Genomic DNA, 72,089 nt, shown 5'->3' on the forward strand with positions numbered 1-72,089 from the left:
TTCCACTAAGATAGTTGAAGGGACCTTGGTTGTAGATTTAGTTAGTTTATATGGCAAAGTTATGAGTGTAAAGTGCATGAATGGTGAACTAGATTATGGAGTTAATTGTTAGGTAGTTTGAGTTTTCCCTGTTTATTTCCCAATTTTCTTTCTCAGACATATTTTTTTACCAAGAGTGGAAACATCTAAGGAGGGGAAGTATGTTATATACCTAGTACTAATCTTTAGGATTGGTGGTCTAATCCAGCAAGGGTTAGGGGAGCCCTGGGATTAGAGCAAGCAAGCTGTTACATGTAACTAATGCTCATGGTGGTTAGTAAACTGATTGGTGGTCTAATCCAACAAGGCTTAGGGGAGCCCTAGGATTAGAGCAAGCAGGTTGTTACATGTAGCTAATGCTCATGGTTAGTAAACTGACCAAGAAATTATTTATAGTAGAGAAATTACCAATATATAAGTGAGACTTAGGTTATTATTGTAGAGAAATTGCCAATTATTTATAGTAGAGAAATTTCCAATATATAAGTGAGACTTAGGTTATTATTGTTCACATAGAGTTATTCACTCTGGTGGTATGTGATGAACTAGGATTACCATCAGGAACATTATTGGATTCAATAGACCACGGATCGTCATGTTGAAGGCCTCAACAGTAGTAGGTAGACGTTGGCAGTATACCAATGTTAACTAGCATGGTTCCTAGGATTCGAGACTTAGCCTTTGGCTTGGGGGAGGTTTGCAGATGCAAGCCTACAGTTGGCTTGCACCCCTCTTATTGAAATTTCACTTGCTCTCCCATCCCATGATCATAAGATGATTAGTCCCCATTTTCTAATAAATACACATAACACTCTCACTCAACTCTCTCTCAATCTCTCAATATGTCTCATACCATTATAGTGTCTTTCAATGTGGATGTTCCTTCATGCATTAGGTTATGGTCTCTCTCACTTATCTATGCATATACTAGATCTCTAAGTTAAGCATATAACATAAGAACACACCATCGTTTATAAGTGAGACACTACTACTTAGAGCACAGTTCCTTTTATCTACAGATAGAAATAATCATCACACATTGTTGTTATCCATAGCATATGACAACCTAGATAACACTAGAGATTATCCATCATAGAGATGAGACTCCTACACTAATGTAGATTATAGACCTTCCTTATTACAGATACACTCTTTACAAATCATCATTGAGGATTTATACCTTTATGTTTCTTCTTTGTCTCATACCATTAGTGTGTCTTGCAATGTGGATGTTCCTTCGTGCATTAGGTTATGGTATCTCTCACTTATCTATGCGTATACTAGATCTCTATGCTAAGCATATAACATAAGAACACACCATCGTTCATAAGTGAGACACTACTACTTAGAGCACGGTTCCTTTTGCAAATAGAAATAATCATCACATTGTTGTTATCCATAGCATATGACAACCTAGATAACACTAGAGATCATCCATCATAGAGATGAGACTCATACACTAATGTAGATTATAGATCTTCCTTATTAAAGATACATTCTTTACAAATCATCATTAAGGATTTATACCTTTATGTTTCTTCTTTGTCTATCGTCTATGAAAAACCTGTAACTAGATCTTTGATGTGTACACTATTGTGTACTCACCACATGAGTCGTTATCATGTGGCACTCCTTTCTTGAGCACACTCTTACTCCTCCTACATGAGAATGTACACTAGTGTGTACTCATCACATGAGTCGTTCTCGTGTGCCACTCCTTTCTTCAGCACACTCCAACTCTCCTCCTACATGAGAATGCCTCTAGTGCATAAGAAGCCATGCGCACAAGCTATCATCATAGAAAGATGCTCACAGTGTCTACTTGGTGCTCTTAAGTTCCCTCGCGCGAGAACCTAATGGTCACTCTACTCCATACTGAGCCACTAGAACACCCTCTACTCTCACTCCTAGGGTGTAGACAAGGTTACATAACTACTTCATGGCTAGGTTGCCAAGGACTACTCCATTAATCTCTTGCACCCTCTTTGCCTTCAGGACTTTCATAAGAAATCTTTCTCCCTCTCTCATGTTGTTCACATACAACATCCATCTGTGGTGCTCACACTCCAATGATAGGCCAACGCGCCGCCTGCCCTCACGCCGATGATGCTCATCCAAGCATCATACTTCGTCGTGCTTATCGTCATGGCCCACACTTAAAGCCTAGTATGCCCAGCTCAATTCATGTGTCAACTAGCTCCATGAGACTCACGGCCTGGCTCTATCCATCAAGCCCATGGCAGCCAAGGTATATGGTCAGGCACTTTGGCGACCATGTTAGTGTGGCGAGCATAAGCTGGGCAACCATAAGAATGCCACCACCATTCTTTGTTACATGATGTTCCTGGAAACCCTCTGGTTGCAGAACAAGATGCAACACATCTCAATAGCCACAAGATGGATCCGTAAGGCCGAGAAAGGGGAAGATATAAGCTGGGCCACCCTCTACTTCACCAAGCCACCTGCCTCTAGAAGAGCAACATGCACACAAAGATGGGCCAACTGCTCATAGTGTTGTTCCCATTCGGCGAGACAGGCCAGTATAGCAACTACCCTAGGCCGTCAAAGTACCAAGCCCGCCCTAGCTTATCGAGTGCAAAACCCTCCAGGACCCCAGTCGGAGGTCCAAACCACCCAAAACTCCATCGAGGTGGCCAATTCCGAGAGAACTGTCAACCTCAACTTTGAGATAAAAAACACCGGCCATGATGACCTCCTCCTGAAGATGAACTAGATGGAACAAGTGCTCGCCTGCTACAAAAAGCAGAATGTCCAACTCACTGCCTTGGGCATGAAGACAATCCAAGAGCCCGAGCCAAACTGAGAGGAGCCGATCAACATGCAAAACCTACAAGCTGGAAATGGTACCATACTCCATGGAAATTGCTTCCAAGGAAGACTCGGCCATGGCCCTCCTAAAAGACCATGTGATGTCCCTCCAAAGGAACTACGACGAGCTATACAACAAGATGGCCCCGGCCCTCCTAAAAGACCATGTGATGTCCCTCCAAAAGAACTACGACGAGCTATACGACAAGATGGCCTATAAGAAACACCAACGGGCCACGTAGGATAGGGGAAAGATGTAAGCTCACATTAAAATGAGCTCAAAACCAAGGTCATAGGGAACAAGCTCATCACTCGGCAGCAAAAAAAGCCCAACATGACGCATAAAGATATCCAATTGGCCATCGCCAGCATTGAAGAGGCCAAGAATGTGACCCTCCACGTTGAACTTGCCTCTGCCCGAACATAGATCACAGAATTGCATCGAGAAGCAATCTAGCAACAGGGCAACTCCACCCAAACAATCCACCAGGCTTGTTACTACATGCAAATCCTCACAGCTACCATTGTGGTAGCCAACCTACCCTAATCCTCCCGAGCTTGGAGGAGGATGGACACCTTTCTACAAAGCACCATTCCCTGAACCTACAGCCCCTCCCCAACCTTGCCCCATCTCCACTCGACCTGAACAATCCAAACCCACCAGCTCCTGCCAACGATGATGATGGGATGGGCAGAGTCAAAGACTAAAGCTTTCGGACCTAAGGGATTAGGAATGTGCCCAAGAGTGCCAGGGTTAGGATTGCTCAGAAAAGCAATGTGGAGGCCAATTTACGTCTACCATGGAGGGCATGGTACTTATTTGACTCTACCGGATGATCATGAGCACAAAACTAAAACAATAATGAGGAGGAAGATTCCAACGAAGATCTGTACGCCTATGTCACTGGGTTCAGGAGTCTGAACACTAAGGTTGAAGAGGAGGATTAAAAGGTATGCCTATCTATAGCCCAAAATCAGGAATGTCCCCAAGCTCAGGAGGATGAGCATTTAACAGGGTCCCTATCTTTGTGTGATTGACAACATCAAGGATGACTGGAATACTGAGAGTTCGTGTTGTCGGATTGGGAATCCGACCCATCGGGCATGCCAGGTGTTGGGCCACAAGCCGACCAGAAAACCGCCAAACCAGACAACCTTAAGTCGGAATGCCGCCAGAATGCCAACGCCAATGCACTTAACACTATGGTTCGACCAGTTAATTAGGTCATTACTTCTGTAAATTAGCCGTGCTCAGAGCATGAGGGGATCTTTGTACCACACAAAACTACGTATTAAGCAGTTACAAGATGTAATCAGAACTCTGTACAGAGGCTCGCTGTTTCTTCTTTGAGCCTGGTGTTTTTTGTTAATCAAAGGATCATTCTGTAGTATCATCTGTGTATATTCGTTTTGTCTATCATTTTTTTGTATATTCGTCTTATCTATCACTTCTGTGAATCTATCTTTTAAGTCTTGTATTTCATGGGCAATTTGGATCATGCGCACGACGAGTCAATTAGTCTTAAGTAATCGTTTCCATTTGCACAATCACTTGTTTGATATGTTGGTTTTGCATCATCCTATGCATGTTCTATATCAGACTGGTGTATTGCTACACACATAACCAAAGACACTCAGTAGTAGGTTGATTCTGTCACACGGGACCTTTTTGTACATCTTGAAGAAATAATTAAAAACTCACAAATACATCACAATCAAAGCATAGACTTGCATCAAATTGATATGAAAGAGCATAACATAGCATAAACAAGAGAGAGAGAACAACATCACCATCAAGACCATATTGGGTGCAATATCCCCCCTCATGCGTGTAGCTCCACTTCCACGATATGACTATTTTGAGAATTATATTCAATAAATAACCCCAAGGAGCTAACAATAGTTGTGCATACAAAATTGGGCTTGCTTTTTTCACTTTTACAAAAATAGCTCAAACACTAGAGCTTGCTCACACACTAAGTGTAAATAATTAAAACTCTTCTAAAATGTGTGCTAACAATATAGCAACACCATGCACAAGTGTGCATAAATAATATATACAATCTTTTGGCATGTGGCTAATAAAATAATATGAAATAATAATATTTCGTGATGATATATACAAGATTTTCTATGTGTAACACGTGCACTACTCATCACCTATCTCACAAATATAAGCACATTAATTGTTTCAATTACTATTGCCCTTCTCTACAATAGTTAATCCCAATATGAAACGTTGATAGGCACAAACACAACATACACTTACCACTTATTTCACTATGATGAGAGTATCATTTTACACATCATCTAGCATGGTATGTGCTGCCATTTTTTACACTTTCAATTAGCACGGCACATCAATTACATAAACCACTTGTTACGCTTCGGCCATGTGCAATTGTCTTAACATAGTCCACTTGTTTCACTTGACAACAATACAGTTGTCAAGCATGGCACTACTTGTTACACCTCAACAACATGCACCCGTCAAGCATGGTCTTAAGCTATGCCAATAACACTAGGTAACCAGTATTAATGTGAGGTCACCCATGATACCAATTCACTAGGATAGCACACTATTGTCCGGGTGGACATTATGTAGCATCCCTCCTTCTTGTATAAGCAACTGACCTCAGTTGCGTGTTTGCTTATTGCAAGCAAAGGAGATCAATTGTCATATAATATATAAATTCAAGTATCCTCTCTAATTATAATAAAAGACATTGTATCAACGATTTATATGTGTAATAAATTATAATGTCCCATACCACCACAAATTATCCCACACAGATCTAGAGATAAGTATGCATCGAAATCCTTCACATAAGATTAATCTCATGTCCCTTACCACCACAAGACTACTACATAGTGAAAAATTCATAAAGTATAGTTCAAGATGGAAGGGCCTGTTCCTTCAAGAAGTTCTACTTTTGATGCATAAAAAATCTCCTTGAAATTTACAAAAAAAAGTCTTAAATAAAATTTATTGTAAGAATAGTCAAATGAAATAAATATGTTACCTCAAGAGTCGGAGTAGTCATCGTGGTATTCTTCTTCATCATCATCATCATCGATCATATTGAGTCCAAGTGAAATAAACTTTGACTTCCATGGATAATTTGATGTCATATGTCTAATCTCATTACACCTGTAACACTTCTTTGAATCATGTTTATTAGCTCTTTGTGAATCATCTATATTGGTGTCAATACTTGTGTTATGGTCATTAAGAGATGTATCAAATGATTTTAGAGAGGTTTTAGGCTTCAAAAATGTTGATGTCAAGGTTTGGGATGTCATTGGTTTCTTGGGAAAACCATTTTTCTTTTCACAATTCAAGGCTAAAGAAATAGCGAAGCTAAGGGAATGTGGTTGAAACATATTCACCTCTGATCGAATTGTAGGTTTTAGACCTGTTGTGAACTTTCTTCTTTGCGAACCTTCTCGATTACCTGTATTTGTAATAAGGTTTGCCAAAACCTGTCTGCCAAGTGAAAGGGAGAGAAAATAAAAGAGAAAAAGCCATCATCGCCAAGTGGAAGGGAGAGAAAAAAAACTTTCAAGCTATGGTTTAGTGCACAATAGAAACCAATAATTTTCTCCCTCTTTTTTGACAATTTCTTTGAAGGAAAACCCCTCACTGTCCAATATAGGTTGATTGGATAGTGAACCTCTTTGCCATTGTCTCTTTCACCTCTTTTTCCACAAGTCTTTGATCGACTTCAAGAAGATTGAATTGATCCAAAGCTCTGATACCTATCATGGGACCTTTTTGTACTTCTTGAAGAAATAATTAAAAACTCACAAATACATCAAGATTAAAGCATAGACTTGCATCAAATTGATATGAAAGAGCCTAACATAGCAGAAACATGAGAGATAGAACAACATCACGATCAAGACAAGATTAGGTGCAGTCTCCCCCCTCATGCAATGTAGCTTCACTTCCATGACATGAGTATTTTGAGAATTTTATTCAATAAATAGCCCCAAGGAGCTAATAGTAACTAAATTGGGCTTGCTTTTTCCACTATTACAAAAATAGCTTAAACACTAGAGCTTGTTCACACACTAAGTGTAAATAATCAAAACTCTTCTAAAATATGTGCTAACAATATAGCAACGTGCATAAATAATATGTATAATCTTTTGGCACATGGCCAACAAAATAATACGAAATAATAATATTCCATGATGATATAGACAAGGTCCTCCATATACAACACGCACACTGCTCATTACCTATCTCACAAATGTAAGCACATTAGTTGTTTCAATTAATTTCCCTTCTCTACAATTAATCCCAATATGAAATATTGTTAGGCACAAACACAACATACACTTACCACTTGTTTCACTACGATGAGAGTATCATTATACACATATCTCACAAACATAAGCACATTAGTTGTTTCAATTAATTGCCCTTCTCTACAGTTAATCCCAATATGAAACGTTGATAGACATAAACAAAACATACACTCACCACTTATTTCACTACGATGAGAGTATCATCATACACATCATCTAGCATGGTGTGTATTACCATTTTGTTACACTTTCAATTAGCATGGCACATCAATTGCATAAACCACTTGTTACGCTTTGACTGTGTGCAACTATCTAGCATAGTCCACTTGTTTCACTTGACCACAATACAGTTGTCAAACGTGGCACTACTTGTTACACCTCAATAATATACACTCGTCAAGCATGGTCTCAAGCTATGCCAATAACACTAGGTAACCAGTATTTAATGTGGGTCGCCTACGACACCAATTCCCTAGGATGGCATACTAGGTAACCAGTATTTAATGTGGGATCACCCATGATACCAATCCACTAAGATGGCACACTAGTGTCCGGGAGTCCCTGTACAACTAAAGGATGGACATTATGTATAACAGATCGGGGTAGCGGTCATCCCCTATAATATTTTGGAGGAACTCCTTTTCAGATCTACATAGCTCCAAGAAAACACATCTCTATATTCCTTGAAAATAGCTTGTATCCTCCTCCTCTTGTGTTAAGTCTATAGCTTCCACACCAATTTGGGCTCCTCCCCAGGTAATGCTAAATCCACCTATTTTGCATCTTCTAGTCCATCATACAACACTCTTGGTTCATCGAGTTCTTTCATTTTTGATGGTGGAGCACACACCTTTAACTTTTCCACTTTATAATTTCTTAATTGAGAAGGGACTTGTTTAAATCCTCCTGTCTTGATTGTTGGGCTCAAAGGCTCAGTATCCTTCTCGAATATCCCTTCCTTTATAGCCTTGTTTTATCTTTTCCATCTAGACTTGGAAGTATTTTTAGAGCCCCTCTAAAACCGTATTATAGGGGTAATCATGGGCTAGCACTTCTGCTATTTCAGAGGATCTATTTTCATGGTAGTTACATTAGGTCTTTTCATTAGATCCTTCCAGCTTGAGCAAAACTCCTAAGTTACCTTCAAGGCTTCTACATATTGTAAGTATTGTTCTTCCCCCTTGAGGTTTAGCAGATCTCTGGCTCTAATCTTTGTTGTTTTCTTAGCTCTTTTGAGTAGAGATCCTTTCTTTTCAAGGAATTCTCTGAGAAGGGCCCTGTGTTTTGGCGACACTTCTCCTTCGTTATCTTTGCCTATCAGAGAAGCTGCTTGGTGCAAAATTGGCACTTAAGCCTCACTTAAGCCCCTAATTGGTACAATTTTTGGCTCTTTGGAAGACTTTTTCCTTTTTTTAATTCCTTCTTCCTTAGTGCAATCAGTCTCTCTATTTTTGGAAGCACTGGGGTCATAGTTTTGATTGCAATTATGTCTCTCTCATTCTCATCACAAAATTGTTTTTTCAATGTTTCCATCAATGTAAAACATATGTCCATTGTGGCTAGCAAGTGTATCTTGTTTTCCTCCTCTTTGGGGTCTGGTATTGAAGCTATTGGGAACCTTCATCTTCTAACTCGCATCTTTTACCACTTTGTCCACTGAAGTGGTGCATATGTATTGAATCGAAGCGAGCAATCGTATCTAACTCCAAGACATCAATCGGTTTTCTAGTGACTTCCTTGTACTTATGGTCCTTCAAGTTCACTCTAATGGTATATATCCCTCTTGACAGAGGTAAATGACATCATAACCCCAATCATCGTCAATCGATAATTGGCACATTAATGGTATTCTCAATATCACATCATAATTGGTGGGCCTTCCAAAGTCGACAATAGCAAATGTATACTTGTAGGTCAAGCCACAAGATGTTACCTTGACATCCTTCAGGATTCCCATAGGGGGTTCCTAAATTTCCATCCACTGTTTTCACTCTTTTAAGGGATTGCTTCCCCATGTTTGCCACATGCCTTTGGTAAGAATGCTCACTCCTACTCCCCCATCAAGGATCACAGTGGTGGTAGTCACTCCTCCCAAGTTGATTGGAATGGTGGCAATAATGTGGCATTCATGATGGACTTCATCCCAAGATTTTGGCTTGCATGCTAAGTATTTGGTCGTGGTTATATTCATTAGGCCTCAGAGGAAAACTCTCTAGGCTCCCATTTCTCCTTTCAGTGCAGGCCCTAGAGATGGCACGTAAGTAACTACCGTTAATGACTCATCATCTGTACCCATATAATGAACTGGGCTTAGATTTACATTGCACCCATACCCATTATAAAGGCAGTCTCTTGGTGTATCCTCCATTAAGGATTCTCTCAGGGCATATTGCTTCTCCTGGTCAAGCCTTTCCCTTATGATGCGCTCATGGAGCAACCTCACATTCTCTATTTCATCAAGCTCTTAGATCTCTTCCAATGTTTTTGTTTCATTTTCATGCTCTTTTGTGAGGCATAGGAGTTGATGTGGGTAATCCTCGTTCGGCCTCCCTTGGTATTCCCTCCTCTGCTTCCTTACTCAAGACACTCCCCTCTATCTCTAGTTGGTCTACTGTTGGACCTGTTGAAGATCTATTGCACCAATTTGTGTGTGTCATTTAACCTCAAGATTTCCTCTTAGGATTACAGTAAGCTTTTGTAACTTCTTGGGAAGGGGTTCTTTTAGTCCTATGAATTTGTATTTCCTTTTCTTTGCCATTTTAAGAAGCTCATCTTTTTGGTTCATTATGATTAATCCATTTTCACTTTTCTCGCCTCGTTCTTCTCATCAAGAGTGATTTGAACTGGCAGTTATGGGATGATTTCGATTTCTACACACTCGGTTCATCAATTGGTTTTAACCCCAAGGTTGCTCATTCTTCCCTATGGGATTATGAAGCTCTTTCTACTTTCTCTTGGAATTTTGGGGTCCTCTCTATTAGCATAGGTCCATTAAGACCATTTAACCCCTTCTCTTTGGATTATTAAATTCGGAACATCTTTGATCTTAGCATAACCTAGGTGTTCTTTTGGGTCCTTCCGTCTTGTCTCGTATCATTAGTACTAGGGATTTTTGAGGTCCCTAGTTGATTAGGTGCTTTTGTTGGCTCTAAGGAGGGCAATGTAGCTTTTCCCTTGCTAATGATCCTTGCCTTGTTTCTTGTTTATGTCCTTGGAACTTTTCAACACTTGGGTTGTAGACTGAGGACTAGCATGATCTTGCCTTTGTTGGGCATGCGCTTGAGTCTCACAATCCTCACCCTACTCTGCTGGTACTTCTTGTTCTTCTTCTAAATAAATTTAGCTTATGACACTAACTATCCCAAAGCTTGCCGCAGTGGATTGTGGTGTGATGGTAGATGGATTTGAAGTTGTAGGCTTATGTGGGCAATTCATTGATCAACTGATCTATGCCGCACCTAATATAATATCTATCCAATGGTGGCAGATTTATTGTCACCACTTGTGGATTTGCCTTTATACGTCATTTTGCCACTCTAAGAGGACCTCGGCATCTAAAACAAGCAAGAGGGGCTCTCCTAGGCCATTAATGTCCTGGGTTTGTAAGCTCCTAATGTTATTTGCATTAAGGTAGTCAATTGTTATGTATCCCACATCATTGTTCTTGGTTTTTCCAAATGGTATTCAGTCGGATAGTCAATGTAAAATTCCTATGTGCTAGGGGGTTCACCTGAACTAGCCTCATCGACATGGTTCTTGGTGGCGGCATTAGCTATGGTGGTAATACTAGAGGTGGAAACTCCAATGTTTTGGTTTATTTCTACATGAGTGCATCAGATTCTATTATAGGTAGGGTTGGTAAAGCTAATGGGGCTAAGGAGCTACTAGTAAAGTAGGCACTCCTATCATTATTACTATTCATCACTATGCATCGTAGTAGTTAGACGATTTCTCGATGATTTGTAACAGTTACACGATTCATGACTTTCCATGTCTTCTCTACTAACTACACCATTGGTTCCTCCTTGCTATTAAGACTAGGCAGTGTGCTCTCAGAGTTCTTCAGTACTTGCGTAGCACTCTGGATTTTGGCACTCTTTTATGGCCAAGGACGCACTCTTGTTGGATGGGCAGGAGATCCAGATACACAGCATTCGACCACTGGTTGTGTTTTTTCACTTGGGTCTGGAGCCATTTCTTGGAGCAGTAAAAAGCAACCTACTGTGACGCTTTCCTCTACCGAGGCGGAGTACCATGCAGTTTGTTATGCTGCATGTGACGCGATATGGTTGCGGAGATTATTGGAGGAGCTCGGCTGTCCTCCTACCGGATCTACTCTTCTTTGGTGTGACAATCAGAGTTGCATCGCCATCGCCAAGAACCCTGTGTTTCATGCTCGTACGAAACACATTTGAGATTCACTATCACTATGTTCGTGAGCGGGTTTTTGCTAGAGATTTGCGTTTGGAGTATTGTCCTTCCACGGAGAATGCTGCAGATTTGTTCACCAAGCCGGTTTCTCAGGCTTCCTTGGCTCCTCATCTTTGGATTCTCGGAGTTTGTTCAGCATCTGGTGCTGGGAGGGGGTGTTAGCACATTCATCCCCAAATTCTGCTCTTTTATGGTGCCCATTTGGTCCCTTTTGCATGGCCCTTGCTTGTGGCTAGCCACCCCTTTTTCTACTATTTTTCTAGGATTTTTCCCAGCCTTTCTAGCATTTACCAATCGGCCATGTCCAGTAGCTCCCGTCGGCCTGTGTTGCAGCTCCAGTCGGCCAACATTCCCTTACTATAAATAGTGGGTGCTGGCCTCTCTTTTCTCATTCAATCTTATTCATATTATGCTCCCTCACTTATGAGACTATCTGTGTCTCTTGCTTGGGACTGTTTTGCTTCAGTATATTCAAGATAGTTCTCTCCATATCTCTCTCTCTCTCTCTCTTGCACTCTCTGTTCAGCACATTCTAGTGCCACTTTGCTTTCGCTCTGTGCACTCTTTCAGAACTTTCCCAAATGTTCACGAAAAAGATCGTTCATCGTTTACTGGAAAGTGGCTAGAGCATTGGTCAACCCAAAAGGTAATACGAGAAACTCGTAATGGCCATACCTAGTCCGAGAAGCGATTCTTTCAACGTGCCTTTCATGAATACGTATCTGGTGGTAGCCAGTATGTAAATCTATTTTCGTAAAATACTTCGCTCCCACTAAACAATCAATCAGGTCATCTGATCTAGGGAGAGGATAGCGGTTCTTGATTGTCGCTTTGTTCAGTCTCTTGTAATCTACATACATTCGCCAAGTATTATCCTTCTTTCTCCGAAGTAACATAGGTGCACCCCAAGGTGATTTACTTAGACAGATCTAGCCCATCCTCAAATAATTTGCGAGTTGTTTAGCCAACTCATCTTCCTCAGCTTGGCTCATCCTATAAGGCGGAATGCTAGCAAGTTGAGCACCAGGGACTAGATCGATACGATGATCCATTGCCCTCTCGGGTGGTAAACTCGATGGCAGCTCCTTAGGAAATACATCTTGAAACGAGTCAAGTAACTTCTTTAATTCTTTGCTTTCAAACACACTTAATTTGTTAACATCCATAGCAGATACAAGAAATGAAGAAAGTGGAATCAAGACACAGTGGAAAGCACTATACAAAGAAGAATCCATTATATTTCCAAAATCAACTGTATTTACAAGAGGTCCCTAAGAGGGATGTATACAATCACCTTGAATGCAAAACTGGGTGTTCTTATGTTCAAAAGAAAAAGAATGACTAGACCAATCTATCTCGACCTTAACAGTCTTAAACCACTCAATCCCTAATAGCAAGTCTACATGCTCTAGGTGCATAACATAGCACTCCATAATATCTCTGTAGTCCTAAATCCGGATTGGTAGCTTCTCCATCTTTCGATCCCACTTGCTGACCCCCAGGTAGGCGTACCTTGTAAGTATGATCGCTAGGCATCGTGTGCAGACCCAATTTCTGCACAAGTTTGTAATTGACAAAGTTGTGTGAGCTTCCGGGGTCCAGAAGAATGTGGATTTTATGGCCATTCACTTCTCCATAAACTCGAAGAAGATCGTGCAAACCAAAAATCTTAGAGTTGAACAGACAATCAGAACATGAACTAGGGCGAGAAAGTACAGTGACTGAAGTACCTGTCAAAGACAACTGGTTGGCTGCCTTCGTCTTGGGTCCTGCATTAACACCCTTCTTCGGACACTCATTACGCATGTGTCTTTTTTCTTCGCAAATGAAGCAATGTCCCTCCTCCTTGACCTTCAAAGCCTTGAGGAGACGGTTTTTCTTCGCTGGAGTCGAGTTAGAATTCTTCGAAGGTTGATCCACAGACTTTCCTTCTGTCCTACTAGTCATCGACGCAGAGAACTTTCTTTTGCGCTTGTTCCCCTACTCAGTTATAGTCTTGGTTTTGGAAGAGACCATCGTATCATCATAAATATGCGTAGAGTGAGTTTTGCACTTGTTATTCTTGACCTATAAACGGTACGAGTCGGGTAATCCGGCTTCGAAGAAACCCAATAGAGTAGTAGAATCCATCTTTGTAGTCATGGTCTCATGAGAGACAGAAAGGCGGCCTTGGATCTCTCCTTGATGCTCTGGGTTGGCTTCGTAGTTGTTCCCTTCTCGAGGCCCTTGGTCTCCCTCAACTCTCAACATGGTTCTGTCACCCCAGAAAAGATTTCTTCAAGAGAAATCCTTGCTCTGATTCCACTGTAAGCCCAACGGATCATGCAATGACAGATGCAACCACGTGTACGAGAGATAAACATAGAGAGAGAGAGAGAGAAAGAGGAGGGAGAGAGAGATGGGAATAGGAGTTTCACACAGTACACCATGTTGAGCGGGGAACGGGCCTCGCCCCCTCTTGAGGAATTTATTTTCAAAAACAATCCACGGGCTTTCCCAAGCCAAGGACAATACAACAAATGAATACAATATCAAACAAAGTGCCAATGTCGAGGTGGGCTGAAGTCAATGTCGAGGCACAAGATCCCTAATGCCGAGCTCACCACGAGGATGACCCACAAGAGCCTTACACCGGGCTAGTACCAAGATATGAATCAACTCTATGTTGCTCATCACGAAAATCTCACAAAGTACTCGAGAACGAGATATTGAGAAAGGTGCACGGCTGCCCAAGTTTCTTTCTCCAAAAGAGAAGAGGAGGAGGTAGTTTTTCAAAGGGAGGCAGCCCTCCAAAGAAGGCAGCTAACAGGTGGTGCTATTGGGGGTGGCAGATGGCAGTAGACAAGCGGCGGTGGCAGAGCAAACGGCGGCAAATTTCTAAAAAACAGGCGGCGAAAATCGCCGGTGGCAACGGGTTCTGGGTGGCGGAAATGCCGGCAGAAGTGGCTGAGGAACCGACGGAAGCGGCTCAGCCCCACCGGCGAAGGTGGCGCTTGGCAGAATCAGCCCTGCAGAGAAGGCAGAGGCTGAGCTGCAAACGCGGCAGATGCTAAGGGTGGAGAAGATGATAATAATGAATCTCCACAAGCTCTCCTTCAAAAATCTCCACGAGTTCTTCTCCTATGCCTCACCAAGAGGGCACAAGCTTCTTATAAACTTGATGGGGGGGTCCATGCTTTTGCCTTGCCTTGCTTTTGCTTTGCCTCTTTGCTTTTGTTTTATTTTCTTGCTTTTGCTTTGCCTTTTTGCTTTTGTTTTATTAAATATTAATAGTAGTCAAAGTTCTTGATTTGTGCTTTTACAATCTTCAGGGCCTTGCTTTTTGGCCCTAGAGCTGCTTTTTGAAAAAGGGGCTTTAAATTTTTAGACCCTGTTTGATGTCCTCTTTCCAATGGTACCCTCAGCTTTTGGTCAACTTAGTTTGACTTTTTTCTTTATCCTACATTTTGACCAAGACTTGCTTTTTCCTGTACCAACCTAAGAATCCCTGTTCCCATGTGTCCATCAACCTGTCCAAGTGTCCGAGTGTCACCATTTGGCCACCCAATTGGTCCACCTGTGCTTTCTTATCATGTATGTACATTGGACTGGTGTCCATAGCAATTGTATATGCCGAGATTGATGCCACTCGTGTGATACTGTGGACTTGGCTTTCTGTTGGGACTTGTGCCTCTATGTACATGCCCGGAAATGCCTGGTGGATTAGTGTTCCATTGGGTCTGATACTTCGTGTACTTGCCTGGAGCACATCTATTTTGGTATAGTCTCATGAACGAGGATTGTCCATACCAATGCTGCATTGCATAGCATCTTTATGTACTTGCTTGCAATTGAAATTGCATGCTGTTTTCATGCTTGCTTGACCAATGTGTAGTTCCAGGTAAGGAGACGTCCGCCCACGAACCGTGCACGTGAAACTGTCTGCTGATATGGTTATGTGGCATGTGACAGGTGATAAGTATTGGTCATAAACCTAGCCTTAGGAGTTAGCACTAATTTATAAGTGAGTGTGTACACACTCCATTAAGTTTTGGGCGACCAAAACTCACTTATAAATTATGACAAGCCCAGTGTTCACACACACTGATGTCCCGAGGTGGACATAACCCAATGTCCATCGCCCAGACCTTATCCCCTTTGTACAAAGGGAGTAACCAGCCATGTGTCCACTCTAGCTTGCTCCACAAAGCACCTGCCTACCACCTACACTGGACAACTCACCACCTCACTCCTCCTCTCTCTAGAGATTGGTGCCTCCTTCATGAGGCCTGTTTGGCTGCATTTTCTGCACTTTTTCTCCTTCTCAACTCCATTTCCAAGCTTGCTAAAGTGTTTCTCAAGCTTCCAAGAGTGTTTCCGGATGTTAATCACTCTTCTACACACTCCCAATACTGAAATTCAACAAAACAACTCTCTTTATTGCTGTAATTTCTAGTCTTTTTTTGCTGAAAACCCTAATTTCAGCCCTCCTTTCTCAAGTTGAACCATAGGGGAAGCTTTCCCAAGGTTCCCTTCATCCTCTTGAAGACTTCTGTCATGAAAAAATGCGACAAATCGAAGATCTCTTCACTCCAAGGACTTCCATCACGAAGACTTCCACTATCATCGACTCTACTTGCAATTGGTAAGCTTTAATACTTAAATATGGAAGCAAGTAGCAAGAGGGAGAAACCGGATTACAAGATCATATACCCTGTGTAGTGTTCTCTTGTCCTACGTGCTCTCTTGCAGATTGTTGCTACCATGTGTTGGTGAAACAATAGAGAGCAGATGGTACGGAACATGTGCACTTGAGAGGGTAGTGTGGGTTGCAAGTCTACATCGACAACCACTTGTTTGCAATAATGTATTCATATGCATTGGTATGGAAATCTGGTCAGAAATGCCCATGACACTATGTACTTGATTCTCCCAAGATCAATATACTTTATTTGAGGAAGGGGTCAGCCGTTCCGGTTCATTGTGTGTCTCTTGTCAATTCAACAAATTACTTCTTGTATTTGAGCAAGTGTCCATCAAATCTTAGTGTATTTAAGTGTATTTATTAGCATTGTGTTCAACCAAGTTACATTGGTATCAGAGCATACGGTTCTCTTTCACTTCTATCGTGAGAGACGATCACCGTAAACACTAGCTATCCCTACACTTAGAACATTATGGACAGCCATACAATGAATGTTGGAGATGCTAACACAAGAGGCAGCAACAATGAAATGCATGCCTCCAATGCTTTACAGGATGAGCAAACTCATGTGGTGCACAATAGGGAACATGAATACGTGGGATAGGTATCTCGTGGCAAAGAGAAGATGCAAGAAGAAGAGTCCATAGTCTTGAGGGCTGAACTTACTCGTATGCAGGCTCTTCTCAATGCACAACAGGAAGAATTGAATCTCTACCGCCGCGAGGATCCATTGGTACATGACCGTTTGAAGACCAAGAAAGCTGAATCTCATATGGATCATGCAATGGCAATGATTTCTCAAGAGTTGCACATGCAACCGAGGGATGCAGCACGTGCATACTTGGCTCGTACCGAGAATGCCTATGCAGAAAAGGCAACCATCCCACATGTCTTAGAATCCCCACAGGTGCCCGAACAAGAACTTATGTCTAAGAGGATGAATCTCCATGCTATGGGAGAGCAACAATCAGTGACATCATGCCATGCAGGAATACCTTATGTAGCCCGTGAAGGATACAATGTTTATGGTAGTGGTCAAAATGTATGTCAAATGCCATTGCCGGCTGAAAATGTGCATGCACAACACATGCAACATGGGCTGCAATTTTTTGTTGGTGCAGGTATTCCGCGTATCTCTCATGCCACTCATGCCTTTGAGTGTGCTCGTGAGAGAGAAGCTATGGCTGAAAATGTATCAATGCATGTTGAGGGGCCAGCCATGCCTCATGCTTACAGGACACATGTATCTATGCCTTATGCATCACCTTTTGGTCCTAAAATGATGCCTCACAGGGGCTGTCCCAATGGACAAACATGGGGGAAAACAAGTTGAGATGCAGGCACATGCATCAAAGTCTCGTGACTTCAAAGTTGGAGATAAATCTGTGAAGTTTGACGCATATCATGGGAAATATGATGCATCAAAGACACTTGCTTTTATTACACAGTTTGATATTGCTTTCAGTGATAAGGATTTCACTCAGAAATCCATGATCCGGCATGTAAGCATGTTCATGAAAGACACTACTGCCCATTGGTGGCTCACGGAGAAGCTCTCACCGAATCCTGTTCGATCATGGGAAGAGTTCAAGGAGAGGTTCCATGCTCAATTCTTGCCTCCCAATGCATTGAATGAGATAACAATGAAGTGGGATTAGGTGAAGCAAAATGAGGAGGAATCAATGAATGCATATGTACAAAAGCTTTGGAAAGTACTTTTGGAGGTATCTCCATTTATGCATGTCACCGAGGCGGAAAGGAAGAGAAGGTTTCAATCGGGATTGTAACCCGTGTACAAAGCGGGACTACAAATGTATCTTGGTCACACCTTACACAAATTAATCGCAGCCACCACCGCCACCACCGCCACCAAGCAATTGGAACTCACATTGAGTCGATCCAATAAGGCTAAACCCTCATTTCAAGGCAAAGAGAGGGCTGTCCAAAACCTGCAAAATAATGGACACCCATCTAAAAAAGACCAAAACCAAGATCAAAATGGTCCAAAGGCTGAAAATAACACTACCAAGAAGCGTCCCTTCAAACTGAGAGACTATGGTCTCACTCCGGAGCAGAAAAAGCAATATATAAGCGAGGGGAAATTCTTTACTTGTGGTAGCACCAAGCATATTGCAAAGGCATGCCCAAACAAGAAGCAGCATGATAATGCAAATGCATCAAAGCCTAATGTCTATATGGTTCCAGATGTGCACGGCAACACTTCACATGATAGCAAAGACAGCTTGGGAACAGCTCAAGGATCAGCCCGCTTTGTTCATGTTTAATGATTGTGCATCTGAGAATTTCATATCCACACAGATGGCAACTGCTTTGGATATTGAAGTGGAGGACATGGGTCCTCAAATTGAAGGAGGGGCTGCCTTTGTTGGTATTGAAGTGCAGGTAATGCCTATTATTGGCAAGTTGCGCATACACATTCAAGGCTATGTGGATCATGAGGATTTTCTTGTGGCACCTTTGAATGGCTATGATGTATTGCTTGGAAAGCCTTGGCATACACTTATTGATCCGTGCAAGGCTTACAAGACCAACAGGATCACCTTCATGTATAAAGACCGAGAGCATGTAATTGATGCTAGTGAAGAGGATGATACCATTTCCCTTGTATCTCATGTACAAATTAAGAAAGTAATGAAAAAGAGTGTTTTTGCATACTTGATTATTGTACGAGATCATGTTGAGGAAAATAATGTACATGTAAACACTCTTAGTAATGATAGGCTGAAATTTTTGCAAGAGCACAATGATTGTTTTGTTGATGAGTTGCCACCCGTACGACCAGAAGATCATCGCATTGATCTCGTGCCGGGTAGCTCACCACCTAATAGGCCAGCCTATCGTGTAAGTGCATCCCAAAAAAAGGAGATCATGAAGCACGTCAATGAACTTCTTGAGAAGGATTTGGTTCAACCAAGCTCTTCCCCATATTGTTCACCCGTCCTCTTGGTTCAAAAGAAGAATGGATCCTTTCGTATGTGTGTGGATTATAGAGCTTTGAATAAGCTTACCATCAAGAATCGGTTTCGGATTCCACGCGTAGACGACATCCTTGACAAGTTGGATGGATCGGCATGCTTTAGCCGAATTGATCTCAAGAGTTGATATCATCAAGTGCGTGTAGTGCCTGAGGATGTACACAAAACTGCTTTCAGGATAGCATTTGGGCTTTATGAGTATCTTGTTATGCCTTTTGGTCTTACAAATGCCCCGGCTACATTGAATAGAATGATGGATCGCGTATTCCGTAGGTACAGAAAATTTACAAGTGTCTTCTTTGATGACATCCTAGTCTTCTCGAAGACCGAAGAAGAGCATAGAGCTCATTTGGCCATTGTTTTTGAAGAACTCCGTAAGCATAAACTCTTCATAAATGCAAAGAAGAGTGAGTTCTTCTTGTCGGAGATACATTATCTTGGGCATATTGTGTCCAAAGATGGAGTGCGGATGGATCCTGCAAAAATTGATGCAATTCGGAATTGGCCCGAATTGAGTTCGGTGCATGAGATCCGTAGTTTTCTTGGATTATGCTCTTACTACCGCAGGTTCATTTGGCACTTTGCATGGATTGCTTCTCCTTTGCATGATTTGACAAAGAAGAAGGCCGTGTTCAAATAGACTAATGTACAGAGGGATGCATTTCTCAAATTGAAAAATGCTACTACTCATCGTCCAGTGTTGATCATTCCAGATTTGCAAAAGCCCTTTAGTGTGGAATGTGATGCATCTGGAAATTGCATAGGAGCTGTCCTTAATCAAGAGGGACATGCCATGGCTTACGAGAGCCGTAGATTGCATGATGCAGAGCCATCTCTTGGCATTTATGAGAAAGAGCTCTTGACTGTAATTCATACACTTACTATATGGAAACATTACCTTCTTGGGGCTGATTTCACTATGAAGATAGATCACCAGAGTTTGAGGTATTTTCTTACCCAAACTAAGTTGTCAGAGAAGCATATGAGGATGGCCAATTTCCTCTCTATGTTTCATTTTCAGATCTTGCACACCCCAGGAAAGAAGAATGTAGTGGCCGATGCATTGTCACGAAAGCCGTATGTAGCAGCTATCTCAGTTGCCTCTCATGGAGACTTGTCTGCCATGCATGATTTATATCATACGGATGCTGATTTTGCCACTATTTGGGCTGATTTGATAGCTAGTCATGCATGTGTGGTGTCTGACATGAAGCAAAAGATTTTGGATGAGTGCCATGCTCCTCCATATGTTGGTCATAGACGGACGCATAATGCCTACTACGCACATGATTGAGCGGTATTTCTTTTGGCCAAGTATGTGGGAGGACATAGAGGCACATGTACGTGCATGTATCACCTGTCAAAAGGTGAAATTTGATAGACAAAAGGCACCAGGTTTGCTTCAGCCATTGCCTATTCCCATGCAGCCATGGGAAAGTATTACAATGGATTTCATTATGGACTTGCCATACACCCAACAGGGTAATGATGCAATTTGGACAATCGTGGACAGGTTTAGCAAGCAAGCTCATTTCTTGCCAGTCAAAAAGACCATCAAAGCTGAGCATATGGTTAAAATATATCTTGCATAAGTGTTCAAGCATCATGGAGTGCCGGAGTCCATTGTGGGGGATAGAGATCCCAAGACTACAAGTCTCTTTTGGCGGGCCTTATTTGATAATATGGGCACCAAATTGGACTTTTCATCAGCTTATCACCCTCAAACGGATGGGCAAAGTGAGGTTGCAAATTCAGCCGTGTTGGATCTCTTGAAATGTTATGTGGCGGATCAGAAGTCTTCTTGGGAGAAGTACTTACCGCTTGTGGAATTTGCATACAACAACACAGTGCATACATCTACGAGAAAGGCCCCGTTTGAGATTGTTTATGGTAAGGTGGTTTTGCCACCCATCCTTCGCACAAAGGATGACATATTTGCAGCTGATGAGTATGTAAGAGACTTGGATATTGCTTTTGTTCAAGTGCGGACAGCCATTGCAAGGTCACAAGACAAGCATAAAAAGGCTGCCGACAAGCATAGAAGACAATTGGATGTTAAAGAGAATGATTGGGTATTGCTGAAATTTGAGAAAGCAAGGCTTGCAAAGAGGCCTTGCAAAGAGGGTGCATATCCTAAGCTTGCAACCAGGTAATATGGGCCTTTTCGAGTGATCAAGAAGATCAATGAAGTGGTTTTCAGATTGGCATTACCTAGTCATTGGCACATACACAATGCTTTTCATGTGAGTCTCCTTCGCAAGTATGTAAGGCCGAAGCCCAGTGAAAGGGTCATTGAGGATTCACCAAAAGTGGATGAGCTTGAGGAGATCTTGCAGCCAGAGCAGATTGTGTATCACTGGGAACGCAAGCTTGCTACAGGCAAAGTTGTCAGGCGTGACCCACAACCATCTCTGATGCATGCTAACTCCGAATCCCATTGGAATTCCAAGTAGTCTGAAATCCTGCCATTTGAGATAGTTTGACAACCTTGATCAAGGAGCCATTGAGGAGGATCTTGAAGAAGAGTTTTAATCCCTGTTTTCGAGTGATTTATGGAAAAACCAAAAGCCATACAGAATGTTTGAAGGCATTCCCAAAAAACCTCTATTGATAGAGGGTCATTATGTATGAGGCTTTTCTACAAGCCATCCCAAGGCATCAGCTGCTATGGCAAAGAGAAGGGGGGGCAAAGGGCAACCTTGCCTGATAGATCTTCGTAAGGCAAAAGAGAGAGAAAGTTTTATGTTTACTTCAACTCTTGTAGTGGCATTGCCAACTATCTTCCCATTTAAAATGTACATGAAAGATGCCATGGACATTCTTAGGTGCTGGTCCAGAAGAGGCAGCCAGATAAAGAGCATGAACCAGACAGAACTAGGACTTGGAGCACAAGGTGCAGTGTTGGACTAGACAATGGACTTGGATCCCTGTCGGCTATACCAAAAACAGAATAGGAGCTGTCGGCTGAGACCAGAAGGGCTGTCGGCTGAACCAAGACAAAGGCGGCTGTAGGCGCATGATGATTAATGAATTTTTGTCCAATCAGCTCGCCGACAGCAGTCGGCCAGCTCTCCATGAAGTTCAAGAGACTATAAATAGCAAGATTTGCTCCTCATTCTTTTCATTCATTCCCTTATGGGGTGGATCATTAGGGTCCAAGTAGGGACTAGACTTTTGGGTGTTTATCACCTTTTCTACAAGGCAGCCTAGGGCTGTGGACTGAGTACCTTTTTGTACCATATTAATTTACTGAATTTCCAACATATCTCTCTCTCTACTCTCTCTTCATATCTGTGTTTTGCATCAACATGTTTCCAGGAGTGTTTAGGGCTGAAAGAAGACTCCCAGAGCTTCCGCGTGTTACATTGGTATCAGAGCATCAGGCTCAGCAAAGCTAAACACTGATTCAGTTCCATATGATGGTGTACAGGTCCAAGGTGTAGGAAAGCACACGGATACGAAGCCCAAGGCAAGGAACACAGAATCGGGAAGAGCTCCCAAGAGGTTTGTTGGTGGTGTTCCACAAAGCCAGAGAGAATGGCAATTGTGTGAGCCAGATAGGTTCTCGGGCAACGGTCCCAAGGGAGGATTATCCTCCAAGGGGTGATGTGAGAGTGCCAGACTCATTTCTCAGGAATGAAGACCAAGACAGTGTTCAGAGTCAGGGCAAGAATGGATTGGGGACTAGATGGAACAGATGCATAGATCTTATTCTGAGACAGAGTGGTTTTGGAGACCGGGCCGGGCTTTCAGAGAAAAGGGTTGCCAGGGATGGATGGATGACAAAGGGACTTCGGGAAAAGATTGGGATGATGGCAGTCATCCAAGAAGAGGTTGGAATCCCCTCATCAAGTTTAGCAGAGGGGGATGTCATGTGCATGAAAGATGCCATGGACATTCTCAGGTGCTGGTCCAAAAGAGGCAGCCAGATAAAGAGTATGAACCAAATAGAGCTAGGACTTGAAGCACAAGGTGCAGTGTTGGACTGGAGAATGGACTTGGATCCCTGTCGGCTGTACCAAAAACAAAACAGGAACTGTCGGGGCTGAGACCAAAAGGGCTATCGGCTGAACCAAGACAAAGACGGCTACAAGCGCATGATGATTAATGAATTCTTGTCCAGTCAGCTGGCCGACAGCAGTCGGCCAGCTCTCGATGAAGTTCAAGAGACTATAAATAGCAAGAGTTGCTCCTCATTCTTTTCATTCATTCCTTTATGGGGTGGATCGTTAGGGTCCAAGTAGGGACTAGACTTTTGGGTGTTTATCACCTTTTCTACAAGGCAGCCTAGGGCTATGGACTGAGTACCTTTTTGTACCATATTAATATACTGAATTTCCAGCATATCGCGTGGATTGGATCCTAACATTCGGTTCACAGTTCGTAACTTTGAACCCAGTACATATGACCGGGCTTTGACTCTCGCCCAGAATGAAGAAATGAAGATGAACGGAGGCAAGCTCAAGCAGTCATCTCAGTCTAGTACCAAACCCCAATTGGGGAAGGGTAATTTGTCTTCTAAAGACACTAAGACAGACAACAGTTCTAGCTCTAGTTCAGGGAGTAAGGAATCCAAGCCTAAGAAAACCCCTGAGGAAAAGGCTCAAGCAGGCATTACTGGAGGTTATCTTCTTCCAGAGGAGCAAAAGAGGTATCAGTCAGAAAACAGATGTTTTTTCTGTCACATCATAGAGCATGGTAAGAAGGATTGTCCAAAAAGGAAAGTGGAGCAAGCCTCCAAAAAGCCTTCTACCACAGTTGCCGCAGTATCCCCCGCTCCTCCAGACCCGCCTGCTACCACCAATGCAGTTCAGATCTTACCTTCTATGCATCCCATGCCATCCGTGGTACTTGATGCTATGCACGCAGTAGGGTGAGGCGATAACCACACAGAAAAGCCTGATCCGAGCTTATGGCTCTGCCAAGGGCCGATAGTTTATAATCCTTTTTGACATGTAAGGACGCCATCTCTCCCCAGTTGGCTACCAACATGAGCTCTACCTTAGTGCCCTATCATTTGGAGGTAGACAGGTTTACACCTGGTCTCCGCACCCACATATCTCAACGGGCACAACAGTTTTCTTTTCAGCCTCATTTCAGCGAGATTTCATTGTCTCTCCTCTTTTGGGATGTGACATGATCTTAGGAATGCAATGGTTTCGTCAGTATGAACCTATTCTCAATTGGGGGCACACCTTTATTATCTCTAAAGGTTTTCCTGAGCCTGTCATGATTCAGGGAGATAGGAGCATTCTTGGCGTTCCTATGATTTCTCATCTCCAGGCCTGACGAGCTATCCACAAGGTGGCAAAAGGAGCATTGATTTATGCTCAAACAGCTTCTATCTCATCAATAACCGATGTCTCATCTTCTTCAGTCCCTCAGTTGTTGGCAGATCTCCTTTCTCATTCAGACATTTTTAAGGATGATCTCCCACCCAATATCCCACAGTTAGCAGAACCTCCTAGCAAGTTTCCCTCGTCTTTCCAAGACTTTCAAGGGCAAGCTAGAACAACAGTCAGTTCTCAAACATTTGACACCTGTTCCTTATGGACGCATTATCACAGTCACCGGAGACTACCAAGCACTTAAGTGGCTCTTGCCTGTCACGTGCATCCCGCACTTGGATGCCACGTAGACATTTCTGTACAGAAAGTGCAGGACCTGGGATGGTGAATTGGTCCCATGTGCGCCCAGTCCGGGACGAGTCAGCCAAGGATCATCTCAATCGTCCGAGGTCAGGTGTGCATTGTCTTGCACATGAGTCCAAGGTCAGGTGTGCACTGTCCTGCACATGAAACAGTGCCAGTCCACGCTGTGAGTCTCCCTCTAGAATGATGTCAGTGGTTCTGTGTATCTGGTATGGTACCGGATGCCAGATCACTGAGTAGATAGTGGTTAGGACAAGGGGCCAGCCCATAGGGCTACCCCGGATCTTAGTGTGGGCATGGGAATGGTGTAGAACCACCCCCATGAGGGCCAGGAATGCCCAGGCTGAACCCACCAGCCATAGGACAGCCCTAGGGCAAGCTAAAGGCAAAATTCAGGAGAAAACAGCCTTTGCATGGCTGTAGGGCAGGTATGGGGCAGCCCATACAGGCTGCCCAGCCCTCTAGAGGTTTGCAAAAGCTGTGCCCAGCCCTTTAGAATCAGGCGCATCAGTTTCAGCCTGTTAGGGAAAAAAGGCAGCATTTTTGGGATTTAATTCAGCATTTATTGCTGAATTTTCACCAGTCGTGGGACATTTGTGCTGGCTGCCTGTTTATCAGCTGGCCGACTGCTCATGATTGGGTAGTATAAATAGTGGAGGCCACAATCCCATTCCATCATCTCATTTTCCACCAAGAGCTCGAGCATAAGAGGCTAGACAAAGCCAAGAGGGTGCTTAGCAAAGGGGTGAAGGATTCAAGTCAAGGGCAGGGTATTCCCAGCCAAGAAAAGGTCCAAGATTGCTGTAATTTCTTTCAAATTTCTAATCATTCTAATAAAGAAAATACACCATCCGTGGCGGGGGCCCTACAGAGGGTAATTGGGACCCAATATTGTGTCCTCTCCACCTCTCCCTCTCTCTCTCTCTATTTTCTGCACTTCTCCTTTCAGTTTGTGCATTAATTTCCGTCGCGAAAAGAGTGCTGAATTCTGAATATTGAAGTTACCAATCCTTCTCCGAAGCTTCCGCATATTACAGTGGTATCAAAGCCTACTTCAAGTACAAGGATTCAGCAAAGAAACCAGAATTTTTTCTCGCTCGTGTGGTTGGTTTTTAGACGCCGGTGGACTACCCCTTTCGGAGTGACTCCTGTCCCTCGAAGGACGGTTGGTTTTTAGCCTCTGGAAGCCTCTGGACGTCTCCCACACAGATAGTGGATGGTCAGATTGCGTTCCGGAAAGGAATTGCATTTTCCTGCTACGGCGAGCTTCGACGACGAGAGAGACCAAGAACCATGGGACCAGAGTGCACCAGGCTAGGGCACCAGGCTTGAGTGTCACAGACATGTTCCAGCAGATGATGCGAGCAATCGCAGAACAGACAGCCAAGTTCGATGAGCAGAAGGCGCGGATCTTAGCTCTGGAGGAACGTATCCGCTCTCCAGCGTCACGTTTTCCATCTCCTTCTCCCTCTCCTTCCGTATCCCAGATACCAGATCCTCGACACAGGGACCCTCTTGCGGAGTCACAGCCGCAACCAAGCTCCTTGCTTGAGTTGCAAGATGCGTGCATTGGAGATCCGACAACAAGAAGACAACGCCATGCCACGCGTGAAACACGAGAGTTACCTCAGAGCTTTGGACGCCAGATTGACACCGGCGGCGCCCTCGAATCATTTTCCCGAGAAAATGAACTTCAGTAAGTATAATGGTAAACTCGATCCCACAACTCTTTATTCATGGTTACATCAATTTGAAGCTTACTTTGCCGCAGTTAGGAAAACAGATACTGACAGAGTGATCTTAGCCAGTTGGTATTTGGAAGGTGAGGCCATTCCTTGGTGGACTCAGTGGGCTCATGCCCACACCAGAGCAGGTATGGCAGCTTATGTGTGAGACGAGTTCGTCCGCGACCTTAAGCAGCAATTTCTATTGCCCGACTACCTTGAGCGACTCGAAGACGAGTTCAGGGGAGCGCGTCAAAACGCGCAACCAATCCTTCAGTTTGCCAATAAAATTTCGACTTTATGTTTGCAATTAGGCTTATCTGATACGGACAAGAAAGGACAGTTTTTGTATGGCCTGGACACGCAAATCCAATGGGAGGTGCGTATGTTTAGGCCAGCCACCTTTGAAGACGCACTCTCGCTTGCGCAGAGTGCAGAAATGAAACATAATGGTGGCAAGCCCAAGACTTCCCAGCCGGCTTCTCCCAGGGCTAACGCCTCGGGGGGCAAAAGCCAGAACCAGACGGGGTCTTCCCCAGGACAGAGCCCGGGAGCCTCTAGCTCCAAGAACTCGAACAATGCGTCAAAGCTTACTCCAGACCAAAAAGCGGAGGCAGGCAAGATAGGTGGCAAGTTGAGTGCTGAGGAGCTTTCTCAGTACAAGGAGGAGGGTAGATGTTTCTTTTGTCATACAAAAGGACAACCTTCTCGGGATTGTCCTAAGAAGCCTCCAAAGCCCACCGCAATCCACAGCTTCCGTGGTGAGCTCAGCTCCCACACATACCCCAGCGGCTAACCCTGGTTCTTCAAACCCCGGTGCTTCAGTTGGAGCAATTATTAGCCGGGAGCTCGAAGATAAGCAGAAGAGCGCCCATGACCAGGAGTATGAGCGCAACGAATTGCTCAAGTCCTTTGGCTACATAGGTGGCCAGAGAGTCGTCGTCTTGTTTGACACCGACAGCACGGAGGATGTGTTCACGGAACAGGCCGCTAGGCGTGCCCGTTTCGAGCTGACTTCGGTGGACAAACAGGTTGAGGGTTTTAGCACAGGTGTGACAACGAGCGTCAAGTATGATTCAGGGCATAGAGTTTGTGCGTGACTTTATGGTTGCCCCTCTTGTAGGAGCAGACATAATTTTGGGTGTTCAGTGGTTTCACAAGTTTCCTCCTGATGTCAAGTGGGACAAGCACACATTCCAAATCAATCGGAATGTGTCAAACGCCCCGGTGACCATTAAGTGTGAGCCAGGAATTCCGAACTTTCCGCTCATAAGCCACTTGCAGGCTAAGCGAGCAGTCAGGAAAGGTGCACAGTGTGCGATGATTTACATCCAAACAGCCCAGACGGTGGCCAGTGCTTCCGAGAAGTACTCGGTTCTCCATGAAAAGTTCCAAAAGATTTTTATTCGGAACAGCCTCCCTGCCCAGCTCCCCCCGTCCAGACCAGAGGACCACAAGATTGACCTCCTCCCACGCTCGGAATCCCCGAGCAAGTTTCCGTATCACCTTTCTAAGGCAATGGAATCGGAGTTGGACCGCCAACTCCAAGAATGGTTGCAATCAGGCTTCATCCGCCCCAGCGTGTCGCCATTTGCAGCACCGATCTTATTTGTCAAGAAAAAAGATGGGTCTTCCCGTTTGTGTGTTGACTATCGTGCACTCAACAAGCTAACTATCAAGAGCAGATTCCCGATGCCTCGAATTGACTATATTCTCCAGAGGCTGAATGGAGCAAAGGTGTTCTCGAAACTGGATTTAAAGAGTGGGTACCACCAGGTGCAGATTATGGAGGGGAACATCCCCAAGACTGCCTTCCGTACAGAACGGGCCCACTATGAATTTGTGGTCATGCCATTTGGCTTGACAAACGTCCCAGCTACATTTAACCGCATGATGATGCGTGTTTTCCGGGATTTGATTGGAAAGTGCGTGTTTATATTTCTGGACGACATACTCATATTTTCAGCTACGGTTGAGCAGCATGACATTGATGTGGAGAAAGTCCTTAAGTTGCTGGAAAGCAACGAGCTCTACGTCAATGAAAAGAAGTATGAATTTTATCTGTTCCAGGTGCATTACTTGGGATATATAATTAGTGCTGAAGGCATTCGACTTGATCCGGCTAAAGTGGCCGAGATTGTCAACTGGGAAGTACCTCAGACAGCTTATGACATTAGATCATTTGTGGGTATATGCCAGGCATATTCCACCCACATCGACAAGTTTTCTGACCTCTCGGTAGATCTCACCGATCTACTAAAGGGAGTGAAAACAAGAAGGCAAAAGATTCGAATGACTCCACGTGCGTTGGAGGCATTCCAGAACCTCAAGGTGGCTTTGTCAGAAGCGCCTTGTTTAGCACTTGCCTCGTGGGACGATCCATTTCAGGTGATCACCAATGCGAGTAACATCGCAATTGGAGGTGTATTGCAACAGAATGGTCATCCAGTAGCTTACATGTCTCGTAAGTTACTGCCCGCCGAGAAGAACTACTCAGTCTATGATTGTGAACTCCAAGCGGTTATACAGGCCTTGAAACATTGGAAACATTTTCTGTATGGCCGTGACTTCGAGGTTCGCACTGACCATCAGGCATTACGCTGGATTCAGACGATGCCAAGTGCACAGTGGAGTGATCGACAACACCGCTGGAGTCAGATATTCCAGCAGTTCGGTGGTATGATTGAGTACCTTCCAAGAAAGGCCAATCCAGTGGCCAACGCTTTGAGCAGGAAGGGACAAGTGTCTACGATTCAGACCACTAGACTTGACCTTGTTGGTACAGGACTAGAGGACATGAAGCACACGTACACGGAAGGGATATGAAGTTTTCGGAAGGGGATTGGGTTTATCTTCGGATAATGAAGCAAAGATTGAAGCAGATGGGCAAGCGATGCCCAAAGTTGTCTTTCAGGAGCTTCGGACCTTTTCCCATCCGGAAAAAGATTAATGAGGTGTCTATGCAGTTAAAGCTACCTCCGAGTTGGACTATGCACGATGTATTTCATGTCAGTTGGTTAAAGCCATATGTAGGTCCACCCCCTTCAGAGGTCAAAGACGAAGCGGAACCAGACATTGTGGATGAAGCAGAAGTAATGGTTCCAGAACAGATCCTTCTGCACCGTTTCAAGCATGGCTCAGGCCGAAGACTACAACAGTTCCTCACGAAGTTTCAGGACCAAGGAACTCATGAAGCGGTATGGCTCGACAAAGAGTTCTTCAAAGACTATTCGGCGTTATTGACGGATTATTTTTGGAGGCTGTCACCAATTGGCCGACCATTTGGTCCATCTCCAGTTTTGTGTCTCGTTCACTTGAGGCCAGGCCGGTATCTCATGTGAAGAGGCCAGTATTTTTGCTTAATATGGACGGGAGCCAGATTGGTGCCACCCGTGTGTTAGCAAGATGGTGTCGTATGGACGGGAGCCAGACTTGTGCCACCGGTGTATGACCTGGACTGTGTTCTATCCATGGGATTGTCACGCCATAAAAAGGGCCAATATTTGTGCCGTGTCTTGCCTATGGGACTATCACTCCATAGGGAGGCTCGTGCCTGGAACTGTGTTTTACCTATGGGACTGTCACACCATAGGAAGACCAGGATTTATGTTTTATGTCGTGCCATTTTTGTGCCCAACAGATATTTTGTACTTGTTCCATGAGCAGGAGATATGTCCATGATATTGTTTACACATGCACTCATGTTTTGCATGTTTTAAACTGTTTTCGCATAACTTGTATATTTGTGTTTGCCTGCTTGACGTGTCACTTACTGAGCGGGGACGCTTGCCAGTGAGTCGTGAAGTTTGCTCTGTCTTCTGACGAGTTTTGTTGCATGTGAACAGGTGGTAAGTGTATTGCACTTGTTGGTGTAATAAGTTTTAATTCTAACCTTTTATTTTATAAGGTTGTATGTTCACATTTCATTAAAAGTGGGCACCCATTAGGGGCACCCACATATGGGCCAAGGTGGGGAGCCACACTTAAACCTTTTGTGTGTGTGGGGGTGGGTGCATGACCACCTACCCACACCACACCATGAAGCTGGCCGCCCCCATGGAAACTTGGGGAGCCGGCCAGCTGTGGTCGTGGAACTCCCCTCCAACACCTTCAAAAGATGGCGACCACCCTTCTGCTCTGCACACACGATCGTGCGCTTCCATCTCCATCACCTCAGCAGCCGGCGACTCTGTTCCTCCACGCCTCTTTAGGCTGCACTACTTTTCCTCTTCAGACTAGCGGCTAAGCCACCCCATAGTCGGCTGTGTTCTGCATACAGGTGACGGCTGTGTTCTACATACAGGCGGCGGCTGTGCTCTACATACTGGCGCCTCCTCCACTTCAGAACTGCTGCGCCTCCTCCTCTCATCAGGCTGTGCTTCTGCTCTCAGGCGGCTGCATGTCAGGCTGCGCCTGTCTACTGCACGCGATTGGGCACCTCCATCTCCTCTCCTACAGCCAGGCGGCTGTGCACTGCAGCCAGACGGCTGCTGTACTTACAACTGGTGGCTGCGCAGGCTTTCCATCTCCAACAGGTGCTCCATCTCCAGCAGGTTTTCCATCTCCAGCAGGCTGCACTTGTTCATCAGCAGGCTGCAGCCGGGTGTTCCCTTCTCCTCCTCCAACAGAGCAAACGGCTGCCTGTTCTCCACTGCATCCAGGCGACCATACAGGTTGCTCTTCCACGCCTCTTTAGGCTGAGCCACCTTCTCCTCTTTAGCTGGCGGCTGTGTTCCTACAGCCAGGTGTTACCTCTCCTAAGGCGGCTGCTCCATCTCCTTTTTGCAAGAGGGTGCACTTCCTTTCCATAGGCGGCTACAAGTGGATTTTGCACCTCCTAGGTGGCTACACCTTCAACACTAGCAGCAGCTCCTCCTCCTCCTCGACAGGCTGCTGCACCCTGGTGTTCCTTTCAAGTAGCTGCACACAGATACTTCCCGGTATTGGTCTTCCATATACGAGCTACAAGTGAATTCAGATTTAAGTAAAAAACTTTTGTTGTAAATCTGATAAAGGATTCTCTCTACGGCTAACACCCGTTCGGTGACGGGTAGTCCAAGCTTTTGGAGAACCACAGTCCAAAGGTGCCGAGATCGGGAGAGCCAGGCGTTAGTACGGGAGCGCCTGTTTGTGCGTGGTCCTGGAACACCAGTGGGGCGCTCTCCGCAGATTCCAGTGAAGGCATAGGACCGTAGAGATTGGACCACTCAAGTGGTCGCTCTACTTCGAACGTCGACTTCGAGCCTCTTGTTTGGTACTGTTTTCATTTGTATATGGACATCATCTGGTTCATTGAACCCATGGAGCATTGTATTTGTTAAATACTACCAATAATATATCATATATTGAGGGGGGGGTCGGCCCGTTCCGGCCCCAGTGCTGGTGTCCATCTTTCAACATTTCATTTCATTTCAATTTCAAGTTGTAATTAAGTTGTCCATTTCAAATTGTGATATTAAGTTGTGCTATTACGCGTGTGGGTGTCCAACAGAATCTATTCCCACTTGACGGGATCGGTTTCAAAGGCTATGCAGCTTCCATCAAGTTAAGCAAAAGGGCATGTCACGCGCTGTGAGTCTCCCTCTAGAATGATGTCAGTGGTTCTGTGTATCTGGTATGGTACCGGATGCCAGATCACTGAGTAGATAGTGGTTAGGACAAGGGGCCACACATAGGGCTACCCCGGATCTTAGTGTGGGCAATGGTGTAGAACCACCCCCATGAGGGCCAGGAAGGCCTAGGCTGAACCCACCAGCCATGGAGGGGCTGTAGGACAGCCATAGGGCCTAGGGCAAGCTAAAGGCAAAATTCAGGAGAAAACAGCCTTTGCATGGCTGTAGGGCAGGTATGGGGCAGCCCATACAGGCTGCCCAGCCCTCTGGAGGTTTGCAAAAGCTGTGCCCAGCCCTTTAGAATCAGGCGCATCACTTTCAGTCTGTTAGGGAAAAAAGGCAGCATTTTTTGGGATTTAATTCAGCATTTATTGCTGAATTTTCACCAATCATGGGACATTTGTGTTGGCTGCCTGTTTATCAGCTGGCCGACTGCTCATGATTGGGTAGTATAAATAGTGGAGGCCACAATCCCATTCCATCATCTCATTCTCCACCAAGAGCTCAAGCATAAGAGGCTAGACAAAGCCAAGAGGGTGCTAAGCAAAGGGGTGAAGGATTCAGGTCAAGGGCAGGGTATTCCCAGCCAAGAAAAGGTCCAAGATTGCTGTATTTTCTTTCAGATTTCTCATCATTCTAATAAAGCAAATACACCATCCGTGGCGTGGGCCCTACAGAGGGTAATTGGGACCCAATATTGTGTCCTCTCCACCTCTCCCTCTCTCTCTCTATTTTCTGCACTTCTCCTTTCAGTTTGTGCGTTAATTTCCGTCGCGAAAAGAGTGCTGAATTCTGAATATTGAAGTTACCGATCCTTCTCCGAAGCTTCCGCAATTTACACTGACGATGCCAAGTGCCCAGTGGAGTGATCAAGTGCCCAGTGAAGTGATCAGCACAGTACACAGGGTTAGCTCTTCCACCAAGTTGGAGAAATGATCAAGTACATCCCTGGTCAGCATAACCCAGTAGCAGATGTTCTTAGTAGAAAGACCAGCATCCAGACGAGTCAGGAGTCTACCATTCTCAATATCTCTGGAAAAGACTTAGAAGATCAGTATGTCGATTCCGCAGAGTTTGGTACTCAACCCAGTTTGGCCCTCAATTTTGATCTCGACCATTATTCAGTTCACAAACAGGCAAGTAAGTTTAGACGAGATATCCACTTCAAGGAAGGGGATAGGGTCTATCTGCGCATCATGAAACAAAGATTGAAACAAGTGGGCAAACGTTCTCCCAAGCTTTAATTCCGTAGTTTTGGCCCTTTTCCAATAGTAAAGAAGTTAAGTGATGTCTCCATGAAGTTAAAGTTACCTACCAGTTGGACAATGCATGATGTTTTCCATGTTTCTTGGCTAAAACCGTATGTCCAGAAGTGTTTGATGTTTCAGATGAACACCAGCCAGACGTGGTAGACGAAGCAGAAGTCATTGAGCCCAAGTAGATCCTTCTTCATTGTTAGAAGCATGGTTCCGGTCGACGGATGCGTCAGTTCTATACGAAATTCCGAGATCGAGGTACCCACGAAGCCATATGGCTAGACGAGGAGTTCTTTCAAGAGTACCCCCAGTTGTTGGCGGACTACTTGGAAGCCATGAACCTGCTACCAAGCTAAGCGCAAGAGGGAATGTCACATGCACTCTGCACTGTAGTGCATGGTGACAAACTAGCTCATCATCAGCAGTGCAACAGTTGTCCATTATTAGAACCCAGTAGGATGATATTTGTCGTACGTCGTGACCCCATTGTATATCCTCAATCCAGGATAAGTCAGACACGAGCTACATAGGTCATTCTCAGCCATAGTCAATCAATCAATCAGTCAGTCTAAGTCCCTTAACCCACTTAAAGAGACACATTCATGCATATACAATCAGTAGAAACCTTAGGATTTGCATCAGAAAGCATCCTGCATATTGCATAGCATTCATGCATAGCATCTAGACCATTGCAGGAACCTCAGATAGCATCTAGGAATTATCCAGGATTTATCTAGGATTTTTATGGTATTTTCCCATCATTTTCAGCATTTATACATCATCATTAAGCATTTAATGTTTATGGAGCAGTCGGCCAGCATCTAGTGCCAACCGACAGGCTACATAGCTAGTATAAATAGGAGAGCTTGACCCATTTGTGAGAGTTAAAATAATGATGTCAATCTAATGTGCAAGGGGGCTGCAATAAATGAAGGGTAGTACAATAAATGTGTACCAATTGTTAAAGTACAAAGAGTGGTATGAATAAATGAGGCCTAACCTTAGGCGCACATATCTATGTATGCATTTTCAGTTTTGAATGGAAGTTACTCTTTTGCTTCTCAACGTGTCACTTCGCTTCTCTCCTTCTCTCTCTCTTTGATCTCATTTTTAGCAAGCTTCCTTGCACTTTATCATGGTATCAGAGCAGGGAGAGTGCATGAGAGTTGGATAGAAGCGATCCCCTCGCGATTGCGCACGGTTTGACGCGAAGAGAGTTCAAAGAGGATTCCAAAAAGAGAAGATAAGAAGATTTTGTGTGTTCAGCCCTGAATTGGAGCATTCCTCTCACTTCCCACGATAGAGGCAGTGTTGAATGCGCGAGACAAGGCGAAGGAATCAGAAAATGGTGAAATTGCTGCCAAAATTGGAGGAGATTTTGGGGAAAAGCCTCTAAAATTAGGCGAAATTAAATCGCCCTGTTTCAGCCCTGTTTTTGACCCCCAAAATGGAAGCAAACAGCCCCGAGATGATGGAGAAAAGCGTGGGCATGTTGGATTGAATTTCCAGCCCATGAATGAAGTGCGAATCAGCCCCAAGAAGGTGAGAAAGCAATCAGCCCTGTTATGGCGAGAAAATGCCCAAGTTTGATGGGTAGAAACGCCACACAAGTGACGAAGAATGAAGCCCTTGACTCCAACGAAGAGATGCAACAGCCCGCATGGCTTGATTGAAGATCAAGCAAAAGACAAGCACATAAGAAAAGGGGCAGCCCTATGGTAGGTGAAGCCATGAAGAGAGGGCAGCCCATATGTGTTTGAAAGACGTGTCAATGAATGAAGAAAAAGACCAGCCAAGAACAGCCCAAGATTGAGTGCCATGAAGGCATGAAAGTGAAGAAGATTTGCAGCCCAAAAGACCAGCCAAAGACCTCTAAAATTGAGGATTTGAAGACCCCAAAACAGTAAGGTATCCGCTGCGTGTTTGAAGTGTATTTTGGGGTGATTATTCTAATTTGTTGCTTGCTGTAATTCAGTCAAAATGGTGGACAGCAAGGTTGATTTTGTGCTCCCAGAAAGTGGGAAGCTTGACGGCAAAAACTATCCAATTTGGAAGTTTAAGATGAAGAATCTCTTGAAGTTGAAAGACTTGTGGGAGATTGTAGAAGGCAAAGATGAAAGGCCTGATGTGATGAAGCCAGTAACGGTGCCCAATATGACACCTCAAGAGAAGAGGGCTGAGGATGAAAGGTATGAAGAAGAACTTGAAGTTCAAGCAAAATTTGATAAAAGAGCTCAAAAAGCTCTTTGTTACATCAACATGAATGTGAAGGACAGCATCATTCCTCAAATAAGTGGTGCTACAACTCCAGATGAAGCATGGACAATCCTTCAAACTCTATTTGAATCAGTAAATACAACAAGGTTGTTGTTCCTTAAACAAAAGTTGCATGCTTTTAAGAAGGAACCAAATGAGCAAATCACTGCCTATTTGACTCGTTTGAAAGATATTACTAACCAATTGCTTTCAGTGGATGAGGTTGTGACAGATGTTGATATGGTAAGCATAACCATGAATGGTCTTACTATGAATGAAAGCAACTCACCATGGCAACATTTGGTGACTTCCCTAATGGTGAGGGAGACCACTCCTACTTTTGAGGAGTTGAGTGCTCTCTTGCTACAAGAAGAGTTAAGAAGACAAGGAAGCGGGACGAAGAGTTCCAAGAACAAAGATGAAGCATTCACCGTGAGAGGAAAACCATGGCGTGGCTGTGGAAGAGGTGGATGGAATAGAATCAATGAAAGGCAAAATCAGGGCAGCCATCAAGGAGGAGGAGATTCGAACCCCTCCTATCAAGAAACAAAGCAATTTACCCCTCAAGGAAGAGGAGGATATAGAGGCAACTTTCGTGGAAGAGGACGTGCTCCTACACTTCAAGAAGAGGCCCGTGTTACTATTGTGGGAACGATGGTCATGTGGAGAGTGAATGTCGCATAAAACAACATGCACAACAAGCAAGAGGGAGAGGCAGAGGCTTCTCTAATTGGCAAAGGCACAATAGCAATAACTTTGTGGGAGAAGGAAATCAAAATGATGAAAGAAATAGCAATGATGAGTTTTTGTTGATGGCTGGTCATACAAATCAGTCCCACTATCGTGGGGAATGGTATGTCGATTCGGGTGCCACAGCGCACATGACGGGAAAGGGTGATTGGTTTTCTCAATATGTTGATGAAGAAGGCAGTAACAAAGTAGTTTTGGGTGATGATTCCACTCAAAACATTCAAGGACATGGCGACATACCTATCAAGCTCAAAAATGGTGAGATTGGTACTCTTAAAAATGTATTGTGGATTCCTAATTTGGCAAGAAATTTGCTTTGTGTGGGCTGCATAACAGATCAGCACATGAGTGTTGAGTTTTTTAAGGAGTACTTCATCATAAAAGACCTCAAGAATGAGGGAAAAGAAGTTGCTCGTGGCATACGAAGCAATGACAGGTTGTATAAGCTAATTACTATGTGTGACCAACAAGTATTGATGTCTCAAACGGAGCAAACCTCTCAGCTTTGGCATAGGAGGTATGGTCATTTGAATATGAAAGCACTTAAGTATTTATTTGACAATGGCATGGTCACAGGAATCCCAAAGATTGGTGAGATACCAGGTGTATGTGAGCCTTGCGCCTTGGGCAAGCATGCAAGGACTCCATTTCCAAAAGCAAGCTCATGGAGAGCAACGCAAATACTTGAATTGATACACTGTGATTTGTGGGGACCAGCTCAAGTGAATTCACTTGGTGGATCACGTTATTTTATGTCTCTTATTGATGATTATTCTCGCAAATGCTGGCTGTATTTTTTGAAGAGTAAGGGTGAAACTCTTGATGTGTTCAAGCAATGGAAATCTTGTGTGGAAAATGAAGCAAGTATGAAAGTGAAGACCCTCCACACAGACAGAGGAGGTGAGTTCATGTCAAATGAGTTTGATTTGTTATGCAGTGAAAGTGGTGTGTTTCATCAACTTACTACAGCTTATAGCCCTCAACAAAATGGAGTAGCAGAAAGAAAGAACCGCACTGTAGTGAAAGGAGCAAGATGCATGCTCAAAGATTCAAGATTGGGACGTAAGTTTTGGGCAGAGGCTGTCCACACAGCCATGTATTTGCAAAATAGGTTTCCAACAAAAGCGCTTGATGGTATGACTCCTGAGGAAGTCTATTATAGTATGAAACCAAGTGTGTCTCATCTTCGTGTGTTTGGATGCTTGGCATATGCTCATGTGCACAAGCAAAATAGGCAGAAATTGGATGATAAATCAATTAAGTGTGTCTTTATTGGATATGCAACATGTTCAAAGGCTTACAAACTTTATGACGCTGTGAGTCAGAAGGTTATAATCACACGTGATGTGTTGTTTGATGAGACAAAGAACAACGCTGATTTTCATTTGGAGGAAGAAGAAGAAGATCCCCTCATTTTCTTTGAAGTTGATGAATAGACGGGAGACAAGAAAGATGAAGGATTCAAGGCAGCTCAAAACAGGCCAGCAAGTATTCATGGAGGTATTCCGCCTCAAGATGTGCATGAAATAGTCCCAAATATTCCAAATGTGGTTCCTATTGATGGTGTTGATGTAGACAATCCACAAGGTGTGAAGAAATTGCCCAAATGGTATATTAAAACTATTGAAGATAGTAGTACTTTTGGAGCAGGCTGAAAGTAACAATGATGGGCTGAGGAGATCACAAAGAATCAAGGACAAAGGTGCGTCACATGTGAACTTTGCTTTGATGGCAAAAGTTTTTTCTAATGATGAACCCACTTCATTTTCTGAAGCAATCAAAAACAGCAAATGGAAAGAAGCAATCGAAGAAGAATACTCTTCTATTATGAAGAATAACACTTGGACTCTTGTTGAGTTACCTTATGGGACGCAGGCCATTGGTACTAAGTGGGTTTTCAGGATCAAGTACAAGGCAGATGGCACCTTGGACAAGTACAAGGCAAGGCTGGTTGCTAAAGGTTATGTGCAAAAAGAAGGGATTGATTATGAGGAGACATTTGCTCCAGTTGCAAAAATGACAACCATACGATTGGTTTTGGCAGTGGCCACTCATCATGGGTGGTCTGTCGCACAAATGGATGTCAAGTCTGCCTTTCTCAACGGCATTCTTGAAGAGGAGGTGTATGTGCAACAGCCCCAAGGCTTTGAAATCAAAGGCAAGGAGAGGCTTGTGTGCAAGCTTAAGAAGGCGTTGTATGGCTTGAAGCAAGCTCCCAGGGCATGGTACTCAAGGATTGATGAGTATCTTACAAAGAATGGCTTCATGAGGAGTAAGAATGACTCCAACCTTTATGTCTTTCATGAAAATGCAGATTTATTGTTGATCATTGTCTATGTGGATGATTTGGTAATCACAGGAAGCCGCACCTCATTGATTGAGCGCATAAAGAAGTGCTTGTCAATTGAATTTGACATGAAGGATTTGGGACAGCTTCACTACTGTCTGGGTATTGAAGTTTGGAGGCAGGAAAACAGTATGTTTCTTACCCAATCCAAGTATGTGAAAGATGTACTTGAAAAATTTGAAATGGCTGATTCAAAAATAATGCACACCCCCATGGAATTGAATGAGAAGCTAACCTCACGTGTAGATGAAAAGAAAGTGGATGGCACAGGTTATAGGAAACTGGTTGGCAGTCTCATTTATGCTACTATCACGAGGCCGGATATTTCATATGCAGTGAGTGCCCTAAGTCAATATATGGCGGATCCAAAAGAAAGCCACATGAAGGCAGCAAAGCGGTTGTTGAGATACATGAAGGGCACTTATAATTATGGTCTCGAATTTGTTGCATCTTGTGATTTATTGCTGGCTGGTTATAGTGATTCTGATTGGGCCAGCAGTGTTGATGACAGAAGATCTACCTCAGGATATTGTTTCTCACTTGGCTTTGGAGTTATTTCATGGAAGAGTAAGAAGCAACCCACGGTTGCTTTATCCTCTACTGAAGCTGAGTATACTGCAGCAAAAAGTGCCGTTTGTGAAGCAGTGTGGCTAAGGAGTTTATTGGCAGAGATACATGAAGTACAGGCGGGTGCAACAGTGATTTATTGTGACAATCAAAGCTGTATTCAGATTGCTAAGAATCCAGTATTCCATGCAAGGACGAAGCATATTGAAATTCATTATCATTATGTTCGTGAGAAGGTGCAAGCAAAGGAGATAGAGCTGGTTTATTGCTCTACTGAAGATCAAGCAGCAGACATGCTTACTAAAGCATTGTCTAAAAAAGTTGGAAAAATTAAGAAACATAATGAATGTAAAAGAGAATAGATTGATCATTAAGGGAGAGTGTGAGAGTTAAAATAATGATGTCAATCTAATGTGCAAGAGGGCTGCAATAAATGAAGGGTAGTACAATAAATGTGTACCAATTGTTAAGGTACAAAGAGTGGTATGAATAAATGAGGCCTAACCTTAGGCGCACATATCTATGTATGCATTTTCAGTTTTGAATGGAAGTTACTCTTTTGCTTCTCAACGTGTCACTTCGCTTCTCTCCTTCTCTCTCTCTTTGATCTCATTTTCAGCAAGCTTCCTTGCACTTTATCACCATTCCCTCATTCATCTCATAATTCAGCCAAGGAGCATTCAGGCGCATCCCATTCAGCCTTGCATCCACCTCAAATCCATGCATTTTGGAGAAGCGTATCATCCTTCCGCAAGAGGAGCATCAACGCTTTTGCTTTCAGCCCTCCATCAGCAAACGCATCAGTCCTCAGCATTCAGCGATCAGTAAACCTTGCGTTTTCTGCATCCATGCAGTTTTCAGCATTCATTCATTCATCATTTTGCTCCAGCCACTTGGTGAAGGTAAAACGCAGCATTCTCATTCATTTACAGCATTCATATACAGTCTAGAACAGTCCCAAACAGCCCCTCTCTCATCCCTCCCTCATACCATTGGGAAGTGAAACCGGTCTTCAGCAACTTGACGGGCGGTGAACACACTTAATGACACTTTAATCACTTTATGAACTGGAATAATAAATTTAGAAGAAAAAGAAAATATTTAAGTGGAGCTAGAGTGCTCCTGCACAAAAGACCAATTGGCCCCAAAGCGTGGCGCCCCAGCAAGTATTTATTTATAATTCAAAGTCGGTGTAGCCCTTGCACAACTCCCGAGAAGATTCCTCTTGGATCCACGGGGAGGAAATCTCCTTCAAGCTTTCACCCAAGATGTGTTGTTGAAATACAAGAGCCTTGGCCTCTATTTATACAAGTTTGGGGGACAAAGCTATGCTTTTCCCCCTTAGAAAAATCTACTAGAGAGGCTTTTTTTCCCAAAAACCATCGAGTAGCTTTTCTCTTTCTTTTTTTTCTTTTTCTTTTTTTCTTTTTTTTTCTTTTTTAAAATATATATATATATATATACATGGCACTTAGCTTTTTAAAAATAAAAATAAAAATCCCATGCTGCGTTTTGGGCTGCCCGACGCTTTTCTCATGCGCTCTTTTTTTTTTTCATGCGCGTTTTGTTGTCCGGCGCCCCACGCTTTGCTGCCGCACGGCACTTCGCTGCTGCCCATGCTTTGCTGCTGCCTGCGCTTGGTGCCTGCTAGTAGCCAGCCACCTGTACATGTGCCATCGCCTGCAAGCCAACCATACGACAGTGCCTGCATCAGCCACATGTGCCACGTGTCAGCTGCACCTGTACATGTGCCACGTGGCTGGGCCACGTGTCAGCTGCTGACTGGCTGTCCCACAAGGTGCCTCAGCTGCTGCTCCTGCATCAAGGTAAGAGAAACACACATATACATGCAGATGTACATACAAATGGGCATGAACAAACATGTACTCACACTCACACACTAAACATGTATCTGTATCCTCACATGTGTACAAACTTACATAAGCATACACAGATCAAAACATGATTAGTGAATGTTGAACATGCCACCTGAAACAGAACCTAAGAGAGCAACGAGAAAGCTATGTCCTGCCAACTGAAACAGAACATCGGAATACATTAATCGAGAGCATCCACTTCGTGAATAGTCATGCCCCCCTGGATGCTTTACCTGCTCTACTCATGGCCATCCCACTGGACCCACGATCAACAGTACATCATGAACAAGAATAAACACTGATGCATATCAAACGAAAGTCTAGAATAGGCGTGAAGCACTTTCTAAGGTAGGCTCCAAACCAAAAGCCTCGAGGTAAAGTTGTAGTATCCTCAGTGAATCTACCAAGTCACCCTCCTCCATCCACTTCGAATCCATAGGTGAATAGTTCACAAACTTCACCAGATATCGACGTGAAACTTTTCCTCTAACTTTTCTTTCTTTATGTGCCAAAATCTATTCCGGTTGAAGAATCTCATCAAGTTCTTCTACCTCTGGTTGCGGCTCATCAACCTGCTCTATAGGCACCGCACCTCTAAAAGGTCTAAGAAGACTCACATGGAATGCATTATGAATCTTCCAAAGATCCGGTAACTGAAGATGATAGGAAACATGAAACCGATCCCGTCAAGTGGGAAGACTCCGTTGGACACCCACACGCGTAATAGCACAACTTTAAAACCACAATTTGAAATGGACAACTTAATACAACTTGAATGAAATGAAATGGAAAGATGGACACCAGCACTGGGGCCGGAACGGGCCGATCCCCCCCCCCTCAATATATGATATATTTATTGGGAGTATTTAACAGATACAATGCTCCATGGGTTCCAAGAACCAGATGATGTCCATGTACATATGAATACAGTATCAAACAAATATGCTCGAAGTAGATACTCGAAGCAGAATGACCACTAGCGTGGTCCAGTCTCTACGGTCCTGTGCTTTCACTGGACTCCGCGCAGAGCGCCTCACTGGTGTTCCGAGACCACGCACAAACACGCGCTCTCGTACTAACGCCTAGCTCTCCCGATCTCAGCACCTTTGGACCGAGGTTCTCCAATAGAGCTTGGACTACCCGGCACCGAACAGGTGTTGCCGTGGAGAGAGTCCCTTATCAGATTTATAACAAAATACTTGACTTAAATCTGAAAATTCACTTACTTGTGGATGGCAGATGGAGGACCAATACCCGAGGTATCGGTAGCTACTTGAGAGAGACACCAGATGTAATCTCTTGAAGAAGGAAGACGCCGCCTATGAAAAGGAAGTGCAACCACCTGTTGTGCAGGACACAACCACCTTCTTGTGGAGGAGGAAGCATAGGAGGAGTTGCCTTTGGATAGATTGAACAATCCACTGGAAATGGAGAAACAGCTGCCAGTTTGCAGAGTATAGCCGCCAGCCGCCTAGATGTAGGAACACAAGGATGGCCCACGCCTGCCTACAAGAGAACAAGGCATCGCAGCCTGAAGGTATGCAGCCGCCTTCGTGTGGAAGAAAGGGGCGCCTGGCTGAGTCACCTGGCTGCAGCCTGGGTGAGTATGCTCAGCCTGAGGAGTGGCGGCCAACTGGAGAAGAGCATGCGCAGCAGTTCAGGTGGTGGCAGCCGCCTTTGGATGCAAAGCACCACTTGTTGGAGATGTACACACAGCCTGAGGGTAGAGAGAGAAGCACCTGCTTGCAAGGGGGAAAAGACGACTGGCTCTGCTGCCTGTATTGGCCGCCTGCAGAGGATCACGTAGCCTGCTGGGAAACAGGTGCAGCCGCCTGGGAGAGCATAGAAGTGCAGAGTAAACAGCCGCCTGAATTTGCTCAGCCGTCAGCAAGAGATGAAGCGCAGCACAACCAAGGGTGATGGAGGCGCACCAATCGTCCCTCCAAAGGTGGTCGTGGAGCTTTTTTTTTAAATTAAGGATGGAAGAGGAGTAAACAAAATGTGCTGGCTGGCTCCCCACGCTTGCATGTGGGCGCCCAGCTCTTTGGGAGTGTGGGTAGGTGACCATGCACCCACCCCCACACACTCACTTAAGTGGGGCTCCCCACCTTGGCCCCTAAGTGGGTGCCCAAAGGGGGTGCCCACTTTTAAGTGACTGTGAACAAATGACCTTATAAAACAAAGGTTAAAATATGAAATATTAAAACAACATGAGCAATATACTTACCACCCGTTCACATGCACCAAAACTCGTCAGAAGACAGAGCAAACTTCACGACTCACTGGCAGGCGTCCCCGCTCAGTAAGTAACACGTCAAGCAGGCAAACACAAAAATACATGTCATGCGAAAACAGTTTCAAACATGCAAAACATGTGTGCATGTGCAAATAGTATCATGGACATATCTCCCGTTCATGGAACAAGTACAAAATATCTATCGGCACAAAAATGGCACGACATAAAACATAAAAACCTAGTCTTCCTATGGAGTGACAATCCCATAGGTAAGACACAGTTCCAGGCACGAGCCTCCCTATGGAGTGACAGTCCCATAGGTAAGACACGGCACAAATACTAGCTCTTCCATGGCGTGACAATCCCATGGGTCGAACACAGTCCAGGTCATACACGGGTGGCACCAGTCTGGCTCCCGTCCATGTCAGCAAAATACTGGCCTCTTCACATGAGACACCGCCTGGCCTCAAGTGAACGAGACACAAAATCTGGAGATGGACCAAATGGTCGGCCAATTGGTGACATCCCCTCGGGCTTCTAAAGAGTTGTCCTCAACTGAAAAGCCTCAAGATAAACCTGCAACAACTGTGGGTAGTCAACAAAATAGTCCTCATTTACCCACTTGGCATCAATAGGCAAATAATTCTTAAACTTCACAAGGTATCTCTTGGAAAGCTTTCTTGCAGGTAGCTTTCTCTCCTTGTGAAAAACAATCTGTTCTGGCTGGAGGACCTCTTCAAGCTCTTCAATCTCTGGCGGATCTTCTGTGACAGGCTCATCAGGATCTGGCCCCACATATTTCTGAAATAGACTTACATGAAAAGCATTGTGAATCTTCCAGTGACTAGGCAAAGCAAGCCTGTATGACACTTCATTGATCTTCTGAATCACCTTGAAGGGTCCATAATAGCGAGGAGAAAGCTTAGGATATGATCCTTCGCGTCCTGGCCTCTTCCGAAGCCTAGCCTTCTCAAATTTCAGCAAAACCCAATCACCTTCTTTGACTTCCATGTCCCTTCTATGCTTGTCAGCAGCCATTTTATGCTTATCCTGAGATCTTGCAATGGCTGTCCGCACCTGACCAAAGGATACATCCAAGTCACGAACATATTCATCAGCTGCAAAAATCTCATCCTTTGTACGAAGGATGGGTGGCAATACCACTTTGCCATAGATACTCAAAGGGAGCCTTTCCCGTGGAGGCATGGATTGTATTATTGTAGGCAAACTCAACAAGTGGAAGATACTTCTCCCATGCAGTCTTTTGATCTGCCACATAACACTTCAATAAATCCAACACGACTGAATTTGCAGCTTCACTTTGGCCATCCGTTTGGGGATGATAAGCTGATGAAAACTCAAGTTTAGTACCCATATTATCAAATAAAGCCCTCCAAAAGAGGCTTGTAGTCCTGGAATCTCTATCCCCAACAATGGATTTAGGCATACCATGATGCATGAAAATATTAGCAAGAAAAAGCTTTACCATACGATCAGCTTTAATGGTTTTCTTGACGGGCAAGAAATGAGCTTGCTTGTTAAACCTGTCCACAATGGTCCAAATAGCATCATTCCCATGCTGGGATCTAGGCAAATCCATAATAAAATCCATAGTAATACTTTCCCAAGATTGCGAGGGAATAGGCAATGGCTGAAGCAAACCTGGAGGTTTTTGCCTATCAAATTTCACCTTTTGGCAAGTAATACATGCACGTACATAAGCCTCAATGTCTTTACGCATGCTTGGCCAAAAGAAATATCTCTGAATCATGCGAGTAGTAGGCATAATACCTCTATGACCAGCATAAGGTGGAGCGTGACATTCGTCCATAACCTTTGGATGCAAATCCTTCACCACACATAGGCAATTATCCTTCATAAGATAACCCTCGTTGATAACATAAGAGGCATGTGAATGACCAGCCATCAAATCAGTCCATATATGGCAAAAATCAGCATCCAAATGATACAAATCTCGCATTGCAGATAAGTCTCCATGAGAGGCCACTGAGACTGCAGCTACATAAGGCCTCCTGGATAGTGCATCGGCCACCACATTTTTTTTTCCTGGAGTATGCACAATCTGAAAATGAAACATGGAAAGAAAGTTTGCCATTCTCATCTGCTTCTCTGAAAGCTTTGTCTGAGATAGAAAGTATCTCAAGCTTTGATGATCTGTCTTGACTACAAATTCAGCCGCAAGAAGATAATGTTTCCATATCTTTAAGGCGTGAATTACAGCCAAGAGCTCTTTCTCATAGATATTCATATGAAGCTCAGCATCATGCAAACGACGGCTCTCGTATGCAACTGCATGCCCTTCTTGATTTAGGACAGCTCCTATGCAATCACCACAAGCATCACATTCAACTACGAATGACTTGTGTAAGTCAAGAACAATCAAAACGGGTCCACATATAATAGCATGCTTGAGCTGCAAGAAAGCATCCTGTTCCTTTGAAGTCCATTTGAAAGCAGTTTTCTTCTTCGTGAGATCATGTAGAGGAGTGGCAATCATAGCAAAATGCCTTATGAAACGCCTATAATATGAACATAATCCCAGAAAACTACGTACTTGATGTATGTTTTGCAATTCGGGCCAATTCCGAATGGTCTCTATCTTTGCAAGATCCATTGTAACTCCATCTTTGGATACAATATAACCCAGATAATGAATTTCTGAAAGGAAGAACTTACTTTTCTTGGCATTAATGAAAAGTTTATGCTTCCACAACTCTTCGAACACTGTGACCAAATGAGTTCTGTGTTCCTACTCATTCTTGGAGAAAACCAAGATATCATCAAAGAATACTCTTGTAAATTTTCGATGGGGTCGGAATATCCTATCCATCATACGATTAAACGTAGCAGGAGCATTGGTGAGACCAAAAGGCATTACCAAAAATTCATATAATCCAAAGGCTGTCCTGAATGCAGTTTTATGGACATCTTGTGGCACCACTCGTATCTGGTGATAACCACTCTTCAGGTCAAGTCGGCTAAAGCAAGTCGAACCATCAAGCTTATCCAAAATATCATCAATACGCGAAATTGGGAATCTGCTCTTGATGGTAAGCTTGTTCAAAGCTCTATAATCCACGCACATGCGGAATGAACCGTCCTTCTTTTGAACAAGAAGTACAGGAGAGCAATAAGGTGAGGAACTGGACTGAACCAAACCTTTCTCTAAAAGCTCGTTTACCTGTTTCATGATTTCTTCTTGTTGTGCCGCACTCACTCGGTATGCGGGTTTGTTGGGTGGAGAACTACCTGGCACAAGATCTATGCGATGATCTTCGGGCCTTTGGGAAGGTAATTCACCTGGCAATGAGTCAGCAAAACAATCGTTGAATGCATGAAGAAAATTCAGCCTACCATTAGACATAGCATCCACATTTTGATGATTTGGCACAAGGCTATCACGCACAAAAACCAAGTACGCAGAAAGACTCTTTTTAATTGCTTTATTAATTTGGATGTGTGATACAAGTGGGATGGAATCCCTTCTTTGCTAGCATCAATAAAATGCATGCGGCCTTTATGCATAAAAGAAATCATATTGGACTTGTAGTCTTTGCGGGGCTCAAGCCTATGGTGCCACGGCTTGCCCAACAATACATCACATCCATTTAGTGGAGCAACTAGGAAATGTTCGTTATCAAGGTAGCCCTGGATATGTATGCGCAACCCTATCAATGGGGTAACCTGCACCTCTTTACCAATAAATGCAGCTTCGGCTTCAGTCTGAGGTCCCATATTCTCAACCTCAATACCCAATGCAACTGCCGTTTGCATAGAGATGAAGTTATTGGTTGCACAGTCATCAAACATGAATAAGGCGGACTGATCCTTGATTTGCCCCCAAGCCTTGCAAACCATTCGCTCTTTTGCATCATGACTTGTATTTCCTTGCACATCAGGAACTGCATGTACATTAGCCTTGGTCTACTTGTCCTCGTGCTTAGGTTTGCGGTCAGGGCGCTGTCTAAACATGTGCTCTTTGCTACCACAAGAAAAACATTTTCCATCCTTGGCATATTGCTCTCTTTGCTCTAGGGTTAAGCCGAATTTGTTCTTCCTTGGGCCCTGATCTTTAGATGTGTTATTTTCAGCTTTACCACCCTTGTAGGTCTCCCGGAAGTTCTTTTTAGGTGGTTGTCCACCCTTTGCAGATTTGGGACAGCCTTGTCTTTCCCCTTTGAACCTCCTTGATCCTGTTTAATCTTGAGCACCAATTGCTCTGTAGCAAGAGCAAAAGCTGTGAGCTGTTGCAAAGTATGTTTCGGGTGCAATTCAATGCCCGAACGATATGCTGGTTGCAGTCCAGAGCGAAACTTCCTTTTTCTTCATATGTTCCATTTCAGCCCTCATTGCATCAGGCTCTTGTTCAAGCATGACTGTCTTTCCTGGAGACAGTTGACCCTTTGATTCACTATCATTAACCCTTTCAAGGGACTTGTGCCTTCCTCGCAGAGCATTAGAGCCATGAGAAGCACTAGATGGACCCCTCGAATTTGGCACTTCCAAAGGGTTGCCTTGGCTGTCCATTGTGTTTAAGTGTGCTAAAAGCGGGGTGTCCAGTACACAGGTTCGTTTCCCCACAAGGAAGAGGAAAACAACCGTGCTCTGATACCAATGAAACCGATCCCGTCAAGTGGGAAGACTCCGTTGGACACCCACACGCGTAATAGCACAACTTTAAAACCACAATTTGAAATGGACAACTTAATACAACTTGAAATTGAAATGAAATGAAATGGAAAGATGGACACCAGCACTGGGGCCGGAACGGGCCGACCCCCCCTCTCAATATATGATATATTTATTGGGAGTATTTAACAGATACAATGCTCCATGGGTTCCAAGAACCAGATGATGTCCATGTACATATGAATACAGTATCAAACAAATATGCTCGAAGTAGATACTCGAAGCAAAACGACCACTAGCGTGGTCCAGTCTCTATAGTCCTGTGCTTTCACTGGACTCCGCAGAGAGCGCCTCACTGGTGTTCCGAGACCACGCACAAACAGGCGCTCTCGTACTAACGGCTGGCTCTCCGGATCTCAGCACCTTTGGACCGAGGTTCTCCAATAGAGCTTGGACTACCCGGCACCGAACGGGTGTTGCCGTGGAGAGAGTCCCTTATCAAATTTATAACAAAATACTTTACTTAAATCTGAAAATTCACTTACTTGTGGATGGTAGATGGAGGTCCAATACCCGAGGTATCGGTAGCTACTTGAGAGAGACACCAGATGTAATCTGTTGAAGAAGGAAGACACCGCCTATGAAAAGGAAGTGCAACCACCTGTTGTGTAGGACACAACCACCTTCTTGTGGAGGAGGAAGCATAGGAGGAGTTGCCTTTGGATAGATTGAACAGTCCACTGGAAATGGAGAAACAGCTGCCAGTTTGCAGAGTATAGCCGCCAGCCGCCTAGATGTAGGAACACAAGGATGGCCCACGCCTGCCTACAAGAGAACAAGGCATCGCAGCCTGAAGGTATGCAGCCGCCTTCGTGTGGAAGAAAGGGGCGCCTGGCTGAGTCACCTGGCTGCAGCCTGGGTGAGTATGCTCAGCCTGAGGAGTGGCGGCCAACTGGAGAAGAGCATGCCCAGCAGTTCAGGTGGTGGCAGCCGCCTTTGGATGCAAAGCACCACTTGTTGGAGATGTACACGCAGCCTGAGGTTAGAGAGAGAAGCACCTGCTTGCAAGGGGAAAAAGACGACTGGCTGCTGCCTGTATTGGCCGCCTGCAGAGGATCACGTAGCCTGCTGGGAAACAGGTGCAGCCGCCTGGGAGAGTATAGAAGTGCAGAGTAAACAGCCGCCTGAATTTGCTCAGCCGTCAGCAAGAGATGAAGCGCAGCACAACCAAGGGTGATGGAGGCGCACCAATCGTCCCTCCAAAGGTGGTCGTGGAGCTTTTTTTTTTATTAAGGATGGAAGAGGAGTAAACAAAATGTGCTGGCTGGCTCCCCACGCTTGCATGTGGGCGGCCAGCTCTTTGGGAGTGTGGGTAGGTGACCATGCACCCACCCCCACACTCACTTAAGTGGGGCTCCCCACCTTGGCCCAAGTGGGTGCCCAAAGGGGGTGCCCACTTTTAAGTGACTGTGAACAAATGACCTTATAAAACAAAGGTTAAAATATGAAATATTAAAACAACATGAGCAATATACTTACCACCTGTTCACATGCACCAAAACTCGTCAGAAGACAGAGCAGACTTCACGACTCGCCGGCAGGCGTCCCTGCTCAGTAAGTAACACGTCAAGCAAGCAAACACAAAAATACATGTCATGCGAAAACAGTTTCAAACATGCAAAACATGTGTGCATGTGCAAATAGTATCATGGACATATCTCCCGTTCATGGAACAAGTACAAAATATCTGTCGGCACAAAAATGGCACGACGTAAAACATAAAAACTTGGTCTTCCTATGGAGTGATAAGTCCCATAGGTAAGACACAGTTCCAGGCACGAGCCTGCCTATGGAGTGACAGTCCCATAGGTAAGACACGGCACAAATACTGGCTCTTCCATGATGGGTCGAACACAATCCAGGTCATACACGGGTGGCACCAGTCTGGCTCCCGTCCATACGACACCATCCTGCTAACACACGGGTGGCACCAGTCTGGCTCCCGTCCATGTCAGCAAAATACTGGCCTCTTCACATGAGACACCGGCCTGGCCTCAAGTGAACGAGACACAAAATCTGGAGATGGACCAAATGGTCGGCCAATTGGTGACAAAACATCGCTCATCTTCTCAATCACCTAAAAAGGCCCATAGTACCGCATACTCAATTTAGGATATAAGCTCTGTTTACCCTTCATTTTCCTGAGTCTAGCCTTCTCAAATCTCAAAAGCACCCAATCACCCAAATCAAAAACCAATGATCGACGGTGAAGGTTTGCTGCTTTCCTCTATTTCTCTTGAGTCCTTTGAAGAGCCACTTTGACTTTTTTGTAAGCCTCATCCATATTCTCCACGAAACGATCTGCCTCAAAGATCTTATCTTTTGTATGCAGGATCGAAGGTACTTTCTTCCCGCCTTCCACAATCTCGAAAGGTGCCTTACCTATCGAAGTGTGAATGGTGTTGTTGTAAGCAAACTCCACCACTTTTCCCACTGTTCCTTACGATCCGAAACATAACACTTCAAAAGATCCAATACAACTGAGTTGGCAATATCCGATTGCCCATCCGTTTGTGGATGAAAAGACGATGAGAACTTCAACGAAGTCTTCATGTTCTCGAACAATGCTCTCCTAAATAAACTCTTCATTCGAGGATCTCGATCACTAACAATAGATGTGGGCATCCCATGGTATTTGAAGATATTCGTCAAAAATATCCTCACTATTTGCTCTGCATTAATCTTCTTCCTAACTAGAATGAAATGAGCCTGCTTGCTGAAACGATCTATGATAGTCCAGATGCCATCATTCCCACTCTTTGTCCTAGGAAGGTCAAAGATAAAATCCATAGCAATACTCTCCCACGGTCTATCTGGAATAGGCAAAGGATGAAGTAACCCAGGTGTCTTTTGACGGTCATACTTCACCTTCTGACAAATGATACAATCACGAACAAAAGCATTAGCATCCCTGCGCATAGTAGGCCAATAAAAGAATGCCTCCAAAGCCTTCACTGTAGCCTCAATACCACGATGGCCTGCATAAGGCGAAGCATGGCATTCTGTCAAAACCTTCTTTCTCAGCTGAGATGTGACACAATTTGTCATGCATCATCAAGAATCCTTCCTTGAGAGAATAATGATCAACTCGCTCTCCTTCGGTAAAAATCCGCTCAAAATCTGAGTCATTAGCATACTGTTCTCGTTCTCGCATATCATCAAGTTCATGATAAAAGATAATGGAGACAGCGGCCACATGAGGTTTCCTAGGCAAGGCATCCGCTACCACATTCTTTTTGCCATCTACATGAACAATCTGAAAGAGAAACATGGACAACTTACATCATGAATAGTCTGTAAATCCGGCCAATTCTTTATCGCTTCAATTTTTGCTGGATCCATCCTGACGCCATCCTTAGACACTATGTGCCCAAGAAAGTGAATCTCCTGCATGAAGAATTCACTCTTCTTTCCATTGACAACCAACCTATGCTTTCTGAGTTCCTCAAAGACTTTGGTCAAATGCTCCCGATGCTCCTTCTCTGAGTGAGAAAACACAATCATATCATCAAAGAAAGTGCCCACAAAAGAACGATGGGGTCGAAAAATCCGATCCATCATCCTGTTAAAAGTCACTGGAGCATTCCTAAGACCAAAAGGCATGACCAAAAACTCATAAAGTCCAAAAGTTGTCCTGAAAGCTGTCTTGTGCACATCTTCTGGCCTGATGCGAATTTGATGATATCCACTCTTCAGATCAATGTGACTGAAGTAAGCTGCTCCCTATAATCAATCCAAAATATCATCGATTCGAGGTATAGGGAATCTGTTCTTGATGGTAATCTTATTCAATGCCCTGTAATCAATGCACATCCGCCAAGAACCATCTTTCTTTTGTACCAAAAGCACTAGTGAACAATAAAGTGAAGAGCTCAGCTGAATCAACCCTTGGTCCAACACATCACGCACTTGGCTCATAATCTCTTCTTGTTGGGCTGCACTCACCCTATAGGGTAGCTTATTCGATGGTGAACTTCCAGGAATCAAATCAATCCCATGATCCTCAAGCCTAGCAGGCGGCAATTCCCCTGGCAAAGCCTCTGAAAAACAATCTTGAAAACTTTTGAGAAAATCCAATCTTTTCTTATCCAGCTCAGATAGGTTAGAATCTATAATATCTTGATTCTCTTCAACAAACAATAAGTAAACAAAAAGATGTTTCTTTATTAGACGAGAAATGGCCGAGGCCGATACAACAAGAATGGATTCCCCTTTAAGCTTTACATCAAGAGTGTATTCCTTACTCTTATTAGTGAGGGAGATTTTCCTGTTGAAAGTATCTACTACTGCTTTAACCTTATGGCACCAAGGCATACCCAACAAAACATCACAACCCTCCAAAGGCATAATGAAGAAGTTATCCTCTCTGTCCGTGTAAGTCTGCACACTGAGACGCAGTTTCCCAATGATCGGTGTAACCTCAACCGAATGTCCATGACAAGCCAAAGTAGCCTCATGTAACACACCCATCTCCTCTGGTTTGATGCCCAACTTTGCTGCAAGCTCGGGGGTGATGAAGTTTGCACGAGCCCCAGGATCGAAAAAGATCAAAACCTCCTGATCTCGAAGTCTTCCCCATGCTCTGCATAACTCTGAAGATGCATCCCCTTGCTTCATCCCTATCAAGTCAGGTACTAGTCCAGCAGACGCTTTCTGTTTCTTTGATTTAGGCTCTTCCTGTGAATCATTTGCATTTTTAGGTGCTCTCTTCGGACACCTATAGTACCGATGCCCTGCTTCTCCACAGGAGAAACGTTTGTTGCCAGCTATAAGCTCTTTCCTTTCTTCATCTGTCCTTTGAGGTAAGGGCTGAAATTTTCTCTTCTTGGATTGCCCCTTCTCTCGTGGTTCAGTGTTTTTGGTCTCTTTCGATTCCTTTGATGCTTTCTTGGAGAAGAGACGTTGATCCTTGAATACTGACATCTGACCAGTCATGTACTAGTCCACAGACAGTTTCTGTTTCTTTGCTTTAGGCTCTTCCTCTGAATCATCTGCGTTTTTAGGTGCTCTCTTCGGACACCTATAGTACCGATGCCCTGCTTCTCCACAGGAGAAACATTTGTTGCCAGCTATAAGCTCTTTCCTTTCTTCATCTGTCCTTTGAGGTAAGGGCTGAAATTTTCTCTTCTTGGATTGCCCCTTCTCTCGTGGTTCAATGTTTTTGGTCTCTTTCGATTCCTTTGAAGCTTTCTTGGAGAAGAGACGTTGATCCTTGAATCCTGACATCTGACCAGTAAGCATGGCATATCCAATCTGAGCATTTTCTATCATTTGAGTCATATTAATGACCTTTGTTTTGATGCAATAATCTCGAAGCTCCTTGGGTAACCCACAACAGTAAGTCTCTATCTACTCAACCAGTGACACGGGCCTAAAGGATGTGACCGGTAGCAGAGCATCCCAAAATTTCTTGTTATATTCTTCCAGATTGTTACAATCTATGGAATCTAATCGATGCCAAGCTGTCATAACATTCACCTCAAAAGTCGGTGTCAACCATAAGGAAGAGAAGATTTGCTTGAACTCCACCCAAGTGCTAGGTGCTATTCCTTGATGAAGAAGTGTCAACCACCATTGAAGAGCATTACCCTTTAGGAAAGAAGCTGCCTTTCGTACCTTAGATGCCTCTGTGAAGTTACCACCAGAAAATGCCGCATCAAACTGTTGAATGAAGGTGAGAGCCTTCAAACGGTCCTTTGCACCACTAAAAGTATCAAACTTTACTGCAGCACCACCCTCTTTATAATCTTTTGGCTTCTCGCCTTGAACAAGATTATTATAGGGATGTGGTTTGAGAAAAGAATTGCCCACAGCATTAGATCCCATGCCCATCATACCACCTCCCATACCAGGCATACCAAAAGCACTTCCACCACCGCCACCATAAGTTCCATACATACCTCTTGGAATACCACAATACATACCTCCATGCATACCTGGTTGCATACCATAGCTCCCAGTCATGCCCATGTTGGGTACACCCGTCATGGAATGAAAGACAGAGCCTCCGCCAAAGTAACCACGATGAGAAGTATTGAAAGGGTTTCCATGGACAGGTGGGGAAAAAGAAGAAGAATCGGGGTATGGCTGAAAATTTGGGTGGATGGGAGCCGAATGTTGAGGCTTAGCTTTCTTCTCAGACCCCTTCCTCCGTGGTTTGGAATCAGCTTTGAAGTTTCGTGGAAAACGTGAGTCCTTCGCGAGTTCCATTGATTCCTCCATCAAACTCTGCATCTTTGCTTCATAGGTGGCATCATCATCTTCAAGCTCTGGCATAGCGGAAGGTATTTCTTGCTTGCTTTCCTCATCTTCATCGAAGTAGTAGTCGTCCTCTTCCGAAGATAAATCCTTCATCTCCGCGCACTAGTTCCAGCCATAGAATTAAATGTGTCGACCACAAGCTCGCCCTCTTGAAAAAGTTGACAATGAATCCCGGCAATGGAGCCTTGAAACCGGCCTTCAGCAACTTGACGGGCGGTGAACACACTTAATCACACTTTAATCACTTTAAGAACTCCGGAACAAGAAGCACCAGGCAATCCTTCAAGGATGGCAGACATGAGTGTGCACGAGATGTTCCAGACGATGATGCAAACCAGAACACCAAGTTGGAAGAGCAAAAGGCACAGATCTTGGCCCTCGAGGACAGAACCCGTATTCCAAACCCTTTTTCTCCGTCTCCCTAGTCCCAACTTTGCTCCCCCCACCTAAGCCCTCCTCCTTCCTTCCCTCTCCGCATTTTTATCCAAGCCACAGCTTCTGGCTCAACCCCTCTAAGAGGAGGTTCATACACAAACATACTCACTTCACTCATAAGAGTGGGTTCACACACATACACTTATGCACTATGTTGACCAAGTACACACACAACACACCTTCACACACACACACACACGCACTTAGATCAAGTACACACCGACCATAACAACCATAGAGATAAGGCCTTGCTTCCAACAAGAGCACCCTCTATGTTAGAAAGAAGAAAGAGCATTTGCTTGTCATCGTCTTGTATGTTGATTACATTCTACTCACAGGCCTGGATGTCGATCAGATTTCAGCCTTTAACGCTGAATTACAGGCTTCTTTTGAGATGTCAGATTTGGACCCGTTGCATTACTATTTGGGGATTATGTTGAAAAATTCAGAAGATAAAAACAAACTCCATATTCACTCCTCCTCACGTCAGGAAGGCTACCCATCGAGGTCCTTGGGTATTCAAGCTCCCACATGCACACCCTCACCAAGTTTGCCAAAGATTGCATGGAAGCCAGTTGCACAGTTCAAAAGACGGGTAAGCTCCAAAACTTAGGGGTCAAAAACAAACAATGGTTTGCTAAATGGCATGCCCCACACCTCCTTACTCCCTCAAATGATCCACTTGTCAATGAAGCATTTCTCAAGTGGCCACGTTTAACAATTTGGGAATCCGCAAAAATAGATCCAAGTACCACTGCTACACTTTGCACATAAGCCCCCACAACCAAAAAAAGGGAAGAAGGGGGAAGGGGGGGACAGCTTCTATATCAATACCAAAGTAGAGACCAACATAAAATTAGTAGGACATACACATTGGATTCAATCTTCAACTGCGCACACTTTGAAAAACACTTACTCAGACATTCCCTCGTATACTGTTCCGAACGAGCCACTACCCAGCATCTCCAATTTTCTCCAAGACTGAATGCTTATAATGTTAGCACTATGTTCTGGAGTTACAGGAGTCGTGTTCCCTCCAAGTTCCCTTGTTGGAGAAAGGGTATACTCTTCGGCAGAAACTCCATGCTGTTGCACTGCCTGAGATACAAAGACAAGTTCTTCTCTAGAGTTCTCTTCTAAGACAGAAGCTTGATCACCTTCTGAATCGCTTTGAGAGGTGTCGTCGCTATCACTTGGCATGGTCTGGTTGTTGCCATCATTTCTATGTTCATCTGGCCCAAAACTAGCCAGCAGTTCATGAGTTGAGAGCAGACGAAGAGGTAATTTCCTACAAATTGGAGGTGGAGGGAGTAAAGTTCGTCGTTTCACTTCTATTGTTGTGCGGGGTATCTGCTCTGTATCTCTTGAAACCCTGCAAGAATGAATGTCCACCACTTTTGGGATCACGGTTTTATCAAAATATAAAAAAGGTGCGTGTATTTCCTTAGCATCCTTTCTGCTATGGTATAGAATTGGCACCAATATGCACCTCTAAACCCAGCTATCCAATCACCCGGCAACGGACAGGATTCCTTCCACGCTGTGTTCACAGCTTGTGGAGTCACTGTTCGGGAGCGAATTGCTATGAGTCGGATGTATTTTCAAAATGATCATCCTGTTTCGAGAAGTCGCTACCTTCTGCACGCATGCATAGCTCCCTTCTGCTGGTGAAAAATGCAACCCTTCCCCATCTACTTTCTCCTGTTGTGGATCCCTCTTACATGTGAAAAATGCATGCATTATCCGAGTAAAATGCATACCTTTCTCTGTCATGACCTGCCCCATCATCGTCTTCTTGTCGCACCACAAAAGGGCCTACGTTGCCACCATGGCGGAGGAGCGGCACCTGGTCTTTTGACATGTCAACGGGTCCGAAAAATATTTTCTCCCCTGCAAGATTGCTGGTGTCCAAAGAGAAAGAGTCGCCAGAGGAAGAAGAAATCGAATTGGAAATTAAATTGAGGCTGCGGCTGCGCACCTCCTGCAGAGAGGGGCTGCTGAGCTCCCCGCTTCCTCCTCTGCCGTCGAAAAAACTGCCCTCGTCCAGTGACTTGGAGCGAGCATTGTGGTCTAGAGTGAAGCGGTCGAGGGAGCCAGACCTTGCCTTCCCGGCTTCCCAGGCTGCCGGCGATATGCATCGGCGCCACCGGAGATCCCCAAGTGTACACAAATCCTATCGATCTCGCTCTCACTGTCAAAACCGATAACTCGGAAGCTCTTGGAAGAGTCTATGTCGAGAGCTCTGAAGTGGGCAGGCGAGCGGGGAGGGCTCGTAATCGAAGATCTTCCTGGCGTTGCGCCTCTCGAGTTTGGGTTTCCGAGGCGACGATTGTTTGGACAAGGAAGCCATTGTCGGCATGAATGTCGTGAAGCTTCAATTGGCACCGTAATCGCATGTGGATGACCATGAATTCTTCTCTCTCTCTCTCTCTCTCTCTCTCTCTCTCTCCGTGTGTGTGTCTCGCGCGCGCTGAATCACAGAAGAGGTGATCGAGAGCACGGTCTGTGTAGCGTGCACAGAAGAGAGAGGAGGTGATCGCGATCGCGATCGCGGTCAAAGGCTTCTTTCTCCTCCGTGTGTGCACAAACACCCCTCTATTGGTTTAATTTGGTATTTGTAGGTATATATATATATGAGAAAAAACATTTTGGTGCCATATATTTAGATTTATATATGTTTTTTTAGTACATTTGTTAGTTATAAGCTCGCTTGAGAGACTCCCAAGTTTTGCTAACCACCATGGTCAACATGAATCAATCTCTACCATTCAATTTTTGACATTTTTTTCTTGTTTTTGCACACAACACACCAAGTCATTTCGTGTCTTGAAGCTAAATGTGGATGGCTAGTCTCTCTAGGAGATCACTGCCTTAACAATGTCTTATACGCTTTGGGCTCTTCTATGTGTCATGGCTTTTGACACTGGGTTCTATTTTGACCAAAGATTCTGGTCTTCTTTCCATGGAAGGGATACCTGTAAAGTTATCATCAAAATCTGTTGCATCTAGGTAACACTCCACCAGCATTATGTGCCTTCTGGCATATAATACATCATGCAATTGTTTGCTTCTCAATCTCTCATGAAGAATAATGAAATCAGCTTGGTTTGGCTCAATTTTTCCTCAACAGTTGTTGTTCAAGTTCTTGAGAGAGTTGATACAATCTCTCGCAAACTCTTGCTTAGCTACTAGAATTGATAATTGAGCTATGCTATTGAGCTGTGCTTAACACCAGTCTTTGATGAGAAGCCCAGCTCGAGATCCTCCCATGGTCCCTTTTTGTGAATCTTCTAGCATTTGAAACCACAACAATGCATTACATTCTAATGTCAATCCAAAGACATTAATCTTAGTTCTAGGATCGGTTTTTACCCTCTCAACCGTGCAGATTTATCTAAACATGGCTAGTCTAATCCTTGGATGACCGTGCTCATATTTGTCTCTTATTTCTCTTGGTGGTTTGACCATAGCTTCTAGCACTCTTCTTGTTTTGTCAGGAATACAAGCTCATTCTCTAAGTTCTATGAGCTCAATTGTTACTTTTGGAGGCATCGAAGCTACGCATCTTGGTTCAACACTGGGAGGTACTGGTGCATAGTATGGTTTTGTATACTGGTACTCCAGCTAATGATTCTAGTAAGGTTTCTAGGAGCACATTTAGGGTATCCCACTACTAGTATCCCATTAACTACTGGTCGGCTCATAGCTCTCCATTCATGATTATGTAGTCTCTTGGTCTTCCCAAGCTTCTTGAGTTGGTATTCTAATCTTTAAGGGACTAATTACCCTTGTTCTCTAGAGAGGTGTTGCCTCTCTTCAGATCGTACTATTTTTCCTCGTCCTTTCTTTCTTGATTGGGTCTAACAACAAGGAAGGAACCCGAAAAATGGCATCCTATTTATGACTATATAATGAGGATTCTTGCTCCTCTGTTGGACTACCTCTTCTTGATGTAATTTCCTCTTAAGAGGTCCTCGCTTCCCTTCCTCCCATTTTCCCTTGGTGGGCACGTAGAGGTTGATTGGAAACAACAAAATTGTGCAACATGAATACCCTGATAAGAAGCTCAATCTACATCATCTTTGCTGGCAGCTTGGCCCTAGGGCTAATCTGTTGACACATATGGCGCACATGACGCCAGGTTGTATCTGCCAGCTCATATTGGATAGGTGGAGTACATGTGTACGGTGAATAAGCGGGACATGTAGTGCATCGCTACCCCGCACCGTCAGTTGTAGTGTGTGTGTATAGTGCCACGTATATAAGGCACACTTAGTCATTTTCAAAAATAGTACATTGAGAGTAATAGAGTTCCGAGCCTAAGAAGCTTCCTTCCTCCACCATATCTCCATCCGTGTGTATGCGTATGATACCTGTCACACTCTTGACATGGTATCAAAGCCCATTAGGAGCCGAGTTGGGCTATGTGAGTCTGTCTTGCAGCAGGAAACCCTAATGCTCAGAGGAAGTGAGCAGATCTGAATATCAGATATAGAAGCACAACGGAAGGAGAAACCGTCGGGCAAGAAAGCAAGCAAGCCGCTTACTTGAGCAAGCAGGCCCTCAACAAAGGAGTCGTGCTCTTATTCTGCACATTGCTATTCTGTCATGGTTTTGTGGAAGGAAACTCGTGCATGGGATTTTTTGGCAGCCAAGAATCCAACAGGTCTGTTTTCAAGGCCTATCGTGAAGTGAATCAGCTCATTCCACTGGCGTCATTCTCCTTGTAAGTGACTAGTTTTTTACTTGTTGCATCTCAGTTAATAACCCACATTTCAGGTTCGACAGCATATTCGAGACCCTTTTGCATTCGAAAGAACTTCTCACAGTTATAGTAGCATGTAAAAAAAAGAGAGGAGGAAGTGGATGTTACTTTGCTGGGCAAAACTAGAGGTATTGTGCATTATTCACATTGTTAAAGGCTTGGAATGCATCCGACATGCCTTGTGAGGCAGCTTGTGAGTAGAGAAAAGTGCAGGTGATGCTATGCCATTGATGCCTCGTATGCAGTGATTGCAGAGCAATAAAAAACGCAGATTTTACCTTGTCTTTGCGGTAGCTTGAGCGTCTGACACATTGGATGCACATGGAATTGTGTAGTGATACGTGGTCATTTTTTTGCTCAGTTTGTACGCTAATTTGAGCACTATTTTGCATCAGTATTTGTGGGGAGACTCTCTCTGTTTTATCGCAGATTGAGTCATATCTAGAGAGAGAGCAGATGCATTGACGTTGTTTAGCGGATGTAGTACTACGATTTATGCACATTTGGACATAGAGGGGTGCAGACAGATTTTGCCTATTTTGCTGGGGAGACTCCGTCGAATTTGTTGGGATTTTTTTTTCTGCTTGGTGGAACATGTCATCGGAGAGCACGAATGTCAGTGTGATTAGAAAGAATAATTATCCTACATGGAGATTCAAAATCAAGAACTTTCTTATTGGCAAAGACTTATGGGATGTAGTAGATGGCAGAGAGGCCAGACCACAAGATGATGATGCTGCAGTCAAAGCATGGGTGAAAAAGACTCATCAGGCTATTCATTACATGTCCATTACCATAGAGGACAGCATGGGTGAAAAAGACTCATCAGGCTATTCATTACATGTCCATTACCATAGAGGACAGCATACTTGGGCATATACAAGATAAGACTACTTCCAAAGATGTTTGGGATGCAATTGCCAAGCTATTCAAGACAAGCACTAAGGCTCGAAAGCTATTCAAGACAAGCACTAAGGCTCGAAAGCTGCAACTAAAATAGGAGTTGCAGGATGTGGAGCGGAAGTCATCTAGTATTCAAGACTATGTCTTGAAAATCAGGAGCATTACCGACCAGCTTGGTAGCATTGGAGTCAAAGTTAATGATGATGACTTAGTTGCAGCATGTTTGCATGGCTTGGGTAAGGAGTATTAGTCACTTGTCTCACTAGTATCTCTGTCAGAGAGCATCCCATCATTCAATGACCTCATCCCCTTGTTCATTAGTGAGGAGACGAGGCTGGCCAAAGGAGTCATTTGCAAGCACAAGTGGTGCCTCCAGTAGCAGCAAGAAAGAGGAACATGCATTAGTTGCAGGTGGCCATGGTAGAGGCCCTGGTGGAAATATACGAGGCCGAGGTTGAGGTCGAGGTCGAGGCCAAGGCCGTGGAGGCTACCAGGGTAATCAAAATCAGCCCCAGAACAACCAAAATCGGGGTGGATATGCACGAGGAAGGGGGAGCAATAGAGGCCGTGGTGGAGGTCAGGCACAAGGAAGGAAACCCGGGTCTTGCAACTACTCCGGTATTGCAGGGCATTATGCATATGAGTGCAAGAAGAAGTAAGCGGTCATATGCTCGAGAAAGATCCCATGGAGCAACTATGCTTCAGGAGATCAGAAACATGGTGGAGACTTACTGGCTATGCACCCTACATGCAAGCCTTAGGATAATAGACAAGCTTCTCATGTTGCACGTCCACTATGCATGGAACATGGAGCCAAAATAGAGATGTGCCAAGTCTGTTACCAAAATAGAGACCAAACTAGAGGAGATTTTGTCAATAAAGTGGGCTTGCATGGAGGATCAATAAATCTCACAAAGGATGCTAAAACATATCAACAAACAAAAGATTGGCCTAGTAAAATTTGCATGGGTGGCTCAAAGGTAAGGCATCTTCTATCCAACCATACAAATGTTGAAAGCCATATAGAGTTTAAGGCGTGGAAGAAAATATATGACTACACAACACATAGAGGAAATGAGGCTAACATGGGATTGAAGTGTGCAAACATATGGCTAACATGGGATTGAAGTGTGCAAACATATGGATTTGCCTTGATACTCTCATTTCTCTACTTGATGAGAGAAAGAAAGGTTGATAAAGGAAGAGGTTGAGCACCTTCAAGAAGAGCATCGACGAGTTTATTAATAGCCATGGTCAATGCTTGATGAGAAATGCATATTACACATTGCATTGGTAAGAAAGATCTTGTTAACATGTACTTCAAGATTAAATTTATTTATATTATTTCTTTTTTGTGTTTCCAAGCATATATAATATGCACATGGTCCCTTTTTTCTTGATGAATTCGGGTCACTAGACCTCTGGAGCACACAAGGAATGGAGAGATCCCATAATCTCATGAAAGCATTGTTCTTAAAGAACACTAGGCATGGCAACAGAATAAGGAAGAGCAACACCCCTCCGTGAGATGTTCAATTGGCTCTTTAGAAGTCTGGGTGGGTGGAAGCACATACAATCCCAAAAAAAATCCACCCTTACATCGTCAAAAAGGTCATAAGTATGCATGGGTAGCCTCACGTGCACGGTAAGGGCAACATGTGATGGTTTGCAACATGTCATTGGTGTGATGTGCTTAAAGATGCTAGGCATGGTGTGAACACCCAATTTATCCAATATAATGAGACATGAGAACTTAAAGGTTGGTTGGATTTATTCAAAAAGAGGCATTGGATAAAAGAGCAAATGAATCCTTACATTATTATCAAATTAGACGTGTTAATGATTAAATTTACTCAAAAAGAGGCACTGGATAAAAAAGTGAATAAATGCCTACAGTATCGAATCAGACATGGAAATGGAGTCACCAATATGACATGTTAGAGATTGGGAATGCAATACAAATGACTAAATGGCCATAAAGAGAGGCTAAAAATGTTGATGATTCAAAATCAAATGAAAATTGTACGACATAGAAGGTTTATGGTATGCAAGATGGTGCATGATGTAGTCATCACCATTGAAAGTTTGAAGACAAACCCAGTGGAAGTTGTTAGGTGTTGCTTTTGTTACTTGATAATATAATTATGTTGGTGGTGAGAAGTTTGGCCAATGTGTGGGGAGGATGGAAACAAATTGGTGTGAGCCTTGATGGAATGAAGGATGCATATGTGGTCTCATTGCTGGACACTCTTACTCAGGGTGTTTGCTATGTAAAAACCACATATAGCACGTGCCTTCAAGGGGTAACTTAACTTACTTAGTAGTATTTTGTTTTATGCTCAAGTTTTCTTGGTGGCTTGGATATAGAATAGGGGGTTTACACACTTCCATCGTGAATTGTATGAAAATGAGTGCGTGGGGTATGGACAAGGGTGACTCCCTACCCAGTGAGCTTGGGTAGAGGAGTTCTCTCCAACACACTAGTGAGAAATGATCATTTACTTCATGGAAACTCTTGTTCATCATTGTCCCATGAGATTTTGATATTTACCTCCTACTCGTGGAATTTCTCTTTCTCTAACCACACTCACAAATGTGTAAATGCCCTTAGAGTCCACCCCCATAGGAGGTGGTCGCAAGGTTGCCTTCTTTCCACCTCTCTTAGTGAGGCCTACATTGGGAATGGACACCAAGGTCCCCGTTTCACCCGGACATGCGTGGTATGCTTATGTTGCTCTCTAACCAACATCAAAGCCATAAATGTAATGAATAAAAACATGATTAAAGATTAATTAAGATTACTAAAAAGAGCACACACAAGCTCCAAGATGAAATGACACATATTATGGAACAAGAAACTCCCCCTTTTATACACAAAGGACTAAATAGCTAGCTAAGACTTGTCTGACTTAGTATCAAACCACCCTGTCTATATTAATGTTATTTCTAGTTTCAACCTATACACACTCCTTGAGCTTTGTGCACTTAAACCTTAGTAATATCTAACAAACCTCCCCCAAAGCAAAGAGGTGTTTGGCTTCAATAAATACATATGATTGATTTGTTGCACTACCACATAGATTTCTAGGGGCTTACAAAATGATTTGGCCTCATAAGGCTCGTTTCAGATGAGGTGCCCGCCACATCTGCTGCCTCGTCCGCGGGCGCCCAATTGACTCCTTTTTAGGGCAAAATTGACACGAGTAGCTATAAACCCTAAGTGACCGAAGCGCACACAGGACTGAATCGCTCCAATCGACACTCTGCCAAGATGATCTACGACGTCAATTCCGCCCATTTCCGCTCCTTTCTCAGCCAGAAGGGGAGCTCCGCCGACCGAAGGTATACACGACCCTCAGATGCAGGTTTCTTTTCCTATGGCAAGAATCTGCAGGAAAGCTTCTCTTGTCACTAACCCTTCTTGTCTGGTTAACAGGAAGAATGAAGAGCAGAAGCCCAAGGAGCAGAAGCCCAAAGCCAACGAGAACAAGCCTGTGATGAACGAATAGCCATGATTTTATCGGCTACCTTATACATGTAGGTGATAATATGCTGATATAGTGTGCCCATAGTTGGGCACTCAGTTAGGAAGGATGATACAGTGGATGTTTTGAATTTAACCCTAATCACGATGTACTGGCTTTAGAGCTTGATTTTCATGCTGTATTTTCCTGCATGCGTTGTGTGTATTCTCATGGCTTGAGCTTATCTTGTCTTATCTAATAGCATGAGGACATGTGCCATCACCGTGTGGGCCAGATTGTTCTCCTGCACCATGTGGGACATCCCAATTCATTTTTGAGTGTGTCCTACATTCGTATATGCTCTGTGGCATGAAACATGATCACATAATCTAGGCATGTTCTCTAGCATGAGTTGTATGGATGGGCCATCTGGATTGCATGTGAATGGGCCATTACCGTGAGGATTGGATTGTGCCCCATCTATATTGTGGTGTGGGCTGTCAGAATTTATTTTTGACCATGTCATTCTGTGTGTATATGCTATGTCTACATATAATCACATATTCCGAAATGTGTGTAACAGCAGGAAAGCATCTTCTTGCTTTTATAGCATTTCCTTTTGGAAAGGATCATGTAGATTTGTATGGACATTTGTTCAGCTATGGTGCTACAAACAGGTGAAGTGAGAACGGCTGGCATGGCCTCTTGTTTGCTGCCTGCCAATGAATGTCTCGACAGCCCTTACTCCATCCTTAAGTGTGTGCAATGGCTTCTCCCTGAAGAGGCGAGAAGGTAGCCTTTCCCTAGAGTTTACACTATTGGTAGTGATGTCCTGCATTTCATGTGAAGGCCCTATGATTTAGTCATCATACTTTGATTGGAAGTCTCTGCCCATGCCCTTTGTTTTGCGAGGTGAACATGGATGTCTGATAACATGGAACATGCATGGTGCTAGTACTCTACTTGCTCTACACATGAGGTTAAGAGTCACGTCTTTGTGAGTAGGCTTTTGGGGGTCATCTTTTTTTAATTTTGAGATGCTACCTTTGCACAAAGTTTACTAGCTTGTCCTAAGGTGCTTCTAGAAGAGTGGTTTATACTTGTAGTGGTTTGGAAGGTGTGCAGTCGAATAGCAGCCTCTTTTCTTTATGCCTGAATTTATCTGCAGTAGTAAACAAAGGATCGGTAGTAGCATTTTGGTCTTTTGATGGGAATCATGCTGGCGTGTTGAACAATTCTTTTGTTTTGGGTAGTAGGTGTATTGCATGTTATTTTCACTATTTCAAAGGGAAAGGTCTTTTAACTATGGGTGACCAGATATCCCCCGCCCCCCCCCCCAAAAAAAAATTAAAAAAATAAATAAAAATAAAGAATAAATTTAAAAATAGGTATTGGCAACGATTTCATCTTATCTTAGTAGTCATGTATATGCAAGCCGATACAAATGGGACTTGCCTTGCCGATTGCTTTGCTTAGTGATGCGGTTATCATGCTTGTAAATGAAGCGGGGAAAGAGACTGCAATCCCTGAGGATGAGAAGTGGTTAAGAAAGCTTAGAGTTTGGATTGGCTTAACTCTTCAGGCCCTTCAAGCCAATTAAGTCCATGATGGAGATGCACATGAGGTCACATCTCTAATTGATTTGGTAAGGTTTTGAGAGGGGAATTCAACTCTTGGGCAAAAAATTCCAAACATTTACGAGGTATTAACACTAAGGTTATATGCAAACTTCGTACGGATGGTCTTTTTATCATAGGGAAAATCTATTGTGTTGGACTCATTTTGAATGGTATTATGTGAGTGTTGGGTTGTTTTAGGATCAAAGCCATGGGACTTTGGGGTCGCCTCGGTTGGGGTTGGTGGTGATCCTTTATGTGCGTTATTTGTTGTTGATGTGGGTTCTTGATCTACATGGATAGGTGTCCTTAGACAGTTGTTGGAATGTTTAGCACAAGGATCACTAAGTGAAATGCATGATTGGTTGGACGTTGTAAGGAGGCAAAACCCCTTACAAAACCAAAATAAGATTATGGTAACCACTTTGGATGTAGACCATAAGAGACAAAGAATAGAAAACTGAACATGTAGGTGATAGGGCTTCCAAATAGGGAACCTCATTCAATTATTCAAGAGAAGAAAATTAAGGAATGAAGTGACCTGACATAAAAAGGAGAATGAAGTGAGCTGTGCTATGTAATTTTATACCAAATTTTCACGATTATAGACACACTTGGAGAGCTTTGAGTGGGAAGAAGTCACCTACTCCAACACATGCCCGTAGTCTGGGCTGAAGCCTATGCTCATCAAGTTTATTTATCCCATCACACCATCTACTTTAGCCACTCTTTTTATCTAGTTGACATCACCAAAGCCCTACTAAAATGAAGATTTGGGCAAGGAGAAGAACTATGAGGACCTTCAGGTAAGGTTATATGTGATGGCTTTCCACCCTCCTAGTCCACCATTACCATGTTTCTATCCAAAAAGCACGGACCTCCTAACTCCCATTAAATTCAAGACTCGTGATACATTGGCCAAATATATACGGACTATATTTCTTGCTAGCTCTTTGTAAATACAAGATGGAACTTTTGATTTTATTGATAAAATGGGGGGCACATGCTTGTGGCTAGCCTAGACAATAGTTCCCATTCTAGGAGCAGATGACTATCTTTTAAACATGTTCCAAGTCCCTCATTATTAACCATAGTCATCTACACATCTCTAGGCACTTTAAGCCTTCATCTAAGTCCCTCACTATTAACCTTTTGTTAAAACCAAGGCGATGATCTCTAGGCACTTTAAACTTGCTCTAAGTCCCTTATTATTAACCTTGATAAAACCAAGGTGATGATCTCTAACATGTCACCCCAAGTAGCACCTTAGCAAACCTCTTTTATATAGAGGTGAATTTGGTTGATAGTGTCTCATCATATATTTAATTAGGTTTATTTTTAATGGATCAATTTTCACCGTGCGACTAGAGAAGCTTAAGCTCTACTATTGAGGGGATACACACCAATCTCTCTCCACTTTCCTCTCTCTACCACCACTTGCTACCTCTCTCCACCCCCTCTCTACCTTGGGTGTGTGTAAGAGAGAGAGAGAAAGAGAGACTAGTGTGTATATGTGAGAAATGTAGGGTCGGTGCATGGGGGTGTGTGTGTGTGTGTGCAAGAGAGAGAGAGAGAGAGAGAGGTGTTCAAGACATGTAGGGTGGATGCATGGGGGGGTGTGCGTGTGGGGGGGATGGAGGAGAGAGAGTGTAAGGACATACAAGAATCAACGTGCTTTTTTTTCCCTTTTTTCTTGGGATCAATAGTAAGTATATATGTTACTTCAAATCTATCTCTACATCCGGACCCATTTAAGCAAGAACTCCTAATTGAGCATAGTCCTTAGTCATAAACCTTTACTTGTCTACATTCAAAAATTTACATACAGATTCCATCTATTTTCCTCTATCACAAAATTGGACTGTTTTCAAGTGATTTGATACTAAATCGAATGCAAGCTTCCATCATGGCTCCAGTAGTGCATCTTCTAGGGGTTTGCTTCTCTAACACTTTTCCCTTTTTTGACCAGATTTTGATTGTAGGCCCTGTCCCAACAGGGTTCACTATGAATGCAACAAATGTGTAGTCCACTTGCTTCTCCTTGAGATACCATCTTCTAGTTTAAGGACCAAATTTAACTTGTTTGGGGTTCAAATCCAAACCAATATAGACTTGCGACATATCAATCATATGTTAGGTTTCCCTAGTATGCATGATAGTCCCCCAAAAAGATAAATGCGATAGCATACTCCAGGAAATTACCCAAGTAAAAAGGAATTAATGTTTCTCCATAGTTTGGCCTTCTCAAAACCGTTAGCACAAAACATGTGGATGAGTTCTCATATTGCCTTATATGTAATGGAGTGTTGATTTATAGAGTAAAGGGTCATATTTGAGATAAAATTACTTATGTGCAATGGAGTGGTTGATTTGTAGAGTAGAGTAGAGTAAGGGTCGTATTTGAGATAAAATTACTTTGTGAGTCCAATTTGTTGATCTATTACCCGTTCGATGAATATTATCTAATGGAGTGAAATGGAAGTTTAGTTTTTTATCATATGGTTGACTAACGCATTGAGCCATATTTATGATAAATTGCATATTGAGAAATGAAGTTTCTTCACAAATGAAAGTGTTTGAATTTATTTAAAAAAAAATCCATTTTGTGGATCTCATTTGGATAAATCTGAAAGGGATTCCCTTGGTTGTAAAGGATACTACAATAAAAGAATATTGTAGGGTTTGGGACGTTAATCACTAAGAGATCATCAAAGTAGCATAATGAATGACTAAAATATGAGAGGAGGCCCCAACATTGTGCCTTTACTAGACTTGTGAGAAAAGAATATTGATAATAAAATAGATATAGATTGCACCATAATGCAAAACATGCAAAACCATGGGAATGCCACATTTTGTTGGAAGATTTTATATTTAAGTTGTACAAAGGTATTATCAGTGACCCAATTACTAATGTTAATAGCGTCTTCTGGGAGAAACAATTCTCTCTTTTCTTAGTTTTGGACCATGTTTCTTTTCCACCTCGACAAATGGATGATCTAGAAAACCATAAGAATGTTTTCTTTGAGTATTGGAATGCCCATGTGAGAATTTGTTTCATGATCATTTTAAGCCTGTGAGGTTCACTAGGTGGGATGCCTTTATAGCATTTCTTAATGTTAGTTGAACATATAATAAAAATGTGATTGGGTGGATTTAAGTATTCATTGGATGATTTAATGATCCAATAACTTTGGATTGTGATTCCAATGCATAGTCTAATGTGTTGATTGAATTTTTGACACATAGATTGTATGGGCTCAATGCATGAATCTAAGGTAGCTTCGAGTGTGAAGGGAATCTCAGAAACATAGTTTTTGGGCATTAGATATCCATCTAAACTCTTGCTTGTGTGCTTTATAAGCCCCTAAGATGTAAGGAATTTGCCCATGTTCAATATTAAGTGGTAGGTATTCTGAAATTTCCATGGTCGACTTGTCATGTAATATGGTTGTTGGTATATTATTTGTACAAAAGCCATTATTTTACATATGTAGTTTTGCAAGATTAATACTAAATTTCTTGCATGTGAATGATGGGTATTTGGTGTTTTATCAATGCCATAAATAAAAAATCTATTTTTTAATGAAGAGATTTCTTGTACCATATGGTTGGACATTCTTTATGGGGTAATGCACACACACATAGACCCTCTCTCTCTCTCTCTCTCTCTCTCACACACACACACACACACACACACACACACACACACTATAATTAAGATGTGATTAGTGAGCAATTAACTGATAGCTTAATGTAGGCATGGATAATCAAAAACCAGCAAGTTCTCATTAGGCCAATGCCTCAATTTATAGAGTTTACATCCAAGCATCTAATCCCACTGATTGTAGATTCTTCTCACCTTTTCACAGGTTCTCTGACATTTACAGATTCTCTTTTACAGCCTCTAGCCAAGGGCTTGTTCCTGCACACACCCTATTCACTTGTATATTTTAACACCTCCCCTCAAGTGAATACTCCTAGCACATCTGGACCCTATACCAAGTTTCCCTCTTACTTGATAGTCCGCGACCAGTGCCTCAAGTCCCTAAACTCATAGTCCTTGACACTCTCTCTCTTTATGTGTCCAAGGCTACTATAAGTGCCCCCGTGACCTTGACTAAAGTACTCACACATATATCTACCACATGGCCTACATCATCGGTGGCTCAGAGGTGGTTTTACTTTGTTGGGGCAGGTTACATTGGGTTGTGGGGTTTCTCTCTCTCTCTCTCTCTCTCTCTCTCTCTCTCTCTCTCTCTCTCTCTCAGAAAAGATGATCCAACTCCACTTCTTTAGGAGCCTCCATGAAGTTTGCCGATGTCGTTCCTTCTCCACTGGGTTTGCTGCAGTCTCTCTTGCCATGTGTCCTGGCTTTCCACAAGGTCGTTCCTTCTACTCTGCCTCTTCCTCGTCCTCGTCCTCGAGAGAATCCTCCTCAGGTGAAGAATGCTTTTTCTTCTCCTGCTGTTGAGTTGAGCCATTTCTTCTCTTTGCCTCTACTCTCTTGCTCTAGTAGAGCTCCTGCTATCTCGTGTAGCTTCAATTCACGTACATTCTTTAGTGTTGCTACAATATTTTCAATTTCACCTTTGTCTACACTCTTCAGAAGCACTGCTAGTGCCTCATCATCTTCTACCTTTTTGCTAATAGCTGCCAGTCATTGCTTAATGCTTTTATATCTGTTTAAGTGTGTGATTAAAGGTTCACTTTCCTTCATATCCAATTTGTAGAATTGCATTAACAGATTTATCTTTGAATTTTTAGCTTGTGTGCCAAATAATTTATTGAGTTCATCCCATGCATCTTTTGCCCATTGTATCCCTGTGATGTGATGAATGATTTCATCATTTAAACTGAGTGCAATAAGTCCCAATGCTTTTTCATTCATGCTCTTCCACTCATTTTTCCCTCTCACCTCTGGGAATTCATCTCTTCCCTCAACTAGCCCCACAGATTTTTCCTCATGAGCAGATAAAGGTTTTTGTCTGCCATGTGTAAAACTGCTCCCCATTAAATTTGGCCATCTCTTGTGCTGTACTCATGATGATGTGAAGGGGGTCTTACCTCTTGATCCAATTTCAAGATTCAAGGGTAGTGTCTACCCTTTTACAACTCAATCTGGTGTTTAGGAGATGATTACAAAAAAATTATCAGCATAAAATCACCAGAAATTACATTAAATCAAGGGTAACCAATTTGTACGGAATGGTTGGAGTATCAAACCATCTCCGAATCTGAAGTTATAGGGATCTATATTAGATACCTCATGGTTAATTTGAATCCTCAATTACACCAAAATATAGTGATTAGTACTGATTAATCATTGATTAGCAAATTAATCCTCTATTTGTGTGCAAAAAACAGAGTATGCGGGGAGCCCAGATCTGAGGCCTTAGAGTTCAAATGAGCTCAAATCCTTTCAAGGCCATCAATAGAAATTATTCTAGTAGAGGATTAAGCCAAAAAACACAAGATTTGACCAAACATTAAATGCTTAATCTTTGTTTTACCAAAGTCACCTGCAGATTTGGATGAAGAGCTTGGATCTCACTGTAGACTTGATCAAATCAAATTCTGACTTCACCAGCTTGTAGAGAACCCTTGAAAACCCATGGGGCTAAGAGGAATCAGACCCATTGCATTTGATTTAGTAGAAATCTCAATTTTTCCTCAAAAAAACGGTGCCTACACATCAGCAAAAATCTCCAGCTACGCGCGACAGTTTGACCTGTAGTTTGGATGGGCTAGAGCACAAGTGTGTTAGCTAGGTTTGCCTAAAGTGGCTTGAGCTAATTTGATGTATTATGGGAGATAGAGCTCCTCCAGCAGCTGGGGATACATAGGGCTAGTTGAAAATAACTAAAAAATGATTATTTCTTAATTATCTACTAATCCTAATTAGTTAGATAATGGGCTCATAAACTTGATGGATTCTAGGCTAGGCTCTGATACCATGTTAAAATTACAACAATGTGATGAGCTATGGTGGATCAAATGCTAGAATCAACATTATTAACAAAGAGATTAGATGATAATTAAGATATGATTAGTGAGCAATTAACTGATAGATTAATGTAGGCATGGATAATAAAAAACTAGCAAGTTCTCATTAGGCCAATGCCTCAATTTATAGAGTTTACATCCAAGCATCTAATCCCACTGATTTCTCCTTGATTCATTCCACCTCTTTTGCTTGATTCTCTCCACCTCTCCCAAAATATCTCCACACCTCCTAAATCTCCTCATGCTACCCTTTATTCTCTCCCAGTAGATTTTTCTCACCTTTTCACAGGTTCTCTCACATTTACAGATTCTCTTTTACAGCCTCTAGCCAAGGGCTTGTTCCCGCACACACCCTATTCA

The 72,089-nt window shown here is 43.5% G+C and overlaps 3 protein-coding genes across 3 annotated transcripts; 1 reads left to right on the forward strand and 2 right to left on the reverse strand.

The window, feature by feature from the left end:
• Positions 1–5,119: 5,119 nt before the first annotated feature.
• LOC147611894 (uncharacterized) lies at positions 5,120–57,552 on the reverse strand. Its single transcript, XM_086783763.1, has 3 exons — positions 56,736–57,552; positions 55,892–56,347; positions 5,120–6,627 (listed from the first exon to the last, which is right to left on the reverse strand). The coding sequence occupies exons 1-3, from the start codon at positions 56,834–56,836 to the stop codon at positions 6,594–6,596; spliced, it is 591 nt and encodes a 196-aa protein (XP_086639889.1). The 5' UTR covers positions 56,837–57,552; the 3' UTR covers positions 5,120–6,593.
• Positions 53,252–54,657, reverse strand: LOC147611895 (uncharacterized). Its single transcript, XM_086784222.1, has one exon. It carries the CDS (start codon positions 54,631–54,633, stop codon positions 53,629–53,631), a length of 1,005 nt encoding a protein of 334 aa, XP_086640348.1. The 5' UTR covers positions 54,634–54,657; the 3' UTR covers positions 53,252–53,628.
• A 6,217-nt stretch (positions 57,553–63,769) lies between the features above and the next one.
• On the forward strand, positions 63,770–64,319 carry LOC147611896 (wound-induced basic protein-like). Its single transcript, XM_086783765.1, has 2 exons — positions 63,770–63,985; positions 64,080–64,319. The coding sequence occupies exons 1-2, from the start codon at positions 63,915–63,917 to the stop codon at positions 64,150–64,152; spliced, it is 144 nt and encodes a 47-aa protein (XP_086639891.1). The 5' UTR covers positions 63,770–63,914; the 3' UTR covers positions 64,153–64,319.
• The last annotated feature ends 7,770 nt before the right edge of the window (positions 64,320–72,089 follow it).

This window comes from Cibotium barometz, chromosome 46 (assembly GCF_041138505.1).
Source record: "Cibotium barometz isolate CiBa-2024 chromosome 46, ASM4113850v1, whole genome shotgun sequence".
Lineage (NCBI taxonomy): Eukaryota > Viridiplantae > Streptophyta > Polypodiopsida > Cyatheales > Cibotiaceae > Cibotium > Cibotium barometz.

Excerpts from the sequence above, each read along its gene's own strand:
- LOC147611896 (XM_086783765.1), top strand. The coding sequence starts at position 63,915 with ATGATCTACGACGTCAATTCCGCCCATTTCCGCTCCTTTCTCAGCCAG. Across the intron at positions 63,986-64,079 it reads GGGAGCTCCGCCGACCGAAG|GAAGAATGAAGAGCAGAAGC; the intron begins GTATACACGACC and ends TCTGGTTAACAG.
- LOC147611895 (XM_086784222.1), bottom strand. The coding sequence starts at position 54,633 with ATGAAGGATTTATCTTCGGAAGAGGACGACTACTACTTCGATGAAGAT.
- LOC147611894 (XM_086783763.1), bottom strand. The coding sequence starts at position 56,836 with ATGTCAAAAGACCAGGTGCCGCTCCTCCGCCATGGTGGCAACGTAGGC. Across the intron at positions 56,348-56,735 it reads GCAGGTCATGACAGAGAAAG|GGTTTCAAGAGATACAGAGC; the intron begins GTATGCATTTTA and ends TCATTCTTGCAG. Across the intron at positions 6,628-55,891 it reads GTATACGAGGGAATGTCTGA|GTATCAGAGCTTTGGATCAA; the intron begins GTAAGTGTTTTT and ends GTCCCATGATAG.